General features: G+C 40.3%; 5 protein-coding genes across 5 annotated transcripts; 4 read left to right on the top strand and 1 right to left on the bottom strand.

The window, feature by feature from the left end:
• The first annotated feature begins 16,639 nt into the window (after positions 1-16,639).
• On the top strand, positions 16,640-21,839 carry fgf3 (fibroblast growth factor 3). Its single transcript, XM_043243592.1, has 3 exons — positions 16,640-18,525; positions 19,701-19,804; positions 20,140-21,839. Exons 1-3 carry the CDS (start codon positions 18,249-18,251, stop codon positions 20,527-20,529), a joined length of 771 nt encoding a protein of 256 aa, XP_043099527.1. The 5' UTR covers positions 16,640-18,248; the 3' UTR covers positions 20,530-21,839.
• Positions 21,840-27,435: 5,596 nt separating this feature from the next.
• Positions 27,436-32,370, top strand: fgf4 (fibroblast growth factor 4). Its single transcript, XM_043243632.1, has 3 exons — positions 27,436-28,069; positions 29,166-29,269; positions 29,898-32,370. The coding sequence occupies exons 1-3, from the start codon at positions 27,775-27,777 to the stop codon at positions 30,072-30,074; spliced, it is 576 nt and encodes a 191-aa protein (XP_043099567.1). The 5' UTR covers positions 27,436-27,774; the 3' UTR covers positions 30,075-32,370.
• Positions 32,371-41,025: 8,655 nt separating this feature from the next.
• On the top strand, positions 41,026-44,935 carry fgf19 (fibroblast growth factor 19). Its single transcript, XM_043245796.1, has 3 exons — positions 41,026-41,456; positions 42,135-42,238; positions 43,178-44,935. Exons 1-3 carry the CDS (start codon positions 41,255-41,257, stop codon positions 43,502-43,504), a joined length of 633 nt encoding a protein of 210 aa, XP_043101731.1. The 5' UTR covers positions 41,026-41,254; the 3' UTR covers positions 43,505-44,935.
• An 11-nt stretch (positions 44,936-44,946) lies between these two features.
• Positions 44,947-47,286, top strand: lto1 (LTO1 maturation factor of ABCE1). The gene is made up of 5 exons (XM_043245797.1): positions 44,947-45,137; positions 45,241-45,346; positions 46,259-46,329; positions 46,413-46,530; positions 46,623-47,286. The coding sequence occupies exons 1-5, from the start codon at positions 45,079-45,081 to the stop codon at positions 46,692-46,694; spliced, it is 426 nt and encodes a 141-aa protein (XP_043101732.1). The 5' UTR covers positions 44,947-45,078; the 3' UTR covers positions 46,695-47,286.
• A 4,322-nt stretch (positions 47,287-51,608) lies between these two features.
• ccnd1 (cyclin D1) lies at positions 51,609-59,183 on the bottom strand. Its single transcript, XM_043244836.1, has 5 exons — positions 58,709-59,183; positions 57,133-57,348; positions 56,606-56,765; positions 55,111-55,259; positions 51,609-55,017 (listed from the first exon to the last, which is right to left on the bottom strand). Exons 1-5 carry the CDS (start codon positions 58,904-58,906, stop codon positions 54,862-54,864), a joined length of 879 nt encoding a protein of 292 aa, XP_043100771.1. The 5' UTR covers positions 58,907-59,183; the 3' UTR covers positions 51,609-54,861.
• Between the last annotated feature and the right edge of the window lie 12,556 nt (positions 59,184-71,739).

Raw genomic sequence — 71,739 nt, forward strand, 5'->3', positions numbered from 1 at the left:
ATATTTTGTCTCAAGGTCAAAAGTGTGAATTTGTTTTGCAGTGGTCAGACAGAGAGTCATTTGGGAACATTAATGCTCCTGAGAAGAACCATCATGCAAGTTCACCCCAGATTTGAAATAAAAAAAGATGTTTATCTTGATCTAAATTTGATCAGTGTGAGTTCAGCTTTTCATAGATCACTGACATTCAACGAAAAAGTCTGTCATCATCTAGCCACATGATATTTTACCCATGTATCAACATGTAAAAGCTGCTCTTTTACCTGTAATGAAAATGCATGGTAATAACTGGCTGTTCAGTAATTGCATAGTTTATTAAAAACGCTCAGTGTCTAAAATCAGGATTTGAGCCCTAATCCCATTTAATGTTAATCTGAAAAGTTTACCCTGTCTTCCACATGTATAGAGAACTGCTAAGTAGTTAAAAGTGTTTCTTTTTTCCTTGGTCATGTCTTATCTTACCTAGCACTCCAAAAAAGGTGCATGACGCTATTGGCCCTGAGGCAGCTAATGTCTGTGTCACCACTTCAACTAAGAAGAATGAAAATAACGGCACAGAAGCAAAGAAACAGTATGCAGACAGTAAACAGCATACCCTAACCACACTGATGGGATTCTGAGAGTGGGTGGGATGGAGGGTACCAGACAGGAATGTACTGCTGCTGGGGCCTTAGAGAAATGTGGGCCGTTGTGTTGTCGACTGTCTCTGGAATCGAACAGTGGAAACGATGCTATCTCCACCCACCACCTCACTTGGAGTCCCAGCAGGGGGATGGGAGTGGGATGTGATTTAATTGTCTGAGAAACAGCTATCCCTTGTAGGCTGGTCAAATCCAGTCTGGAGATGTGGGTTGATTTCTTTTGCATTACAGAGTGGCCTGACGCGATAAAAGACGCATCAAGGACAAGCCCTGTCTGCAAGGCAGGGCAGCCCCACCTCATCAAAGTTCACAAAGCTAAGCCAGCCCTAGATGTAGGGCAATAGAAAGTATAAAGCAACCAAAATACAGGTAACATCCTCATTCTCCTCTTAAAAAGGAGTACACAGATCCAGATACAGGTCCAGATCTTTTTGCCAATGACTCACGAGATTCCCATTGAGACTGTGACGTCTGCATTCATTTACATGTCTGAGCTATTCAAGTCTTCTACACACCTTTTATTCTCAGTGGGTGCCCTTTGGAGTAATAGCTTGTTTAAGCTGCAGTAAAACAACCAAATTAAAATAAGGACACAAGAATATTGGAGGCAAAGTAAAGAGTCACCCAAATGAATGCCCACAGTCTCTTTGACACATTGGATATACATGCAGTCTCATTCTTTTAGCTGCTTCTACGTGTCTTGTAGTTGCGCCTTGTGCAAACCATCTGTGGAATCCATGGCATCATGAAGGCAAACACTGAATAGTATCTCTGTTTTGGAAAGGGTTGTTGTGAACTGTGGTTTCCTTGTAAAAGCACCCATTTGGCATAAATAGAATTGGTAAATGTTTCTATTGAGTGTGGTCGGGAGAAGTTTTTTGTGCTGAACTGTTTGAGCAAGAAAGCTCAAAGCGGGCTTGATGATAGAGCTACTGAACAAAGTCTGGCTCCTAAATACCTATGAGTAGTCTACTGAACCGAAGCTAGGTGGCACAGTACATTTGTGGATATAACCGTTAGTTTACTGGGAACACAAGATTTTTCAGCACAGTTCAGGAAAGAAAATATACAATATCTAAACTTGCTGCAAAAATGATGCTGAGCGCCTTTTCAATAAGCTGGCATCATGTATTATATATTTTGCACTTCATATAAAGTAACTATTTAGAAACCAAAACTATGCAACTGACGTGGTTTTGGTTTCCATTTGCAACTGCTTTTCTGTAACCAATATAACTGTGCAAAAGCTATGTACAGCTGATGTTTAGGCACATAAATCTGTCAGTAGCTCTCACGACAGCTTGTTTGCATAGTATTAGAAGCACTGGTAGAACTGGTATTATCACAACAGAGGCATGCATGTTGTCGCTCCAGAGAACGTTTTGTGGCATCTGAACAGCGTAAAGCCCTCCTCTAAGATGTACTTCTGGCTAAAGCATTTATAAAATCCGCCTGCAGTCTTTAAAACATGACAGACTCTCTTCCATCTCCAAATCTTCCTCTAGAGGGCCAAGCTGGTCTTCATTAGGGTTTTCTACAATAGACTCTTACAATAGAGGATAAAGAGCTCCTATAGGCAATATCTTTATAGCCATGTCTGCCCATCTCCCATGGTGCTACATGGGCCCCACCTGAGTCAAAAAACTCAGGGAGATCAATGTCTTTAACACTCCTGGTCTCAGTGCTTAATATTAAGTGCTTCATCCCAGCCGTGTGGCAGTCCTGAACCACCTCTTATGTTCAACCATACTTCTAAATAGTAACACCTGCTGAAAGCCACAAAGCTGCAGCCCAGGGACAACACACAAACAAAAGGGACAAAATGAAGGAGAGGCCGTCTCCTGGAGATGAAAGACAACAGCAAGGAGGGCCTTTCTTCTTTTGATGAAAACAAGAATCATACGATGGAGACTAAAGAGCCTGCCATGTCATGGCTTCGTTCAAAAGCCACACCTGCTGTTTGCAGTGGCTGTCTCTCCACTCCCGCCGCACAGAGACGAAACAACGCTGCCGGAAAAAAGTTCAGAACTTCAAACAGTCGGCTGGTTTCTGCTCATGCCGCCACACCCGGCTTAAAAAAACACTGTTTTTGATGCCTATATGTAGTGCTGTTACAAGTAAAGACAGGCTATCACTAAACCCCAAAGCCTTATTTAACCTGAAGATGACATTGCTGATGAAATAAAATTTATTGTTGTTTATTAAATTCATTCAGTGCAGCTGAATAATGTAAAACCGTCCTTTGTAATATGCTTATGTGATAAAATGATAAATTTCTTATCATTTTTTGCATGTTTCTATTTAGATTACAGGTGCATGTTAAATATTAGTTCTCGTTAAATATTAATTTACACAGACTGCAAAAATACGATTACTGGATTTATTAAGACAACTGGATTATTTAAAAAAAAAAAAATACCCCAATAAACCCATATAGAATAAATGGGGATGTGAATTCATATTAAAATTTTTAAATAAAGGTTTTTTTATTCCTGGGAAAACAATACATTTTTAAGAACATCCCGGTGATTATATATGTTCATGTTAATGACAGAAGTATCATAAAAATTTATTTACACTGCATTTAATGTCCCGTTAAAACAGGGCACCTTTGTTTGAGGAAAGGACTAAAGTTTAAGCCTTGAATCACACAGTCTAGAAATTAGGGTATATATTTAGTTACATCTGTAATTAATTTCAGCAATTACATTTATAATTACAAGGTTGATCTATCTACACCTTAAACTACCCTTAAACCCACCCATACCACCAAACCTGTCCCTAACCTTACCTGTATCCCACCTCAATAACAGCAAACATGTTTTTCAATACAATATAAACACAATAAGTACACTTTACAAATTTTTTGTAGAGTACATAGTAGTTAAAGCAACCTAATATGAAGTGTGACTGAATTATTTAAGAATATGGCCAATCATTTGGTGCTAAGTGAATAAAAAATTAGACGTGCGTGTGTAAAAAGTGTGCGTATAGGCTTTAATTTCAGTATTTTTCTGGGGGGGGGATACACTAAAACCGACTGACAGTGCATGCTTTGCGTTCCTTGCTTTTAGTCATTTATCATGCTATGAGCTGCAGCATGTAAATGGGATTACAATAGAGGTAACCATGTGGGCACGGGGTTAAGGGCCAGCTACCCGCCATACCATACCGAGAGGTATATTTAGCCTCCCATGTCCTTGCTCCCTCTGCTATGTCCCTTCACTGGCTGCAGCTAACAAAGGGACCTATTCACTTTGATACACAGACACACACAGATCTGTCCAATGAAAGCCACAAAGCCACAGCAGCCTCACAAAAAATGTTTTGATGGAGACATTCTTAGATGTCGATGTTAAAAATCAAAGATATAAGTCATAGCCTTGCACTTGCTGGTGCATTATGATGTATTCAGAGCTGTAGACATAAGGAACGCGTGCTCCGGCCGTGTTCTGACCACATCAAGCACAGTTCATTTCAACAGTCAACAGACGCACAATGGAGGCAGACATCATCAAACAACAAGAGGCTGATTAACCGCTAAAGAATCAAACGCAGAGGCACAGGTGAGACACTTTACATAACAATCAAAAAACTTGAGCCACATGTCAAAACGGGGAAAAAGGTTAAAGCATCTTCCAGGAACGATATTGAAAAGTTTTTCTGGTTAAAAAAAATTTCCAGGATGAATTTTGAGAAGAAAAGGCGGGGGAGATATTTCAACTTCTTCCTAGATTGGAAGTGGGTCAAATACTAACAAAAATTAGGGCCGGCGGCAGATCAGATACTAGCGATTATAGGACAAAATCTCGCGGCTCACACAAAGTTCATAAGTCTCCCAGGAATGCGATACTATGGAAACCACTCAGCTCCTTTGTCACTAAATGACGTGAGACCAGATGTACAACACATTTCGGCATGTCACCACTACAAAGGACTGTTAGACAACACACCTTCAAATGCTGATGTGTTAGACCCGTTGAGTTATTTGGACCCTGTGAGCTCCAGTGTGTAATATTATGACGGTCACAGGCTAGCACACAGTAATTAGCCAAAGCAGATGAAACTGGGATCTCCTTGTGGTTACTGGAGGAGTTCTGCTTGCCTTTGGGGAGGGAAATTCATTTAGCTGAAGACTCACTTTGAAACTGAATTCAGTCTGGGATTGCAACTAGCCAACGGGCACTTAGCAGCTATTTAAACCCCTTACTGGTTGCTAAACTCACCCATTTTCCTCAGCTGGTCAACCAGCTGCAACCGATTTGGGCACCATGGGAGCTGTTCCTTCCTGAACACCCAAGAAAGGTTTACATTTCGGTTATGAGTTTTAAAATTCTCACTTCTCCCATTCGGTTGGCGTGCTTTGATTCTTTCTCTGTCTCATTCTGTTCTCTCCTGCATAGCTTTCAGTTTTTGTTCTGTTTCAACCATGTCAGCCATTGATGTCCCACCCAAACTTTTTTTTCTCTTTCCCCTTTTGATTCCTTTTTCATCCAGCACTACCTGCATGGAGCTGTGTAAAGAGAAGGGACAGAGGGAGGGGACACAGCGCTGACACATAAAACCCGCATTTCTCAGTTTTCAAATGTCTCATTGAGGCTCTCACAGGCTTTGATATTTTAAGTAGGTATCACAACAAAGGGGCAACAAATGGCTGGAAAGGTAATGCAGAATATTAAGGCAGCTAATGGCCCTGGCCCTCTGGAGCAGAGCTGGCCCAAAAGGAAAGCCCTGTCCCACGAGTCCTATTCGGTTTCTGAGGGGCGGACCCACCTGCCTGGCTGCTCCCTGCTACTGCCCTCTGCATGACAATCATTTGGACATTCTGGTCCGTTTACCATAGTACCACGAGGCAACAAACTGCACCAATACAGACTGTGCAGTACTTTTAGGTTATCGAGCCTTGACACACTCGCTCCAGTTATGACCTTTCATTTGAAACGTCCCTCAGGTCTGCAGTATTATAATTGATGAAACAGGTTTGATTTAATTCAGGTTATCAAATTACATTCTCTACTAAGAATAGATGACTTTATTATCTTTATTATCAGGAGATACAACCTGATCACACAAATGTGCGAAGCAAACAAACTCGACTTACAACCGAGGATAATCAAACAGCAGTAGTAGTATATTTTTTGTTAGTTCACCCCAAAATACAAATTCTGTCTTCAATTACTCACCCTTCCAAAAACTGTCTTCGTAACACAAATTAAGAGATTTTTGAGTTTACTTATGTGTTCCTCCATTTTAGAAAGTATCACAATATATACACACACTTTACTCGAACCGCAAACAATGCTTATTACGTTCATGGACGTGCTTTTAAACCTCCATGTCTCTCCTTCGGCATAAGCCTAGAGAATGTTTGTCCATTTTATTGTCTGCCATGCCAAAGTTTAATATCTAAGGTTAAGAGTTTATTCAAATTGTTATGTATGAGAGATAGTAATTATGATAAACATGACTAGTTACACAAGTATGACCCTTGTTTTACCTTGTCGTTGAAATGTCATGACGTAACTTAAGAAACTTTGACGATAACATACATAACATAAAAATTTATATAATTATATTATGTAGTTCATGAAAAAATGAAAATTTTGTCATCATGTTGTTTCAAACCCATAAGACTTTGTTATAACCTAAAAGGTTTCTGTCAGCATGATCTTTAAAGGAGCTATATGGAGTGATTTCTTGATTTCCTTTTCTTTAGTGTGTTTTGTAGCTGTTTGTGCATGTACGCCTATAAGATGTGCAGAATTTCCCACAAAAGTATTTATTGTATCTAAAAGAGAAGTCTGATCCAGACTGAGCTAAAACGCCTAATTAAAACACGTCCCCACATGTCTACATCACGTTGTGGAAATATTTGCGTAATGTCGCTCAAATGTTCACGCAAAGAAAGAAGGCGTGGTTTCTGTAATGCAGCAGTGATGCAGCCATGTCGGGGAGAAGCTGTGTGTTTCTATACGAAAGCAAAACCACTTTATTTGGCCTTCTGAAAGTACTTACAACTTTACAGCACACCCTAGGAGGCCAAGTCTGACTTTGCTATGACAATCTTCCAATTCTGAATTAGCAACTGTAAGTATGTTTTGTTATTGTTTTTGCTATGGGTTGTTAAAATGCAGTGTTTTGCACAGTGTAACGCATTGTGTGCACAGTCACATTGGAATCAGCTTTCTTAATTGCAGCTTGCGGACTACAAATACATATGAGCATCATTAGTGTGTCTGTCAGGCTTGAGCTCATGGCAAAACAAAATCACATTATTAAATTATAAGTCTTTATATTTACTTTGAAAGCAAAAGCTCACAAGTATGGTAAGGGGCATTACATTTCTGACTTGTGCTTTTGGTGTTCGGCCAATCACAATGCACTGGGTCAGCTGGCCAATCAGAGGAGACTGTGCTTGTCGGAAGGAGGGGCCTTCTAGAAAATGACGCATTTGAGAGAGGCGGGGCATAGAGGAACTACAACAATGTACAGTATTTGAACATTAAAGCATGTAAGTATATTCTGTTACACCAAATAATGATCTTTAAAATAGCATCATATGATCCCTTTAAGAAGATGCTGGTTGATTGAGGTAGTCTTGCTAGGTGAGCTAGATACGAAGCCAGGTAGGAATACTGACACAAGCAGCTCAAAAATATGCTGGATCCGGCTATGCTTCGCTGTTTTAGCAAGGTTAGCATTTTGTTTCTACTTCAAATGTAGCACATGTGCCACGTCTGGTTTTGCAGCTCCTACAGATCTCACTGTAACCTCATTATGATAGTTACTAGCTAAATGCCACCAGTTCCCAGAGACACTAATCAACACAAGACAAACATGGATGATGGCTCCTGCCGGCATGTACCCCTTCATGGAGGTGTAGTCGCTGCTCCAAGCTCAGTTTGATATGGGAATAGAGTCTTCAAACAGGATGTCCTGGACTTTATTGGGGCATGCTAAGCATTACAGCATCACACTTCCTCACTGGGAGTTTGAAAAAGGGATTAGTAGCATATGGCTCATTGAACAAGAGCTCTGCTTTTCATTAGCTAACCCCACCACCCAGCATCATCCAACCCAGCAACTCAACTCATTTCTGTCTGTGAGAAAAAAAAAAGCATTCCACATATGTGTGTGTGTGCGTGTGTGAGAGGGTCTGTTTTGGTGAGGTGGGGGTCGAGTCATAGGAGGGAAATCTGGTTTTAGTTTATATTTTCATTCTTTTTCCAAAAGCAAATGTGTGATTTTGACGCCCAGAAGGTCCCATTGTTGATGTATGGAAATATTAAATACAATAAAATGGCATCAGGTTTTTCTTTGGGCCACTTTACACACTAATACCATTGTGACGCAAAATGTCTTGTGGAAAACAGTGTTTTTCTCTCACAGAGCATGTGAAACCGTTTCAAGAAATACGGCCCTGAAGACTCTTTTGATGTCCACGATTGAGGAAAACTGACACTGTTTGTATAAAGGACACACTCAAAGATGTACTCAAAAGAATATAGAAAAGCACACATTTGCGTAGGGCTAGCGGGATAAGCTACAAGGCTAACAAGTTGTTGTGGTTGTGGCAAAGAAAGAAAAATAGAGCATTGTGTTGAAAGTAAGAGGCAGTCTCATACTATACAAAGGCTGCGTCCCAGACTCTATTTTTGGGGTGAACCAACAACACTTAACCCTTCACCTTTGCTGATGTCGACAACGGTTCCCTGCCTCCTCTCAGTCTTGGTGTCACGCAAAGCGGAAAAGAGCAATAAGTAACGCCTCCTCCAACATGTCCGGCTCTACGTCTCTCTCTCTCCCGTGTCAACCTCTGCCATGACTGCACTGTCACATTTAATTACTCAAACATCCAGACACCACTCCACGAGCCATATGGGGGAATTACCCACTGCTTGGTGACAAATAATTAATAAGATCTGGTGTTGGAAAACATTAGCATTCCTGTGGCTAACACCGCACAGAGTTCAATACCATTTCCAAAGCCATCGTAAAAGCTGATCCTTCAACCTTCATGCGAGAAATGCCTAGAATTTGATTCTAATTAAACCTACACTGCAGAGTATTTAGCTTCAATTATAAAAGAAGCTAAAACAGCTAGCTTTTGCGGTCTAATTCAAAATGGCTGGATTGTAAGTTAGCACACACAAACGCATACTCTAGGGTTACCACCCAGCATGTCAAAGGTATCAGAGGGTTTGAAGCCCCCCCTCCTTGCCTCGAAACCAGAGAGCAAGGCCACTGGCCTCTAGCTTTACAGTCTACAGCTCCATAACACCTGTTCTTAGTCCAACTGACAAACAATTGTGTCATTATTCACTGCCCAAAAAGACAGCTTGACTGCATCCCCGGCACAGCCAGCTCCCATGCCCTCAGAACCATTTAGGCCACAGCGAGGTGACACCGGCTGAGTTTACCAGCTCTGTTTATTTATTTTGTCATCAATAAAGTGTCTAGTTTAGCAAAGATTTGTAGAATATTAAATGTACTCAGAATCAGGTACTCATATCAAACTACATTTACAGTGAACTTGGAACACAGCATGTAATAACCTGTGGCAATTGCTAAAGGTTTGCACATTTAGATAAATATTTGCATTCACATTTGGCCAATGTATCATTATGCAGGGCATTCAGAAGTCAGACGGATATATCAGTGTCCTCAACCCTTACTGTTTCATTTAGGATTACTAGTACTGTGCACGTTTATATGTATCATTTATTTCTTTATTTTAAACAGCAAAGTATTTCAGGAAACACTTTTTCTCAAATAGATTACTAACAATGCCCTGGAGCAACCAGGGGTTAAGTGCTGTGTCCAAGGGCATAATGGTGATTGGGCAGGAGGGGTAAGAGGTACGGCATAGGTTGTCCCTTCCTGAGTTCATGGCCTCCTACCTGAATGTTACAAGAATTGTTTCTTCATTATTAGGCCGCCATCACATTTTAAAGTAACTTATTTTTAGGCAATTAAACAGAGGATACTATTTTGCCAATAAATTAGCGAGTTATTGCTGCAGCATTAGCCATTATTATAGGCTTGACAAGTGGCTATGTCTCCTACAAGAGTTCTAGGTCAAGTCTTTGTTAAAAAGTGAATTCAATGTTAATCCTAATCCCCCTCTTCAAAGCCAGCATTCAGGCCTGTACGGAGACAAAACCTCTGCTCTGCTGTTGCCCCTCACTATGTGTCTGCATAGAGTGCATTTAGCATTGCAACCAGTGATTAATGGTTCACATGGTCTAGTGGCTTTTATATAAAATGCACAAATGTATGCAGAATATTTATGAAAAAGTCACTTTCTTATACTGTACTTTAAGATTTGGGCTTTTAATAGCTGATGCAGCGATTTAAAATCTGTAAAGTCCAACTGAGACACCAAACAGAGCATAAAGTGAAACAACTCTGCACTCTTTAAAATAAAGGTTGTTTAGTGGTTCCTTGAAGAACATCCATGGAAACGTTCCGTTGTACAAAAGTGTAAATGATGCGAAACGTACCCATTTTTTTTTAAAAGACCTGCTCTTTGGGGAACCCAAAATGGTTCAATATGAAAACCCACTTTTGTAACCTTTATTTTCAAGAGCATGTAGAGCAATTTGTGTATGATTTCAAATGTGTATTAATTTAGTTCAGTGGTCCTCAACTTGCTAAGCTTTAGAACCCAGATTTTACATTAGATACCAAAACTTTAACCATATTGCAATTTCTTGTATACTGGTTTACAAGGATGAGGGCCTATCGGACAATGCTAATGCTAAAGAATGAGTGACACGAAAGAAACAGCATATGATCCAACTAGGACCAGCTTAAACCAGCTGCCATGCTTCAAAACATGCCTAACCAGCTAGTTTTTTCAACAGGGTATTGGGCCTATTCATGTGGCTTCTCTGACTATACACGATCATGCATTTGCATTTTGCATTTGTTTTCCACAATTTCATTATAACCCTATGAAAAGACCATGTAGCACATTTTTGAGTCACAATCAACCTGTTCCACTGGTTTAGCAGTCATTACCATATGATTTGACAATGTTCACCACAGTCTATTCAGGAAATATGTTTAGACCTTATGGATCAAAGCCTGCTACAACTGTTTACCGGTGTCAGACGCTGGAGTTTGAAAGCTGTGACCGGAAGAGGCCAAGAAACGGGCCAGTGCAAGGTCACAAGTCATTGCTCCATTGCCCTCAGACCTGCCAGACTCTTGCAGTCAATATACCTAATGGCACCAGAAAACAAGGGAGCCTTTACCTAACAGCTCACTGTTGAGTTGAAATATACAACATTCTACAGCGATTCAGAATTAATCGCAAATTGCAAAGAATTGCAAAGAGATGTATACATTGAGAAGGGGCGGGGAGAGAGTTTACACCCCCCACATCTGCTGAACGTAAAGCAGTATATCCAGTTTCATGGTCATTACTGAGAGCCACATTCAGCCCGGTTTGCACTGCAGTGTTTCATGATGCCACAATGGATGGAAGAAGAGTGAACAGTCTCATTCCCTGTTGAGGTTTAGAGGTTGTGTAAAACTGTGATTTGTCACTCATGTGTGGACAGATCCTGGAAACAGATGTGCAAAATTCAACCACCAGTCAATCATTCTTACCACCTCAATCCCCAACAAACACATTCATCTGTATTTGACCCTTGACAACATGCTACAGTGGCCCAGATTCACTCTGCCCTCTGTTTGAACCAAAGGGCTTCGCCTTTAACACCACTGCACACCGTTTATAGCAGAGGTATATAGCATTCGGCTTTACATTGTTCAAGCACCTTTCTGTGACAGTTCAGGATACAATAGCATCAGGTTACAGAAACAAATATTATTCAATTATATATTTATCTTTTCGGTTAATTAAAATGACATTTATAATAAATACAGCTCTTCAATGATTATCATTATTATTTATGCATATGTATATGATTGTTATAAATAAAAAACAACATGCATGGAAAAACAGGGGTAAGGAAAACAGTAAATTATTTTACGACTCTGCTAATGTCAGTAACCAAAATGTCATGTGGTGTGACTTCTCAAAAACTGCTTGTAATAAATACTTTTTACTGTACCTTAAATAACTTTTAAATTAATGATTCATGTGTGCTCATTCATATTCAAGGTCTGAAGAAAGTGTGGTTTTACTTTGTAAACCACATTACATTATTTAGTCACGCTGATTTTTTTTTCTTAAAACGTTTTTTGAAAGTAATGTTTGTATGTATTTGGCAACACATTACATTTGTTTTTTTAATATATCATGGACACTGTTATGTTATTGGCCCATTACTGTATTACATAGCACATACCTATGTTCAAGGAGAATATTTTATTTATAAAGCAGTCTGTTAGACCACATTACAATCTGTTTCGGGTGATCCAGTTACAAGTGGTCAGCCGAGACAGATTGTCATTTACACCTGGTATTAACAAGCATCTTAAATGCATCTCCTGTGACCACTTGTGATCAGACTTCATTGAGGGGAGGCTCTCTGATTCCATAACAACATCTTACCATGTCAGTGTGTCGCTGAACGTTAATGTCAGGCATGCCGAAAATGCTCTGTGATGTGTTGTGCATGTTAAGCCACAACTAACAAGGAGCATAAACATGACGGAGCCTTGCTGTCTTTTAGACCATTGAAAGACATCAGCAAACAATACCGTGGTGTTAAGTGCTTTCAAAACAGGATTCTGTCAGCACTCCAATTTCGCATGGGGACATGCTCGTGCATTCTGATTAGGCTGGAAAACCACAAGAAATTAGATTAAGTACGGAGAAATCCGTTTAACCATGCTTAGTGGCTGTTACTCCCTAGAAGATCTAATGGGACTGGCAACCATTATGAAAACATGGGTTGATCCCGGGGTGACAGGCATGTGGTGGCTGCACGTGGCCCTCTTTGGGTCACCGCGGGCTCCGTCATCGCCCTTGTGAGACTGCTCACTCACGTTAGCGCATTCAGAGTCGCAAGTCTAGGGATTGGAGCACATATCTATTTCTATCTATCAGCGTATTTGACAGCTTTATAATCCATCTGAATGCATTTGTAGTTAAATACAAACAAATCCTGAAGATGTGCTGGGATAAGTGATGAAGCAAATAAAAATGAAAGGTAACACTTTATTTTAAGGTGTGCACTTACTATTACAATTAAAAAAATGCATAATTGCATGCAAGTAACCCTAAACCAAATCTGGTAACACTGTTTTACAGTACTGTTTCTTATATACATACTATGAACTTATTATAGTAATTACAATAACTAGGTAATAACTAGGTACTAACCCTACACCAAAACCTAGCCCTACCCCATGTAGTTACCTGTATGTAAACTGCAAGTACATGTAAGTACACATACTTAAAAAAAGTGACACTTCCATTTTTTTCTATGGAAAACAAATCATATTTTGTTGGGGGGCAAACAAAACTGAGGTCCAATATACTTTCATTAGCTATGTTTACGTGCCCCCATTAGTAATAAGATTGATGGCTCTTCATGTAAACAGCTCCGATTTGATAATAAGGCATCTGTTTACATATATTTTTTTACACCTTACAAACCAAATAAGTGGAGGAGACTTAATATTTACTGAATATTTGCAAAAAAGGTATGTATGTTAAGTATGCCATCAAGTCCAAAAATGTATCGGCTTCCTCTAGCTCTGCTCTGAATGCTCAATTCTGAAGTTTGGTTCCGACATAAAGATAAACTAAAAATATAACAATATATAAACAATTTTAGAGTTCATGTAAACATGAACTTTTAAGAATCTTAAATCAAACCGGATTCATTCAGACCGACAAAAATCAGCGCATGTAAACATACCTATTGTACGAAGAAAAAAAAAAAACCCACACACATGACTTTCCAAACTATCTTCTTTTGTGTTCCACAGAATAAAGAAAGTCATACAGGTTTGGAACAGGTTTGAGTAAATGCTGACCCGAATTTTCATGTTTTGGTCGAACTTTCCCTTTAACATATATATTGTGATAAGAGTTGTGTGTGTGCGCGCGCGCAAGTATATTTAAGGAGGTATAGAGAAGAACAAAAGGTGTGTGAAAGTAAAAGCTCACAGAGGGTCCATATAAATGTTGCCATGAAGTTTTGAAAAGGAGAAATGGGAACAATGCAGTTTGCAGCAAACACTCCTCTGCCATCCATCTTTTACACAATCAACATGGCCCTTTCACATGCACTGGCCCCTGCTGGGGACCCCATCCCCTCTGTCAATGGCCTTATATTTAAGGGAAATTAGGTGACATTGAGTTTCAAATGAGTCATCGACAGCTGCTTCGTCACTGTCGGTCTAAGCAGTGTGCTGTTCAGCGGTGGCGTGACATTGTTTTCCTGCTCCACTGGAGAGCGGGACAGAAAGAGCAGGAAGGGACCGTACTGTACCGGAGAGCATATCTCAGCAACGATAGGTTTTGCCGCGTATAAAGACGAAATCCCTTCACGCGCGCTGGTCGAAACGCTCATTTGTGGCGAATGTAAAACGTGTTGATTGTTTTCATCGCTCAGCGCGCGCTCCCCCTTGCACCCTGAGCACTCAGTGTGACAACCATTGATGCCTTATACAGTTACCGGCCACCACAATCATTTTACTGTTGGAAGGTGCAGAGAAATCCACTGTCCTCCCAAAAGGTATTTGAGACCTGCAGCTAAGAATCAAAGGGCTGCGGAGGCATAAGGAAGACCTATCTTGTTTCAAGACGAAGTGTGGGAGAGGAATAGAGAGAGAGAGAGTGTGAGAGAGAGAATTTAAAACGGAGGGAGGGCGGAGAGAGAAGTGCTGCTGGCAAATCACTTTCAACCGTCATCGAGATTTATGAAAAGTGTGTGTCATGAGCTAGATGATCTGTCTCTCGGGAACTGGAATCAGTATTAAGGGTGTTGCATTAAAATCAGTTCAAAGCAAATAAAAGTGTCCTTTGGCATGTTCGACCCTGATGGATAAATCGGGCGTGCCTTGACCGCAGAAATCAATCCAACACTTCTGACATCTCGCAGGCTGTGAAATGGAAAAGCTGTAATGAGGCGGTACGGCCAGCATTTATAAAATCGTCCCGTAAATCTCCCCTTCTAATGTTCTGCTGAAAAGCCGATGGCCGAGGACGCGGGGTTCTGTTAAAGGCTCTCTGGCAAAAAAAAGAATAAGACAAATCAGCGAGCAGAAACGGTTAACACGCTCACGAAAACGCTTTGTATTAATAGGGTATTTAAAGGGGTTAACTTTTTTTTTTTTTTCCCTAAACCAACTTGAGGTAATGAGGTATGAGAATAAAGTGGTTGCCAATTTGTTTGCAGTGCGTTGGGACTGTACGGGAGTTCTTTCTGAGCCCCTGACAAGCAGGTGAGATCAAAGTAAACCCGGACAAAAGGGGCTCAACAGTGATTTGTCAGGGGACGAGAAGCATTCCCGTCTGGCTATAGCCAGGCCCTCAGATCACTGGCGCAAAAAAAAAAATAAAGCATGCCATGAGAAAAAGTACAGCAGAAAAGGTTCAGAGGTCAGCTTGATTTGGTCGGGATTGTGGTACCTCCTTTTCTGCAAAGGAGCCGGGGAAAAAAAAAGACTAGTGACTGTTAAGCTTTGCTAAATGTGGTGGGAGGGAATCTTGCACGCTCCTAAAAATCCATCAGTTGTTCGCTGATTCTGTGCGGTGACAAAAAAAAAATCTGCATATTAAACGATAAGAGACAGTTCCTGATGTTATGTGTTCCAGTACATCGTTTTAAGAAAAGTAGAGGTTTCATTCACTCTTAAAATCTTTAGTCACATGTGGTAACTTTTCAAACTTCATTCAACTAAAATGATCACAGAATCAACAGGATTACATATAACAACAAAATGTATATAAAAACTGTAATGTGGCATTGCTAATATGACTAGTTGCATTCTATATACTGCTAAACTCTATTGAATAAAGAAATATTAAAACATGAATTCAATGTTAGTAAATGACAAGAGCAAATACTAGCTCGACCGTTTGTGTGCTTTGCTCATTTAAACGTTTAAACATCTGACTTTCATAACTGACACTGGTCAGTGTATTGCATATTGTATACTGAAGATAAAACAAGTTGTATATCGTAACATAAAAATGTGAAGCGGAAAGCGTGTATAACCAGAAGGTGTATATCTTATTATATAAAAATACAGGAGATTGGAGTCTAATGTACTTCATTTAGCCGTGAGTTGTGTCATTGTGTGCTGTATTATCAACTTTTATGTAATATCCCCATGCCTGTATGCTACAGAGTCACGAAAGAAATGTAATAAATTAATGTGGAGTTCTAAGACTGCCTGCTGCTCTTCCAGGGTGGGCTGAAAAACTAATAGAAAACACAGACATTTTAAATGTTATGCATGTATTCACTATGAATATATATATATATATATATATATATATATATATATATATATATATATATATATATATATATATATATATACACCCCTGTTTCTTCAATCATTTTGCATTTTACATGATAAACTTGCGTACATATATTACGCGTTATTAAACATTAAACTGAACAAAAGCAACAGCTTATTCTGGTGGCATAGTGCTGTCGTTCAGCATCTCGTTATTAACACGCAAAATCCAATAAACCACGATGATAGCTCCTTTCCAAATTGCTACCGCGACATGCAATTTTCCATCAGCCCCCAATTTCCCTTTGTTTAATTTAAGGAGCAAAGGGTCGCGAAGAAGTTAAAGTGATAAATGAGGGCGTGATAAAGAAAACGACTTTAACGTGGTGCGATTTAACCGTTCGGCTTCAAAATAATCGGCAACATCCTGAGTGAACTCCCCCTCCTCTCTCTCTCTCTCTCTCTCTCTCGCGCGCGCGCGCGCACTCGCTCGCGCTCATACTGATTATTACTGCTGGGCTTTGTGGGCGGCTGTGGGCCGTAATTAAAATACTTCCAGAAAGAAACAGCCGACCACATCAGAAATGCAACCCTCTGTCAGGATCAAACCACATCAAGAGCGTCTCGCTCGGAGATGGTCACCAGAGCGGCTCGCGATGGGCTCTTACACTCTCCGTCTAGTCTGACACACACCGGGTCCGCAGCGGCTGATAAGTTATTAGGAGAGGCTACCTGTATTAAAAAAACAGTGTGACAAAAAGTCAGGCACGCCGAGGGGGAGAAGATGAATGAAGGGTGCCTTCCCACGAGGTTTTCTATAGCATGCGCTGGTGTTACGCCAAAGGGCAGGGAGATTTGTAGATGATGGTGCTAATTACGAGAATGGTAACCATAATGCGACCAAGATGGAAGCAATTTAGGCAGAAGCCATTTGCGTGTTACTCTTCCACCCACTAGCAGCACACACCGGGAGCTCGGGTGTTTTTGGGGGCTTTGGGTCGCGCTTGCAGTCTGGTTCCCGAGAGAAGACGCGCGTTTTGGCACGGCCTGCTAGATTAAAACAAAAAGAAACGCTCGCGAAATTTGTTTGCGCGTGAATGGGACACGTAGAGCTTTTTTTTCCCTCCAAAAACAAGATTTTTCGTTCTTCTCAAAGCGCTGGGAAATGTAGCTTCTTGTTACGGAAGGCGAATGGAAAAACGGGTCTCGGTCGGTTCATTCCGAGCATCGTCAAAACCCGTGCTTCATAATCCATAAACTACATGGAATCGATTACTGAAGCTACTTAGGAACGATAACTGTCTGCTGAAGGCATTGTAACATCGCTTTCACATTTAAAGGAATAAAATCGCCGTGCACCCAATAAGCAAACAGACCGCGTAAAAAACTTTATTTTTTTAATAAATGCATGTCTCGTGTACTTTTCCTATTGCAGGTGACTTTTACCGCAGTTTTTTTTTCTAGCCGATCGCCCAGACTATTTTGTCTTGTCAGTCACTGTTTCGTATTATGAGTCAGAAACATTCCATAGCTACATAAATGTGGATCACTGAAAGCCACGTGCGTACGTCTGTGAATGTTAACATCACTGTCGGAAAGTGCCAACAGGCATGAAAAGAGAATCAATAGCGGCTCTCCCAGGCCAGTGTTCATGCTTAAATATAATTTTCGTATCTTTGAAAAAGAAGCAAACTCTCTGCCCTTGGATGTCTCTCTCTCTTTGTGATGCGGTTTTCCGCTGTAAGCCACCGTGTGTAGTGCTGTGTAATTTTATCCACGCTGCAACCTCTTGGTTCACACAAGACTGATACCTTGCCTCCCCTTTTCCTTTGTATCAATTGGTCGGGGTTCGGGCTATTGTTGCAGGAGGGCTCTTTTATTTCTGTGCACACTGTCGATCGGCGAAATCTCACGATAGGCTCCCTGCGAAACCGACTGGCTGTTTTCTCCTCCTCGGTCAGATACAGTCTGCTTGGAGAGCGGAGCGGAACCCACGAGCAGCACCGACGAGGCGAACCCCACGCTGTCGCCACCGAGCCGGCTCTAACAGATGAGCGCGACGTTTTAAACGGGGGGACCGAAGGATACGGCACGTTTCGATTTTAACGTTCGGCTGACCGGATCGCTGACAAATGATACTTCTTTGATGGGACCCCGTGTGCCAGCTCTTTCCATTCCTGCGAGATTTTGCCGACATCCCGCCATGCCACAATGGTTATAATTCTGCTCTTGTTGTTACTGAGCTCCTTGGATCCGAGTTTACAGGAATCTCCGGCTCCGAGGCTGAGCAGGAGCCCAAGGGCGCCTTGTGCCAGGGGCCAGGCGTGTGACCCAAGGCAGCGGCGAGATGCTGGCGGACGCGGCGGGGTTTACGAGCACCTCGGAGGAGCGCCGAGACGCAGGAAACTTTACTGCGCCACAAAATATCATTTGCAAATTCACCCGAACGGGAAAATAGACGGATCTCTTGACGAAAACAATCCTTTCAGTGAGTAAAACCTTCTCGTTTTTTTTATATTCGTGAATTTCCGTGCCGTATGGGACTTGCGTAATTGTGCGAACCCTACGTTGGAAAACATCTCGCGCTGACAGTACTCGGGAGGCGCCTTGCGCATTAAATAATTAACATCGAACTATTGACATCGAACCCTGTCGGGGTTATGTTAAATCGACGAATATGAAACGTTTAAACGGGCGTTCGTGCCACGGTGAAGTGAAGACTAAGGTAACGATGATAGCGCAACAGCACAGCTTGTAACTAAAAGCTAAAAATGAGGTCTTAAATAATAAACGCGACGTGTTAGAAAACGCCGAATTGCGCTACTTTGCAACAAGCGTGCATTTCAAATTAGCCTGCTTTTATCGCACGAGCTGTACAAAACATACGCGTAAAAAAACGCGTCGCCTGCGTCAACTTAAATCGCGCTTCTTTAAAATCGCAGCGTTCGTTTATCTGTCTTAGTTTTCCAATTAGTCAAATCCGAGTGCCCATGGACAATTACCATATGAAAACGGGACTCAACAGACAGTTTAACATAATGACTTAGACAACGGATGTGTTTATCCAACGTAAAAGGATGATTATTCGAAACAGAAGAACGAGGAGAGCCATTAATCAGTGCAAAAAAAGGGATGAATAAACATCCTCTTTAAGAGGCGTTTGGTGTCTGTATATCTAACCTGACAGCGTATGCTGTGCAGACTGTGACTTAATCAACGAAAAACGTAATGTAAAAATAAAATAACATTTAAAACGGCATGTGCCACTGCATTTACAATTAATCATGCTGAGCGACACAAATTCTTTTGCCGTATTATTTAATATTACACGTGGGTGAGATTGTAAGTTTAAAGCATGTGGTCTAGTTAAGATAAAGACATACATCAATGGTTTTTATTTATTTAATTTATATATATATATATATATATATATATATATATATATATATATATATATATATATATATATATATATATCACAACAGTTACGTCTATAATGATTGATTAATTAATAATACAATGCTTTCAAACGTTAGCTGAATCATGACAGGTTTGTGAAAACTTACGAACGACCTCGACTGACCTTGTATCGAATCCCACGCGTTTTTACGTTATCTGTAAAGGTTTCTAGCACGCGTACTAACTGCCCCGCTCTTTTTCTAGGCATACTCGAGATCACAGCCGTGGATGTCGGCGTCGTGGCGATAAAAGGCCTGTTTTCGGGAAGATACCTGGCCATGAACGAGAAAGGACGCCTGTACGCTTCGGTGAGTGTTATGTCACGTCGGAAAATCAAGTAGCTGAAATTCGCTAGCTGTGGGATCAGATGACAAGGAGGGCTATTTGAGGCTATCGCCACATGGTGGTGTTTTTCATGCGGAACGAGCATGCCCACATGCTGCTAGATTACTGAGAGTTTGATTAGAGTTTTGTTTCCCTCACCGGGGACCTTGTCGCTGACATTTCTGGAGATAACCATACTTTTGCTGGGCGACCGTGGGTGTTTGAGATGCTGGGGATTCAACTAAATGCAAACCAATTCTCGTCGGAGAGACGCATCTGGCAGTCTGGTGAAGTAACTCGTCTTTTTGAACCCTTTCAGGAAGTCTTCAACCGCGAGTGTGAGTTTCTGGAGCGCATTCACGAGCTGGGCTACAACACCTATGCATCGCGGCACCACGCTACAACTCAGCCTCCGCCGACGGGGTCCGGGGCAGGGGGCCGCAAGCGGCGTGCCAGTTCTAAGAGGCAGTGGTACGTGTCCATCAACGGGAAGGGCCGGCCCAGGAGGGGCTTTAAGACGCGGAGCACGGACAAAGCTTCCCTCTTCCTGCCCCGCGTTCTGGGCAACAAGGACCATGAGATGGTGCGCAAGCTCAGAGAGAGCCAGCGGCACCAGGCCGGCTCTCACAGAGCCCCCGTGGGTCGGGCGGAACGCAGGAGAAGGCGACACAGGGGCTCCAAGGGCCACAGCAGAAGGGCTGACATTTAACACTCTCTTGACACAGACGGAGAGGAGATCCGAAGCCAACGAGAGTCCGGCAGACCGGAGGAGTCGCACGGAGCAATTTTCTCAAGAAAGGACGAAAAACAAAAACCTTTTGGGGAATTACGTTGGCAAGAAGGGCCGAGATCGAAGAGGAACATCCTTTCGCTTAGTTTTTGCATCCGAAACACAAAGACAGTCCAGATAGGTTCACGTGACCAAATTTAACACTACTGAAAAGTTGTCTTTTGCGTTGTTTTTTTCATGTTCACACTTTTTGAAGTCTTTTCTGCTAACCCGGGTGAAAAAGTGCACTTCCATAACATACATAAAGTGCTCTAATTTTGTACTTAATGCACTAAAAATGATTCTTTAAAAGCCTTTAAGTGACTGTGCTATTTTGCGACACCATGACTACGTGCTCTAAAATGCTATTAAAAATGCATTTAATTAACACTTGCAGTAAACTTAAACCGATCTTTGTATTAAAGAGGCCCTAGAGAGTGGTACCTAAATACATATTTAGCATTTTAGTTCATATGTATAGTGTCTCACAGTTGAGCGCACTTAGATGTTCTTAAGATGACCTTAAGAAGAAGTACTAAAGAATCATTTTTAGTTCATTAAGTGCAAGATTAGTATGCTAAAATAGAGCACTTTAAGCATGGAAGTGTCATTTTTTTTTCACCTGCGAGTAACGTGTAATTATTGTACATAGCTGTACAGTCATTTACTTTTTTATGCGAGCAAGATAACATAGAGTAAATGTTTGTAATCACAAATTAGGATGTTGTACAAGTGCTTGACAATGCCAATAATGTGTTATGTATTGGACTATGGCTTTTATAGGTGGTGTACAGACAAGCACTTTTTCCTTATTGAAGTATAAAGTAGAAAACAAAGATCCATACACATAAAAACAGATGCTTTTTAACTTACGTGTGATAGGCTACTGTTCTTTAAAACCGCAATCAGGAGTACTTTGTATATTACTAATGTAATACATATTTATTTTGTTTATATGTTTTTTAAGTTATTGATGACATAGTTTCTACACTTCCAAATATCAAAGATTTTCTTCAGAAGAGATTAATAGCTGCATTATTAGAACAACACTGTCATCTTCGAACAATTGAACGGTCCCGCGTGAAAAGACTCCTATTCCTATTTTTTCATACAAATTTGAGTCTAAATATATGTAATGGCATCGGCTCTGAAGCATAGTTTTAATAAATGTCATATGTATTGAACACTGTAAGCTGAGTAATGCATTAAAACGGCATTGTTTGACACTGAAAGCTAAACATCTGGAGGAATGTCACCAATAAATTATATGAAAATATATATCTTTTTTTTTTTCTTTTATTGCTAAGCACGCACGTTACAGTGGATGAAAGACCACGATCGACGATCTTTTGCTTCGTTCCCACCTGACACGCATTGTCTGTTTTCAGAATAGCCTACATAATAGATATTACGTGGAGCTTAATTAAAACTTTGACAGCTGAATTGATGGCAACGTCTGCAGATATATTCACCGCAGCCGTGATAGCGATCGCGTAGGTTTTGAAGTCCGGCAAAAAAAAAGGGACTCCCTCTTGGGACCATCCCCCCTTTCTGCTCAACTGCCTCAAGTGACATCGTCTAGAAGAATAGAAAATAATCACTAAAAAAAAAAAAAAAAAAAAATCGATGGAAGAAAAGCAAAACGCAACCACTTGGTAAAATAGGCTACACTAATTAATCGCGTTATTTTAAAAACGGCATTTGCCGCGGCGACCTGTGTTCCGCGCGACGAGCGGCTGCCCGCCAGAACGGAGAGATCCGTGCTTTTGAAATCTATAGGAGAAAAAAAAAGAAAAAAAAAGACGTGTTATTCTATACTTCGCGGCTTCGAGAGCTTCCTGGCGGTCACAAAGGCGTATCTCTGGGGGAACCTGGGAAGCCGTGTCGCCTGAGACGTTCTTCTTCCTTTTTCTAAACGACGAGAGCCTGTGATCTGAGAAACAAGGCAATCCCCGATGAAAAAAATACGTCTTAGAAAGTGTAGCGCGTTGTATAGTTTGTTATGAATGCCGAACTCTAATATTACTTAACAGGAATGCCGGGCTCGCCGTATAAATGGAACCGTTTGAATGAAGCTTTGTCTTGTCCTCGTGATAGCTTATTTTTCACGAACCCATTCATATGTACATAAATACGTCGGAGGCGAGATCAAAGCTTTCCGAGACGTCAAATATTGTATTCCGTAATCACCGTATTAATCAGAAACCGAGGATTGCTTTCTTCCCTCTGGCGAGAGGACAAAAAAAATAAATAAATAACGATGGCACCAGCTTTGCTATTCCTGTCACAAATAAGCGGGTTGCTCTCAAAATGATGGGTAACATGATCCAGATGTGCGATTTATAAAATTAAAAGCATGCATTTCGATCCGAAAACAGTTGTGTGAAGTTCGATATCACTAAAAGGTCCGAAAACAAAGCTTTGATTAACGAACTTTTTACTGCGTTTTAAAAAAAAGAAAGAAGCACTATTGCAGTTTCTGTTTGCGCGTCACCGAGGCTACTAGAGCTCATGAAAGTGTGGATGAATATTCGTTTAATAAAAACGCAAAATGTGTATATGTTACGAGATGGGCATGATTAGGGTTGTTTTGGGTAGAAGCGTATCATATGTACGCGAAAACCGCTTATTATATGCGCCGCAACAAATCTCGTATCATACGCGCGCCAAACGCGCGCGTGCCACGCATACGTTTTTGTAAATCAATTCGTTTTTATTTGGCGCGCTGTATTGATCACCGTTCACAGCCAAGCCAGGAAATACAGAAAAATAAATATCACACGACAATCGTTTGCCTATCTAAATATAAAAGAACAATTTGACCGGAATTACAAAAATCGCTGAATCGGTTTGCATAGTTTTGGACGGTCTGGTCGCAGCTCTAACTACCTATTCAGGCACACGACGCCCCTATTAGTTCAGTGGCATATAACAAGTAAACAGAGACCCAGGGGTTAAGGTTCAGCGTCCCGATAGAGCGACTTCTGATGACCTGCCTTCAACAATGACGCGTCTGCCGCCATGGCGAGGGCATAGAAGCGCTCATTAACCCTGCTGCCAAAAAAAAAAAAAAAAAAAAAAAACACAAGGCCAGAAGATCAGGCTGCCGGGTCATGTCGAGATTGTGCCTCACGTGTAATTTGCAACGAGAACAGAAAGTGTACAAGAACACATAAATAAGTGTTATTTCCAAAAATGACTAGCGTTTTCCAATCTATTGATAGTTAAATTACCCGACTAGTGCTTTCTTAGAAATTACTCGAGGCCGTGCACCAGTGAAAACGGCTCCAATTAAAATCAGTAAGATTCAGTCTCATTCTTCTCCAGGCCCGAGGGCCTCAAAGGGCTGCTCCTCGTGCCCATCTAATTGGTATCGTCAGGAATTCCTCAAGTATTGACCCAGCGGAGCCTGAGAGGTCTTTGTTCGCACAGACAGGCCTCCTACCGGCCATCGCTGCGGACCTTGCAGAGTTGCTGACCTCTGCACTAACATCACACCGTATTCCTTCCAGCTTGACTGTTTTTCAGCGATGCGTTTATCGAGCCTAAGAGTGCCAAGCCGTAGGGTGTTCTTATGAAATATTACTAGAAATGCAGTTATGATGAGACAACGAATGCTCCTAACAAGCACCTGCTTTAAAGGCAGTGAAAATGAACTCCACTAGCGCACGGCGAACTTTTCTGTCTTTATTCAGTAAAGCTATTCGTAAACTTTACTGTAGCCTATGGGCCTAATTGTCCGGGTAAAATAAATCCTATTTGAATTAGTCACACTAACACAATGCCAGGAAGGTCAGTGCACTCCCACATCTCAGCAGGCTTGTCTTCACTGAATTTCCAAAAGTGTCCTACAGAGGGAAGCACTGACTTTTTCCCAGTTTGTGTGAAATCACAACGCGTTACGAAAGGTTTGCTAGCGAAACAAGTGTCGAGTTTGAAGGGAGGGTCGTCACTTACGCGTTTCATAGGCCTATCAGTATTTTTTTTTAGGTGTGCTGCAATTAAAGATCGGTGAAAGGTATTACCTTGACGAGAGGTATAGGCCCTCTAAACACCTGCTCAGTAAATCCAGCACGCTATAATAGTATCAAAGCATCACTACGAAAGCTCGCAACTCACAGAAACGTGCATGATTTATCAAATCCTAGAGCACTGCAACTAATTCATCGAAAAACAGCACGACCTGTCATTACATATTCACGCCGCAATTATTCAACAAAAACATCTAAAAAGGATACATTTGTTTCAACCCAAAACATTTTAAAGAGTTTGCATTAACAAAATCGTCTCATTTTTACACGCGTTTGAGAGGCGGATCTGAGGCGGTTGAGCGCGACTGCAGCACCATGGAGAGCGGCTGAGCGTCCCGTTATTATTAAATTCACTTCATTCCGCTGCACGCATCCAGAAAGCTAACGCGGCTTTGGGAGACCGGACTAGTTGAAATGTGTAGCATGTGTTTGTTGCTATTTCTATACAAACAGCAAACGCTCGGTTCAAAAGGTAACAATGAGTTCATTGAGCGTCCGTTAAGGCGTTCATCACCGGTCAGCGGCAGACAAAATTATGAAAGCATGGTTTGTGAGTCTATATGTACCCTCTGGTAAAGAGTTTTTGTCATGATAATTCAGCAGCGGCTATAAAGCATCACACGCCTTTTCGATTCGGGTATCCAAACGGGTCAAAAACGAGCCTGTTTGATCAGCGTCTAAAACCAGCCACACATGCTTAGATCAAATGAAGCGCTTGTGTGCAGAAGGACCCCCATCAGCGAGCAGCATTTAGTGAACCGGGTGGGATCGCCTGGATACAGGTTAAGCAATTTGGGTAACGGGCAGTGTGTCTAGAAGGTATTCAACTCTCCTTTTTGAAGTTAAGAGACGAGAGCGCTCCGTCTGGAGGAAACGTCGTCATGCGAAACAGAGGCGGGGTATAAAGAGTTATGGTGACGGAACTTTTTGTTTGTGTGCCATTATACAGACAAATCAGATATCGGCCCATATGCTTTTAAATGAACAAGACCACGTTGCTTAATTAATGAAGCTTTGATTGCTCAAAAATAAATTTGGGTGGGTAATTTTTTTCTTTCATTAGTTTGTTCCTATATTATTAATTGCTGGCAGAAATGACATGCATCCAAGTACATAGTACAAGTGCAAAATAGAAAAGAAATATAATTAAATTAATTAAAGATAAATAGATGAAATGTAATATGTAAAAGTTAAAATTTAAGTAAAATTATATATATATATATATATATATATATATATATATATATATATATATATATATATATATATATATATATATATATATATATATATATACTAAAATGCGCGCCTAAAGCTAAATCACAAAATGATTTTAGAGTTACACTTCGAACCAAGTAAACTTATTTTTGATCATTTTATCATGTAACGCGAACACTTTTGTATCTGAGCGGGCGCATACCAACTGTCCTCGAAGAGGAACTTGTTTGCAAACAACAAAAGATAAAAGAGTCATTCTCCTATAAACGGATGTGTAATTAAACCCTCTGCGTAATTTGCTCCGATATAGTAAAAACACCCTCAAGCGTTCGTTCGGCCTGAGCAGCCGGTGCGTTAAAGAGGTGTTCGCTCTGGGCGGAATTATTTTCACGTACTGTCCTCACGAAAGCCTCTATCAATAGCAACGCAAATTACAATCTTTTGAGGTTTCGAGTAGGTGTCTAACTTTTTTATGTTGATAAGCGTTTCGACCCTCCCCCACGGTCTTTCCGTTTTACGTCGCGTCCTCTGCACTAGCAGCAGGGAGCGCGCATCACCCGGGGCCGCGGAGAGAGCTTGACTCACAGTGTGATGTTTCCAGCGGTTTACACGTTCTCCCCCACAACGCTCTGACGCACAACATTTACAACCAGACGCTCGTAAGAGGTCATCTGCGGAATTGTCAGGCTGAATTATCCAGCGCTGTCAAAGGGAAGCGCAAAAGCTCCTTCGAGAAATTATGTTTGCCCAACAACGTATTTTTTTTTTTTTTTTTTTTTTTTTTGCGCGTGTCATAAGCATGTATGTCATTAACGCGTACCATTTCCTTATTTCCTTAGAGTGTTGGAACAGGACCGCTTTTTCTCGAATTTGCGTTTGCAACTCGTTTCATATTCGACTTTTGTTTTGTTTTTTTTTCCTGTTATTGTTCAGCTACAGGACGGTCTCCTGCCTGACACTGTCGTCTGTTAACGTTGTGATTTCCGATACATCCTCCGGAACATAAATTATTTTATTTCTGTCCGATTATAAAGGAAGTCTACACAAAGACTACATATACGCTAAACTCAATTCCACGTATGTTATACGAAATATTTTTTTTAAAAATAGCATACTTTTCAGTAACGACAAAAAGCAGTGGTACTTTCCACCTGCAGCCGAACAGACCTTTGCGAGAAGAAATATAGTTGTTGAACGCTTGTAACCATAGCGACAGGCAATCGTCGCAAGAGACGTTCTGCAAAATAAATGAATAAATAAATAAATAATACGCTACCATCGTTTGTCACTTCATAACACACTCTTATAATACTGAAGGTAGTTAAGAAAAAAATATATAGGCGCGACAAAGCAATAATGCGCGAGATGACCAATAACAGCTTGCCAAGTCACTCGGACTCAGATTTGAAACTGATGCAGACATTGTTCCTATAGACAACGGCAAAGTTAACGAATGCCGTTTTATTGTAAGAGATCGGTTATGACGTTCGCCTCTCTCACTCGCACGCGCGCACACACGCGCGCTGTAGTCTCACTGCCCACGGCATGGACGCGCGCACATTATAAGGAATCAGTGCGCTCGGAGTGGCGCAGAAGGCTGCTCCGTCATGCACTAGGTAGCGTGTGATGTAATTTCGCTGCAGATATAAATATCGTCGGCAAGGAGAAAAGTAGCATGGCTGAGCGGGGCTAGAACTGACCGTCAACATTTTTTCCAACTTTCTGCGTGAAAAACGAAACGGCTCGAACGGCAGTCTGAAGCGTGGCGCCTCGAGAGGAAACCCACTGAGCGCGACTTCATGCCGCTCACCAGGGTTGGCCGTAGCTCTGTCCGTGAGTAAGCCGTTCCGTGCGTCTTTTTGGCTGCCGACACAAATACAGAGAAAGGCTGTGGCGTCTTCGACTCTTTCAGACGGCTCACTTACCGCTCAGAAGGATGAGTGTCCATTCTGCCCTGTTACCAATACTGGTCTTAGGACTCATGACAAGTTCGGCACGCTGCGCTCCGCTGCCCGGTGGGCAGAACGGACCCGTGGAGCGGCGCTGGGAGACCCTCTATTCGCGCTCTCTAGCCAGAATCCCGGGGGAAAAAAGAGATATCAGCCGGGACAGTGATTATCTCACGGGCATTAAAAGACTGCGACGTCTCTACTGCAACGTCGGCATCGGGTTTCATCTCCAAGTATTACCGGACGGTAGAATTACCGGCGTGCACAACGAAAACCGTTACAGTAAGTTTCATCAGTTGTTTGTAATTTACGCATGCGGTTGGGTTCGACGCTGTCGCTTAAATAAAACCGAGTTAAGAAAAAGAATTAGGAATTAAGACAAGTTATGTGAACATGAATAAAGCAATACTATTGAGTACAAATAGGTGCAATAAAACTAAATTACGCGAATTCGAGATTATGCCACGTTTGGTAACATCAACAAAGCCTGTTGTAGCGCTTCCATTTCCCGAATCGAGTCAGGTGCGGTAGTGCGCCGGCATCTGGAAGCCTGCGTTACGCACGCAACAGGTCTCTGTAACCAGAGAGGGACAGGAATCGGGCCAAAATCCCGAGCCTAAAGTTAGGAGCGAGATAAACTCATCCTTTACCGTAGATTAACCCTTCACTCTTTCTCACAGGTTCTTCGGTGATTCTTAGGTTTACACCTTCTTATCACGGATAACCATTTTGGCTGTATGGGTTACACCAGCGCAGACGGTTTTCTAAAGATTAGATGGACATTTTGGACCGCAAAGTGTCTCGTTTTGACACGAGACTGAAACAAAACATTTCCGTTGCTTTAAGAATTCAGACCTCAAGTCAATTCAGAGTAAACGAAATGCACAAAATGCGTTCTAAACGTGTGTATTGACGCACCTCGTGTTTCTAAAAACAAACTCCAGAAGTATCGGTTATGCTTGTCGAACATCACAGACTGAACAAACACTGTTTTATCGTTACGCGAGAAGCATTATTAATACGTTTTCCTTAGACCCTTCCAAAGCGGTCAAGGGTCTGATGATAAAAATGACTTTTTTCTTATGCGTGTCAATCAAAGCTCAAACACGGGTGATAATTTCTTCGGGGAAATACGTTGTTTAAAATAAAGCAGACATCGTTTAAAGGTGCGTTTTAGTAGTTTCACGCAGAAAGAATAGATGCCGATTTGGGAAATCTGAAGAGGCGGAAAGAGTCGTTTCCTTCGAAAAGGATGCTCCGGCAACTTAAACGTAAACACGTTCAATTTTTAGAAAGGCAGTCGCGTTTGGGAGTTGCCAGACAGGGCTAAAGATACGAGCCAAACAAGGTCGTTTATTTTCTTTGTTGTGTGTTTAAGGTCTTCTTGAGATATCTCCGGTAGAAAGGGGAGTTGTGACACTGTTCGGCGTCCGGAGCGGGCTATTCGTGGCCATGAACAGCAAAGGAAAGCTTTTCGGATCTGTGAGTATGAAATGATTTACAACGGGTTTCCGCCCGTGAATGTTCTTATCGGAGCTCGATGACATATCACCCTGTACTTGAGATGCATCCCCTCACCGCCGACCTCCCCCTCCCCGTCCCACAGTCTCCGACAGCGTTACATTGTTGAACTCGGTTGTGGCGTGCTTCCAGTGACTAGCGGTGTTTTCATTGTGGGACGGACAAACCCAGGAACGGTAGCGCAGTAGATCATTCGGACTACGCATTCCATTCTTAGCATTGCCAGCCAACACATGTACCTACTGTCCTTCCCAGTCAGAGTAAAGATGAACTGGCCGAAGAGGACCACCCAAACATCACGCTGCTTACCCTCTCCGGTTTCTTCACGCACAGACCGACCAAGACCCCCAAAACACCTACACGTTTCTGTGACCCAGAATTCGCGTAATTTGATGACGGATGTCGTTTTAAACCAGCCGGGCCAAGCCACGGATCTATTAACTAATCTAGTCCCTCGAAAAACAATCACACACGCAGTCACTTTGCCAGTTTTTTCTGTTTGACGCATAAAATACCTCGCTGTAAAAAAACGTCGAGGCGTTATTTAATCAGTATATGTGATGATTGAATGATTTTTTTTTTATTGCAGATGCAGTTCACAGATGAATGCAAGTTCAGAGAAAAGCTCCTTGCTAATAATTACAACGCGTACGAATCGCTGGCGCATCCCGGGATGTACATCGGACTTAGCAAGACCGGCAAAACAAAAAAAGGAAATCGAGTATCGACATCCATGACGGTGACGCATTTCTTGCCTAGAATTTGAGCTCATTTGGCGGGGCGGAGGAACGACGATGCACTTTCTACAGAAGTTACATGTGAGGTTAAGTGTATCGTGTCATGTATGTAAATATTAGACTATTTATATCTGTTGATTTTATATTCATCGCAACGTCCTCTTTCCGAGGTGGAAGACAACAATTAATTTATTTGTTATTTGTTAATTTATCCTCATTGCTGCTACCACGTGTTCATATACAAGTGAAATTCCTACAATGTACTTTTTTTGTTTTTTTTTTTTTTGCACTGTTTGTGTTGTTCTAAAGCAACGGTTTTGGAGAGGTAGCCGGTGCGGACGCCATGTTTGTTTTCTCGCGAGTGAAAACAAGGTTTCCGGTTTTCAGAGCAAATGGCGCGCGCAGTCACCGGGAAGGTTTCGGAAAGACTCGTTTCAATTTAGCGTCACCGTCGCTGAGAATAACGCTGTCCGCCTCAGCCCGGCGTTTTCAATCACGCAAAATTAAATATGGCGTCTGCGCGGACTAAGGTCCATTTGTCCTTCGTTGGAAAGAATATGTAAGTCTTAGGTCAGGCCTCCTATCGTTAAGGTGTATCAACCCCCATAGTATTAGCACTGGAGCAATTGTCCAATGTCTGAGCTCCTTTGTGCGGAGCTCGGATCCAACTGAAGCAGTATCGGCTTACTCTAGCTTACTGAAGTTCTACCCCTTCAAATCTGTTTTTAGCTCTGCCGGGGGGTTGAACTTTGAACTTATCCGCAGTCAATCTTTGTCACATCTCTAAGGCTCTGGATAGAGAGAGGTAGCTTCTTCAACATACAGACACGAATTAAAAAAAAATCGAAGGAATCGCCATGCAGATACCGTACCCCCGAGCCCCTTTAAAGAGACACGCCGCACAAGGCCAAGCTCAAGCCTTTGCCGGGCGCCCGGCGGGAAATCGGTCACGTTAAAGATCAGTATTTTTCTACGGCGGTAACGCAGAAAACAAAGACACGACAGTGTCGCGTGCAAGTGAACGAAGAGTTAAAGCAAAAACAACTTCCACAGTGAGTTACGAGGAGGCGTGTTGCCCGCTTTTTCTGTCGTTTTCTACCTCATGCAGTTTCCAGCTGACAGTTTCCTACTTTGAAAATCAGCTGACGTAGAATGTTTAGTTCTAAGTTGCTCTTCTGAGGCTTCTCTGTGAAGTTCTGGCGGCCATCGCGTCCTAGTTGCGCCTTGTCACGTTTGAGCTATCTTTACCCTGTGATTTACTTTTAGAAAGGATAATCATGTTGGAAATATTTGCAGACAGCTGTTAGACTATACTATATGCTCAACCAGTAACCCTATATTTTTCTTTATATATTTTGTAAATGCAATATGGTGCAAAACCGAGAAGCTGCTTTTAACGCGGTATGTGATGTTAGCAAAATAAACGTTAAGATATGATGCATTCATGCAGGGATAAACAAGCTTTCCGTATACTGAAACTTTAAAAACACATATTCGAGAGATTATCTTTAAAAAGCATTCCTTGTTTTCATCGAAATGGCCTGCAAGTACACTTCATTGAAAGAAACTATAAACGCACCCTGAACTGATAAACGGATGGGCTTCGAGACGCTTTGAAGAAAGCGTCAAGGGACAATTTTGAAGACGGCCGTGACCTCAAAATTGACCCGTGTACACATTCGCGTGGTTTTATTTAGCGTAAGCCGTGGTATTTCAGTTTGTAACATTTTCAACATTTTCCGTTTGTACCTTGCCTGGATGTGCACGTCAATTAGTTTGACCTGATGACTCTGAGCTACCTGAGCTAATGCTGGAGGAGGGAGGGTTGTCCACGTTTCTCTTTTACGCAGCTGCGCCAAACCTCTTTCCAAATGGACATGATTTGCATCGGTGTGGATGTTGTTTACAATAGACCGAATGGCCACTGAAGGCAAATCGTCCCTCTGACCCTCATTACGATGTAGAAGGCATCGGTCTTGATTTGTTTAAAAAAAAAAAAAAGAAGCAATATCAACAGGCATGACCTAGTAGCCCGAGATTAGTGAAAACAGTCTTTCAATGCGACGTTTTTCGTTTTTAAATGTGTTTATGAACAGGGATGTATGTGGTGTATTAAAATAAACCATTTTTTGTTCGCATCCACGGCAGAGCTCTGGTGAACGGACTAGACGTCTGAGTCCTGTAGTAGTGCGCTCTGAATCCTGTTTTACCAAATATCGTCTGTAGTTTTATACAGGTCTTGTTAAATATCGTGATGTATGTGCTGTGCACATGATGATACCCTAACTTAAATGGAAGTTAATAAATACGTAAATCATACCGGTCTGAGTGTTTTTATTTCTCCGCACCAGGTTCGATGAAACTGACAGCTGCGATGGCGCAAAACACGCAAAACTAGAATATCTCCCAACATGACTGCAGAAAGGGGCCTTTCCCTGGCGAAGCTAAAAATACGCTCGCAGACTTGTGTCACTAGACTATGCGGGCCCGCCTGGAGCGCTGTGCCTGATATTTCTACAAGGACGGCGCTGCCAAGGCACTCCGCTGCTGTTATTTAACTCGCCGAGGCCCAGTTTACAGATTGGGTGGTTTCGCCATCCGCAAAAGCCAAGCGGTCACTCCTGGGAGTGGAAACGCTCTCTTTCAACTACTGTGAACGCTTCCGAAGGTTCAGAGGAGGACTCCACCGCCGCCCTTCCAGGCATGGGGTTCGGTGAAAGGGGACCCCGTTTAAAGTGGCGTGGGCCCTTCCTTTTTCTGCGTGCTGACTAATGAGCAGATATGTCAGACTGGTCGTTGTAAGGCCGCGATTGGCTTTTAGTCTAGATCAACCGCCAATGCTATTGTCTTTCTTTAGTGCAATCCACAAACCGACATTTTATGCAAAGAGAGTTATGCATTTCCATGTTGTGGGGCAAGTAAGTGTAGGATAACAAAAGGAGACATGAACGACAAAGGACAATCCGCATCCACCCAAACATCCATTTAGATTTCTTTTACCTCGTAACAATAAAATTTGGTCTACCACTGGTTTATTTATTTATTTGTTCGTTTTTCTTCGTTTTATTTTGAACAGTTAAAAAGATACCTATGTTCACATTCAACAGGTGAGGATGACAAAAAAAAAGTACACGATAAAACTAAAACGAAATAAAAATTCTAAATTCAAGTTGAAATTCGGGTGGGTTTCTTATAGTAAAAACTAAAAATAAATGTTTATATTTAATAACGTTAAAAATGTCATGTGGTGTAACCACCAAGTAAAAAACAGTAGCATATCTTTCCTTATGCCTTGGATGAACGTACATATTCGTTTTTATTATAATTTAACAAAAAAACAAAAACTATTTTTAGAAATATAGCAAATTATTATTATTTTTTAAATATCCTACGTTTTTGAGAAGTGGAACCACATGACATTTTATACAAGTTTTATGTGGATTAACTGAGACTTGTCATAAAAAGTGGACAAAAACCTTATTTAATGAAATAATAAAAATTATATATATATATATATATATATATATATATATATATATATATATATATATATATATAATTTCATTAAATGTGTATATTTTAGTGCTGCTGTCAAACAGAATAAAATATAAATAGTATATTCATTATGTATATATAAATTGTGTAAATTATTTATGTATATATTATGTATATTTTTTCAAAGTATTTACATGTCCACATTTATTTTCATATAATTTATATTATAAATAAATATATTAAATATATAAACATAACCTATTTTTCTGAAATACATGCATGTTTGAGTATTTACATATACATAATAAATATACACAGCACACATAAATGTATTACGTAAACAACATTTTTTATTTTGGGTGTCATTAATCACGATTAATCCGTTGACAGCATATAGAATTATGAATTATAGAATTAAGAAACGTTCTTTTTTATTTATTGACTTTTTTATTATTAATCATTTAGTGAGAAATTAAAAGCTTGAGGTATATTTGGGTCATCGTTCGTATCAATTGCACGTGTAATGTACTTTTGAGTAAATTTGACGTCATGCCATCGATCCTTACTTTACAATACACACTCTGCACCAAGTACATTCAAATAAACCTATCACTTTAAAGCAGGACAGGCGAAGTGAGACAGGTGTGGTCACTTAATACACATGTATTCCTGGCCATGAGCTGGGGCTAAATGGAGCCCTATCATTGCCCAGAAGAATGACAACTTTTTGCTCCAATAAACTTAGTCTGCCATGTACGAGGGTTGTAAAGGCCCTCCTAAAAATAGTTTCTCTTCACCGCCTATCTGCGTCAGTTTCATTGTCTGTCAACCAAATATACATCCATCCACCTCTCAAGTGCTTCTTCTCCATTAAGTTGTTTGACCCAAAACTGTCTTTATATCATAACAGGCCTTTCAAGTTCTCAAGAGCACAAAGACTTCACAAGACGGGGCCAATGGCCTGACAGCTCACAACAATGTGTTCGCTAACAGAAAGTATATTGAGAGTAATTCGCTTGCTGATGCTCTGGCAGCCAGGTGGTGGCTTTAAGCTGAAGGGAGGAGAAGGAAGCAGAGGAGGAAGGTGGAACGAGACACTTTGGCTGCTTGGGCATTGTCTGTGGTCATGAGTGTGGCCCGTCCTTCTGTAAGAACAGAGAGGCTGTGACACATGTAGAGCTCTTCAAGGGCAAGTCAAAACCACTTACGTTACAAATAACATTACATGACCTCAGGCGATGCATGTCTAACAATACGGTCAATCACACTCCCGTTCGAAAGTTTTAGGTTTGGTAAGATGGTTTTAGAGGTTTGTGTGTTAGCTTAAGGTTATATAATTAGTAAAACGTAATGCTGTGAAATATTGTTACAATTTTTCTATTTTAATAATGTTATTTTCGCCAGCCATTACCTGACATGATCGTTCAGAAATCATGATTTGTAACTTTAGATAATTGTAATGCATCTTTGGTAGATATATTAGAGACAGACAGACAGAGAGAGAGAGATATATTCGTAGATAGATAGATAGATAGATAGATGGATGGATGGATGGATGGATGGATGGATAGATGGATGGATGGATGGATAGATAGATAGATAGATAGACAGACAAACAGACAGACAGACAGACAGACAGATAGATAGATAGATAGATAGATAGATAGATAGATAGATAGACAGACAGATAGATAGATGAAATACATGTTTACTTTTCCCTAACACTTTGCATTTATTTATTTATTTCATTTACTTATACTTTCATTTTATAACATCATATGTGTCTTTACTGTCACTTTGATCATTTAAATGCATGCTTGCAGAATAAAAGAATAAGGTCCTTTCTTTTGAATGGTATGGACAAACAGACGGACAGATGGAAATTCAGATAATCAACAGTAAATATATGGCAAATTGTCCTTATTTTTCCCACATCAACACATTTCCACAAAGTTTAAATGAAAAGCACTCATAGAAATCTTTTGTTATATGCGACCCGCACAGCAACAGCAACAAAAATCCAAAAAATCCGGAATCTGAGGGTGCAAAAAAAAAAACAATAAAAACCCAAACAAACTAAACCCAAAAAGTAAATATTGAGAAAAAAAAAGTTGTCCACATGAATTTGTTATCAATGCATACTGATAAGAAACAAAATTTACTTTAAATATCAAAAATAAATTTTTGGTGGGAATTTACAAAATATTTTCATGGAACAAGATCTTTACTTAACATTCTAATGATTTTTTGGCATAAAAAAATCGACCATTTTAACCCATATAATGTATTGTTATTGCTACAAATATACCCATACTACTTTGTTAAGATTGGCTTTAAACCACTTTTACTCTCACTTTTAAACATTTTAATGCGCCCTTGCTAAATTAAAATATTCAGAAAACCATCTTACTGGCCTCAAACTTGGACGAATGATGAAAAATATACACTTATTGCACTACATGATACAGCGCATAGAAGATGGCTGCAGCGAAACAAACAGCTTGGAGGATGGGGCCGGGAGAAGCAAATAAGTGATGAAGCAAATCAGATGAATTCAAATTTCCACACCTGGCCGGAGCCGCAAGCAACCACATGAATGCATCTGCTCCAACCTCCACTGACTGTGACCGAATCCGTAGACTCCACAATCACTGTTATACCAACACACACACGCGCGCACACGCACACACACCTGTATCAAACGTACCTCAACAGACGCTTTTCAAAAGAGAACCCACGGGGACGCAGCGCTTAATGCGAGATAAAACGGATATCTTTCCACTGACGATTTATAATTACAAACATAAATACCGCGTAATCGTTATCGGCGCATTTTTCTGCCCATGTAAATATCAGCGTTCGCGGTTTGTTTTTGCATGTTGCTGCAGAGGGAGAGTACAGGCGCTCGGGCGCCTGAGGCAGTCTGCCTGAGAGTTGTATTTAGATAGGGTGTTTGTGCCTTGTGCCCTCTTTGTAGGGCCAGCTGTAAGTTGTCTGTTTGGGATACTCCAGATGTTTGCCCATAAAGACAAGGCACTTCAAACAGCTGCGAACAACATCCTAACCCCCTTGCACTTCCACCATGTTTAGAGGTGTATGCTGGGGCTTTAGCAGAGGGGAAATGACTCCGACTCTTACCCTGTAATCATGGGGCCGGCTGGCCGGCATGTCGAGGGGGGAGGAGGGGACCTGCCAGTCACTTTCTATTCCACATCTTCCAGCACTGAGGGGAAGCCCTCAAACGCCACGAAACCTCCAGATTCTCACCTTTCCCAAGGGAACTTGAACTTGAATCAGGTCCGGGAATATACAGGCTTTATATGAATGCTGGGTCGTCAACTAAGCAGTGCTTTAGGCGTGGGACATCTTTATTTGATCACGCTTTATATTAGGTGGCCTTGACTACTATGTACTTAGATAAAAATAAGTGAAATGTGCTTATTGTGTTTATACTGTATTGAAAAACGTGTTTGCTGCTTTCGAGGTGGGATACGGGTATGGGTTAAGGTGCAAGGTACGAGGCAACAAAGTCTAATTATAATGTAATTACAGACATTAATTGTAATGTAACTACACGTAGGTATAAAACATGTACACAATAAGTGCATTGTACCAAATGATTCATTTAAATGCAAGTACACAGCAGTTAAGGTCACCTCGGGACCCAAGAATTTGGGGGATGTGTTTTGTTAGAGAGCCAAAAAGCTTAAGGTTGCATCTTTTTTGTTCATCACAGCAGCATATCGGCTAAATTTAAAAATTATTTTAAGACAAGCGGTGTCACGATTGATTACAGTTTATTAGAGTTTTTCCACAAAGCACCACTTGAAATGACGGAGAAACCTTTTTTTGCTTCAAAACGGCTCGTAAATTTCCTTTAATTACAACGAAATGGAAAATAATGCGTTGAATTAAAGGGACATTTCACACAGAAAAAAAAGTCTGTCATCATTTGCTCAATCTCATGTTTGCGAAATCTCAATCTGAACCTATACGAAACTTTATTTCTTCCGGAGAGCGCAGAGGAAGTTACTTTGAAGAACATAGCTAACCAAACAGTTTCTGTTCCCCTTCGACTCCCTTAGTGGTTTGAAAATCAGTGAAGACCAGCAGCTGTTTGGCTACATGCATTCTTCGAAACATCGTCATGTGTAACAGAAGAGAGAAACGCATGCATGTTTTAACAGCTTAAGAAAGAGTATGTGACGTTTTTTTTTCATTATTGTGTAAGCTATCCATTTAAACGTGTGCGTGTGTGTTTCAGTGTATGAACCGCTATTTGCAGCTAAGATGAACTACAAAAAAAAAAAAAAAACAGCAACGCTCCCTGATCTTTATAGCTTTAAAGGCCCGGACCTTTGTGCAGAACAAGAGCGGAGGATTTCACATGGCTTTAATTAAAGTAACACCAACAAAGTGGGTCATGTTGGCACAACATGGAAAGAGAGACACCTAGTCAAAACACACTTTGAGGGCTTCAAAGCGAATAGTGACTACCTGCGTGCAGCACCGACGCGCAGATACTTCAGAGGTTTGATCAAGCCCGTGTTTCCCCAACATAAACAGAACCACCTCGACCGGCTCCGTGTCAAGCGTGTAATCTAACTCTGCAATTAATTGCAAAACATCCTCTGGATTATTAAGGAAACTGAGGATAGACGTATAAAAGGCTGCGCGAACCAGTATTGTTGATATGACTTTGCGCGTCTGTTTCATATTGCACTTGAAGCAAAGCTTTGAGGTTTCCACAAGAGGGCAACACACGAGTTAAGTGTGTGCAGATGTAGCTGTCCTCAAAAACTAGAGCTGCTTTTTACTACACTGAAACACATGAAACAAATATGCAGCTAACAGATATCGGTTTGAAATTTCAGATGCTATTTTGTTGAGAATACTGAGATGAAAACTGACCAATCGCGATGATTTTGTGTCGTCCAGACATCTGAAACGATGCACTCAAGGAAAAGAGTCAAACTGTATATTTTGCATATACCATATTAGTTTAACTTGCAGTGGCAACATAGTTTTGCCTTTATGACTCTGAAGCAATACAAAATAATTAATTATTTTTCATGGAAAATTATGATTAAAGTTAAATGCTGATGATCCCAAAATTTTGCCTTTATAACATATTTACACACAATTTTGTGTTAGTGTTATTCGATTTCTTTGAACACATACATGAGAACATTTATTTTCTCAGATATAAGCAAAACATTATTCCACGGAATACGTCAGAAGCTCTAAACAGTGCATAAACTATACTTTTGGGTGGATTATATACAAACTGTAGTCCATTAATGATACCGAATTACTTTTAGATTACTTTTAACCGATCATTTATCGCTTTTAAAGAAGGAAATCTTAAACCATAAAGATATTAAAAACACAAAGAGAAAGAAAAATTAGAGCGTTCTTTGTGTTAAACATTACATTTCATTTAGGTTTATCAAACTGCAAAAAAAAAACAAACAAAAAAACTTTCCAAACAAAAATGCTTTAAAAAATAAAATACAGAAATTAAGGAGTGAATCAGTGAATCAAGAATAATTTATTAGCAGGTTGTGAAAATGAAGTAACCATATAATTTATAAAAAAGTAATCGTGCTTGAAGTGGAGCAATTTAAAGCATAATATACTATAATAAGAAATATATTCTGCATAATCCAGATTACGTTGGTATTTCCGACAAGGTTCACTTGTCATTAGAACTGTTACATTGTAGGTGAGCTTTCACTTTATTAAAGGGGGAATGTGAAACGACGGAGGTCAAACTGTGCAAACCGCTGGCAATATGTATTTTACTCTTATGTGCGTCATAAAGCAGCATTGACCCAAAAGTAAACATCACCTGCGATTATTCTTGTTTACTTAACAGGGGATCTCCCCACGTAGCTCCAAACTCAAAAAGGAGACGCACAAAAATAACATGTCCGCAGAATCTCTTTAAGGGTTGCCATGTTCTGTACAGTACTTGTGTCGTGATTTAACATCCCCTGTGTGCACGTTCACTATAGGATTGATTAGGAGGCAGTGTGGAAGTATTACAAAATACATCCAGGCGAGGACCTTTGATCTACTCGGTCTGCGTTACATAATCAGGTCTACATCATTTTCTTCCACAGCCCAGTGAGCTCAGTTCATGAATGAATGCGGTTATTAGACAGTGCAGACTGACCAGTGATTGACCCGGGACGTCTATTCGAGATTTCCTCTGTAAATCACTATGGTGTTTTTGTTCGGGGTGCAGGCCCGTCAGGTTTTTTTTTTTGGAGCAAACTGAATGACAGCATAGGTCAGCATTCAGACATCACTTCCTCCGCATTTTGACAAAACGAAGCATTCAAAGTGACTTGGCATCATTGAATACTTACAATAAGGAGTACAGAAATGCCACACAAATGATGAGGCAATGATGGAAACTCTGAGGGTAACTCGGTTATGTTACAAACGAACTATTTCTTGTTTCATTTGTTAGGTTTTGCACGGGATAACTGCTTGCTATTATATGGTGCATTATCCATAAATGAGTAAACACTGGTAAATGTTTACGTGTGTCCAGACAAGCCTTAATGAAATCAATGCTGAAGTAGGCTGTACTGATGGGTCTGAATTCATTTTTATTTTTAAGGCCTATATTTTATGTTATTAAGAATGCCTTTTCGTTCAGTACGTGTCGTTTATTTTGACTCTTTATTTGGCCGTATTGGAAAAGTGCGGCGATTACAGAGCGCCATCTAGCGATAACTTTAAGGAAGTGGAACTGCAAGAACCCTGCAATATATACAGAGCTATATTGTCACATATCTGTGAAGACTACATAGGCTAAGTAAGAACGTTGATTAGTTGTTTTTTGTTTTTTTGTTTTTTTAAGCAAGATCAACCTCATGTCTACAATGAAAAGCATATAATCTATAATTTTCACCATTTTCACGAATGGCGATATTTACTCAAAATTACTCTTTAACTTCTGTTAAGAGGCAAACAAAAAAGAGCGAATGTGTAACAGTAGGTTAAGTCTGCTCCAGGGCGTAAAGTTAAACTGATTCACGGGGGTTTTCATTTTTCATTTTCCGCCTTCGACTTAGTCAAAAAAAAACAGGCTACGTTGAAAACGCTGATGCAAATACAAATGTAAAAAAAACACTACAGGCTCAATTCACTAAACGAAATTACTAAGAATACTTATTGCTACAAAAGTAATCCTGCATGCTATATTTTGCAAATATAAAAGTGAGCTTTTCCCCAAAATGTTATTAATATTTGATTCAGTTCAATGTTATTTATTTATTATAAAACGATTCCTTTTAATTATTGATCAAATGCAACTTAGTTATCGAATGCAGCTTTCCTACATGGATTTGGAGGAATGCTGCACGATAATATGAAGGTGCATAACCCCCTTCCCCTTCCACGAACCGTCTCTCGGATAAAACGCAATATGCATGGCGAACGCATTATAATAAAACAATAAGAGGATAAAACCCGATCATTTATTCCATCTTCATCCACCGTTGGATGCCCGGCGGGGGTGTGTTACCCTGTTCTCAGAACTCCCAAAGAGGGGAAACGCTTATCGATTGATCTGATAAGAGGACAATTTAAAGGCCGGTTGCAGAGCTTGCGCCAAAACAGAGCAATGCAAAGGAGACAGAGTGTGCAGGATTAATCTCAGAACGAGACAGCCTATAGCCGCCGCGGATTAAAGTCGATAATGCTCCTCTTACTCTTTGTCACTGTTTGTGGAAGCGGCGTCGGCGTGCAGAGCCTCCCGTTGCCCGACTCTGGCCCGCATTTGGCAAACGACTGGGGAGAAGCAGTCCGGCTCCGACACCTGTACGCAGCCAGACACGGTTTACACCTGCAAGTGCACACAGACGGGGACGTAAGCGGATCGCACACGCAAAGCTCGGACAGTAAGTGACAGTCGCGTCGCGTATAGTTCATCCCCGGCGCTTCAACGTGCGTGGATCAATGAGGATGTCCGGGAACATAACGTGGGAGAATCCTTTAAAACACGAGTCGATTTCTTAGAAGTGCATTTGTGAAATTTCAGGTATCCGCGTCGAACATATAGACTACGCTACAAAAATGTCAAGTGGTGCAACCGTGAAGTAAAACAGCACGTGGTTGCACAACTGAATAGTGTGTTCTTTCTACTTCGTTTTTTTTTTTTTTTTTTGATAAATAGTCGATTATAAAAACTCTCTTTTATCAGATTTCTATCAGATTCTGAGGTTACACCGCCTAGACGTTTGACTTTATAAGCATTTTTAGAAAGCGCGTACATAATTACGTTTTTCTATGAATTGCATTATTATTATTGTTGCTATTATTATTATTTTGACTCACTACCTCACTGGTGGATGCTGTGCACCATTATGGATTATATTATCCCGCAACAAGCACTGCACTTTTTCTGTGCCATACGCTATTTGATGCAAATATCAAAATACCATTGCGACTGGAAGTTAATGAAAGTGCTGAGCATCTTCTGTAATTTATCATCCTATTCATGCCGAACCAGTAATTGTGAGCCATTTCCCGGCCAATAATGTTTAAATATTTTAGAGCTTTTCATTTTGTTTCCTAAGGTTTGGTCGAGATACGACCGGTGGACACGGGCTGTGTTGCCATTAAAGGCGTTGCAAGCTCCCGATTTCTCTGCATGGACAGAATGGGAAAACTGTACGGATCGGTAGGTTTGACTATCTCTATTTGTATTTGCAATCCTACGGAGACGCACATGAAGCATTTACTGAAATATTTGAGGGTTTCGGTGTTCTTTGCAGGTGCATTTAGACTCCTGCACATAAGATAATGCCCACTAAACAGTAGAGTTCAAGTAACCAGTATTGTCTTACTGCAGAGGTCAACTGAGGCCGCACTGAGCTGGACATTTTCCAAAGCTCTCTTCGCGCCGTGACATCCATATCGCCATAATTTAATTCTTAGAGAGTGGAACTTTGGCACCCTGCCGCCAACCATAATACAAACTACACATTCGTCAGAGATAACCTTGTTGAGCTAAGGTCACCTCACAATGTCCTTTATGACTGCGGAAGTGTAGACAAGCCGATTTCGCCACAGACATCTAGCTTTGTTGACATTGTGTTCTGGTCATGGGTTCATTACTCCCATTTGACGTTATAACCAAGAACGTTATTTTAGGACAGGAGAAACAACAGTCATGCACGCAACCCCAAAATGAATAAACGTTTGAGTAAATGTTCTGGAAATCTGATCTTTACTCTTAAACACGAACCTGATCTTCACATCAGCTGCCGAGCCAATTAAAACAACTAATCGCAAATGATTGTTAGTGCAAATGTGACTTTGAGAGTACTTCCTCGATTGACCAGAACACCACGCGAAAAGCGACTCTCACAAAAAATGCCAAAATGAGCTGATTTGAGTGGTGTCACTGCAGCGACCTTTGCCCACGGCGGGGCGTGTTTGCATAGCTAAAACCTCATTGAAAAGAAACAGCAATAACAACCTTGACCTCTCCATGTGGTGAGCAAACAGCTATCAAAAAACCTAAAACACATGCAGGGCAGGGCGGGTCGATGAGACACCCATATTGTGGTTCTTCGCATAAATGTGTGTGTTTTCACGCCGCTGCTTTTGTTTGCAGCACACTTACACTAAGGAGGACTGCTCTTTTTTGGAACGCATCATGCCAGATGGCTACAGCATCTACATCTCCAGCAAACACGGAGCCCTCGTGAATTTGGGCGGAGCAAAAAGCAAGTTGAACAGCAACGACGCGAACGCCGCGTCCCAGTTCCTGCCCATGGTCAACACGCTTTCTCAGGGACCTACCAACCGCCTTTCCGGGGAGCAGCGCTTTTCCGTCGACCCCGAACAGGACCATAAGTTGGGCCTTGAAATAGACAGCGCGGACCCTTTTGGAAAGATCTCCCAAATCGTCATCCAGAGTCCTAGTTTCAACAAAAGATGAGACGCGAACAATCGCTTGTGGATGTTTTGGGGAAACCACCCAGAGGTCAAGAAACAGAAGACTGTATGAAATCAGTCCCGCTATGAACCAAAGCCCAGGGGCAAACTTTTAGAAAAAGAAAAAGCTCAGTGAAAGCGAACTGCACACTGGACACAGTCACCGGACAGATGCTGTGTTAAAGGCCGAAAACTACAACAAAAGCACTCCAAAATGTCGAAGATGTTGTATAGATTGTGGTGCATCACCTGCAGCTTGAATTTATTTATTTTTCCACGTGTCTGTGATGACCCTGCTCAGTAATTATTCTTTAAAACGTTCAGTATTTACCACAGCCTAATCTAGAATGCACTGTAAGAACATTTTGTTTACCTTTTTTTTGTATTTCCTAAATATACAGCTATTCTGAAAGAGGACGTGATGGGCGAATTGCTTTGGAAATTGAATAAATGATACACTAAATGGGATTAAATAGTTTTTTTAGATGCCTGTGGTCAAAATGTACAGCAAGCCGCAACTTGTAAGACGGCTATTCATCTTTCATCAAACAAAAACAGACAAGATATGTTATTATCGATATCGTTGGCTGCATGCTAGATCTGCGCGCTTGAAAAACAGCAGATCACACAGAGTGTCCTTGCATGATACCCTTGAAAAACGTTTGCAATACTGACGAAAAAGTTTTTGTAAAAATGTGGCTCCCTCTACTGGCATAGCATTTAGTTGCATTTTGCGAGATAACGCTGTTACATGTAATATACTCTACGGAGCCTCATTCAAGCTCAAGCAAGGAAAATATGTTTTAGAAATGAATTTTTCTTTAGTACAGTACACATACCTAAAGAAATTATTTTTCTCAAATTAAAATGGAAGACTAAGAGCAACGCCAGTTTACAAATCCCTCATTTTTGCGGTAGATTTAGTTCAGTATACTGGCGTATTATACTGTTACTGTTGTATTCAAATGTTATAATGTAAATATAATATGTGTAAGTTTTGAAGGCTTAATGCTCTAATCATTTCCAAGGTGCTGGTAAATATGTGTCTCGTAATTGGTGCAGTCCACATATTTTAAGTGTTAAGGCACCACCTTACTGCCTCTTTTCTAGAGCCAGCTAGCATGCTAGCATGTCCCAAAAACACTCATTTTTTTTAAAAAAGGTTTTGTTTTCAGACAAGAATAGCTATTATTCGCAATAAATGAGGAGTGAGCAAATTCAAATATTACCTGTTGAATTACGACAACTGAAATAGGCACCTGAATTCGGTCCTAAAGCTAAAGCTAAAACGAAGGTAAATGAAACGTGTAAATGAAACTGCCTTGCAATTCAAGATAAAGTTTTTTTTTTTTTTTAATATAATTTCAGTTTGGTGTACTTGCTTTATTTTAAACGAGCATAAACATGAAAAAGTAGTTTGGTTCACTTTTCTTTCCGGAAGGGGCGCCAGTGGTTCAGGGCGTCATGGAAACATCAGGCCGATTCAACGAAGCCGAAGAAGAGCGATTGCGGAAGTGAGTACCCATCAGTGAAGATCTCGGGATTCAGGATTCAAAACCAAATCGTTTTTGGCGTAAAATGGCTTTCGTGTCCAACAGTGATGATTTATTTGACTCCATCATCATGGCCGACGACAGGTAAAAATGAGCGCGTTGTTTGTGCACATACACGAGTTTTTTCTTCTTCTCTCGATAGTTCGGTGTGTTTAGGTTCGCTGTAAACGCTCCCCTCTCGTTTTAGGTTTCATGATGAAGGGTATCAGGAAGGCTTCGAGGAGGGGATTCGTCAGGGAACCATCGAGGGCAGAAACCACGGGCTGCTACACGGAGCCAAACTCGGTGCAGAGGTGATGGACTGATACTCACTCGATGCCAGATTCAGAGAGTCTGCATTAAAGACCGATAATCTGCCTTTCCATAAGAACGACACTAGCAACAAGTGTCTGAACACAGGTTTCGTGTCTTCTCAGCTGGCTGGAGTTTATAATGATTCTGCTTGGATAATGTGAGGAGAAGCTTTCTGGAAAAGCAGTGTCAGGTTTTTTGCTGTTGTGTTGTTACAATGACTCCTAAATTCTGGGGCCTCACGTCTGAGCACGCAGTTGACATGAATGACCGCATTGTCATCCTGCATAAATCCACTGAAAAGATTATAAGCAGCATTTATTATCATTTCTGCTATTACTATTATATTACAAATTGTATTTATAACTTTGTTTATTGTCGTTTTTAAAATAATTGAGAAACATGAAACGTATAAAGAGCCAGATTGTCATAAGGGACATTTTTATTTTATTATTTATTTTTTTTAAAATTAAGATTTATGCAATGTCTAAAAGCCCGGTTATGCTTTTCATTGACGTGTGGTTTGTTATGATAGAATCGTGTTTGCCTGAGATATAACTGTTTGAAAATCTGGAATCTGTAAAAAAAAAAAAAAAAAAAAAAAGCGAAATATTGAGAAAATTGTCTTTAAATTTGTCCAAATGAAGTTCTCAGCAATGCATATTGCTGATCAAAAATTTTCCTATTCATTGTAGAAAATGTATTATGAAACATTACATCATACTTCAATGATTTTTGGTGTTAAATAATCAATAACTCGCCCGTATAATGTATTGTTGGCTATTGCTTCAAATGTACCCGTCCAACTTAAGACGGTGGTATAAGGGTCACTTTTATACATTACACTTTATAATGAAATATTTAAGCTATTTAAACTATATAAATGCCTGGTCTTCTGCTGCTGTGTTTTTCAGGTTTCTTTTTATCATGGATTTGCCCTTGCATGGAAATGTCTCCTCCAAAACAGTAGCGATGTGAAAGCAAGGTACTTTCTTTAACTTAACGCACAGCAAGCCCCGCCTACTAGTAAGATTATTTGGTAGCACAATTATTTCTCTCTACTCCTAGCAAGAGGCTGAAAGCTATGGAATCTTTGATTAGACTGATCCAGAACTTTCCATATGAGGATCCTCAGTATGAGAAACTTCAAGAGGACATGGAAAGAGTGCGTGCTAAGTTCAGACAGGTAATGTCGTCCAACATGTCTCTTTTTGACTGTTTCCGATTGCTTATTTTACCTTTTAATCATCGTATTACTAACACGTTTCACCTTCACAGGTGTGCTCTTTACTGAACGTTGCAACAGACTTTAAAGAATATGTGAGTGGATCTACGGGAATGTCCTTCTAAGATGACAGGAGCCTTTCAGCAGCCTTCGGCAAACTCCGAGCGCCTTGAGGCCTCCGTGGCGCTCTTCTGCAGACAGACAGTCCCGATGAGGGGGTTTGTGTTGCTCCCGCGCCGTGTAGACACTCTCGGCGAATTCTGGAGCAGCTCTTTAAACCGAATTCTGGAAAACACTGATTGAAAGAGTTTGAGTGGTGTTTGGGAGGGGGGTTTAAAGTGAGATCAACAGGGGCGAAATAGCAATGGTAGCGATATGAGTTAAGACAAGCCAAAGGCACGTATACCGTCTCCAAACGTGTTAAGGAGACCCTTTTAACCCTTCTGTGTGTGGCTTTCCGCAAAGATGACCGTAAACACCATCTTGTGGTGAAACTTGGAGAAAGGCTCTTGCCATTAAGTGGCACCGCCTGCTGGTAAACCGCAGGTATCGCAAGATTGTTATTTGTGAAATCATCAGTATTAAACTAGATACAAGCAGCAGTTTTGAAATAAAGGTTTGTACATATTACAGTTTTTAATTCTTAATATGCTTTATTGGTAACTCCATGTCTACAATAAGAGAAGTTGCAGAATAAAATAAGATGATGTGCAGTTATCTAAATCCTGATTCTTCTTACTACATTTAATTGTTAATGATGATGATATTTGCATGTTGTCCGTCCTTCCATTCATTATGCATCTATCAGATATCGTATTATATAAATTGGAGCCAGAGATAGTGATTTGAGAAAACCCATTTACCCCTAGTTAGTCTTAGCTAACCCGCCCTGGACCCTAAGAATTTCCTCTGCTGGGTTATTTCACGGGTGGTCAGCAGAGTCTCCTGACAGATAGTTTTCCTCCCCTCTCCTGGGCCCAGAATGGGGACAGTTGCTGTGGCCGCAACAATGCTGTAGTGGGGCCCGTGCGAGAGGCCAGGGGGCTGTGCGACGCACTCTGGTTTTGTTTCGCTCCCTTCACACTTGAAGTCCGAGGTACAGATCAGAATTCAGGCACACAGGAGTTGGCAGCATATTAGAGGGTGTTTCTAGAGATGGCAGCTGGTCTACGCTGTGGGCAGCAGCAGGTAAACACTGGGCCTGTTGGCGGCACCTTCTGAGCCCTGACAGATAAAACCCTGCTCTTCCCTGAAGACCTCCAGTCAGCCGCTGCATCGGTCATTTTGTGCCGGTGGAGTCATACAAAGTTTGGTTCAGGCTTTAATTGGAACCCCGTGTTACAGCGATGGGAAAAGAACGTCGTTCGAAAGTAACACATTTTGTTAAAATGAACATCAAAACAAGTTGCATTTGCAAATGATGCTAGAGCTTTGAGTCATTTTTTGCTTTAAAATAACTTCAACACCATTTCTTTTTAAAGGATGTGGTGCATTATGCTGTCAGTTCACAGGTCCACTAACTATAGATATGTCGGTTTATCGTTTTCATATTACGCCGTTGTTCTTTAAAATAAAGATTTCTTGGTTTGATAGCAGCCTATAGATGATTGATTCTAATGCATTTTAATTATGGTTCAAGCTTCAAGATGAAAAAGGCATCCTACATTTATGCATAGTCTGTCTTTTAAAAACTATATAAAATAATGTATTTTGACGTTGGATTAAATCAAAACTAATTTTTTCATTCAAATATTATTTTTTAGAAGAAAGTTCTCTTCAGAACACCATGATTCAATTTCGAACATGTGCATCATCCAAAAATTGTAATTCTGTTATTAATTGCTCATCCTCTGTTATTCCAGACTTTTTATTTCCCTTTTAAATTTGATATTTTTATCTTCAGGAAAAAAGTCAGTCACACGGGTTTATAATAATGACCGAATGCACGTTTTTGGGTTATTTATTCCTTTAACATTTTCGTATTGTCGTCTCATGCAGTTAAAGTCCTCAAGTGGCGGAAGAGTCAGGTGTCTCTTTATTATTAGTTTGATGCATAAATGATACATCATTTTTTTTCAGATATGCTACGTGTGAGGGAGAGAGAACGAGGGGGAGACTAATTCCAAATGCAGAACAGAAGAACATGAACTTGGGGGGTGTAAGACAGAGGGCCGAGTCTGTGAAAGAGAGTTAGAGGAGCAATGTTTCTTTGGTTTCCTTTCACTTGTGGAACAGAGTGGATGGGGCCAGCGAAAGGGAGGGAGGCCGAGAAAATGAAGCAGGACGCTGGAAGGTTTCAGAAAATGTTCAGGAATTTCAGGAGCAGGTGGCGAGTGGTGACATGAAAGGAGGACGTGACAAATGCAACCGACGGGCACTTGAAAAAAAAAAGGCCTCAAGTTGAATGGTGGCATAGTATCTCCCTTTTTTGCCTTGGTGCCTCATACCCCCACTCTTTCCCTCACACACACACACGCACACACACACAAGCTCCAATCTCAGCATTGAGCTGCTTGCTTCCTCGCATGGTTCATGATGTGGATGATAAATGCGCAATTCCTATTCACAGCACAGACAAGAAAGGTTCAGCCACTTCACTCAGATGAAGGGATGGAGGGGGGGGCATGCGGTCATGAGGGAGACCGGTTGAGTTTTGGCTAGCCGTCATATACTGTATATACCTTGATATAACATTTCAGTTGTGATGTAGTGACCTCAGAGGACAACCTGAATCTTCTCGGCCCCCGTTTATGCAAAACAGATCATTGTAGTCTTGGAAGATGAGCGTCTGTGTCTTGAAACTGAATAATGTTTGGTATTTGGTGAAAATAATCGTATTTGTGAAAGTGGTAGTTACTTCCAGAATGAAATTGATCGAAAGTAACTTATCTTTGAAGCTCACGAGGACAAAAGAAGGAAACTCCCATTCACAATACAAGGGGTCATGAACTGAGGAACCAAAATTCCCTTGATCTTGTCGTATGAGAGGTTACGGTGCTATATTCTGGAATGGGCCACTTTGTGACGTAGTCGTGTGGCTAAACACCGCCTCCGCTGAAGATCAGTCCCAGGCCACGTCAGTAAGAAAGCAGTTTTTGTGTTCTGTAGAAGAAATGCATTTAAATTCTGTCATCAAGATGGTCTATATCAATGGTCTATTCCTTTAAGCCTCATTTATATATGATTATCTTATTGATATTTATCGCAAAGAAATACAGCATAACTGGACTCTTCAAACAAATTTGTTAAGTTTCAAATTGATAAACAATATAATACTGTTTCAAATTTTGGCTGCATCTGAAATCGCACACTAACGGTATATGTACTTTGTCTGAATTCACAATATTCATAAAACAGTGGGCAAAACGTTTCCGGATCACCTATTTCCAGTCAGATTTTAAAGTGTGCATTCGACTGATATCATATCATGCCACTGGAGAGGGTTTGTGAATGTAAATTATGTACTTTTTAATGGTCTAATAATTATCTGTACAAAAAAAAAGTACCAATTCGGTGAGTATGCGATTTTAGATACAGCCGTAGTAGTCGCTGAATTTACTCTGTTGGGACCCCTGATAGAATTCACATTAACATAATACTCTTCTTTCTGATATGGTAAAAATGGCATGCGTAAGATTTTCTGAAATCTTCGAAGAATGCGTGAGCATGGCAGTCAGGCGTTTGTAGTAATCCCGAAGACCCAGATTAGTTGGTTGGAAGTGCGTTTAATTAGGGTTATAGGAAAGTTCTTCAGGACCTTGACCCTCCAGGAGCTGTATTCAAAACATCTTCTAAAACCGCCTTTACACCAGTGGGTTATTCTGACAATCTCTAGAATAATTGGTTACCTGATACCGTCTGGTTTATTATTTTGTTACTGAGTAGTGGCATTCATACATTGGTCGTAATTATTTTTTTTTGCCTGCATTGCCAAAACATTTAATACTTTGTAACAGAACTCAATGGAACTTCTTAAACTTTCCGTCTCAGGATAGTTTGAGGGTCATCCCTTGAAGAGTTGTAACACTGACCACTGAAGTCCTCTGACTTATCTCTTATCTATTTTTTAGCGAGATCTACATTACCTATGATACGCGCATTTCTGAGCTAAGTTTTTATATGTCAGATCTTGGAAAGGCAAACCTTCGAAAGGTAGCACTTTAGCCTTTGGAACGGTGTGTATGAGGGGAGCAATGTTGCTCCTTCCTCTGAAACCGCAGACACTGAGATGCCAAAAGCCAAAGACACAGTATTATCTCAAACCTCAGTCGGTAGCGAAGGTGCGTGAAATAGTCCGAGTTCTTTCTTTCTTGCAGTCTCCTGACTGATGCCTGCTGGCCTGTCTGCAGTGTGTTTCAAAAGAGAACATCAAAGACTGTCTGTTGGGGATGCCAGATAATACTCTGACGAAAAAAAAGATGGGTATTACCTGCTTGATACATGAGAGGACGGCATTTATTTACTCAACAGACTGATCCTTTCTCGCCAAGGCGAGGTTCAACATTCGCTTCCTCTGAAAATGTTGTTAATTTCAGGATCTGTTTTAGTTGTACACATCGGACACGTCTTCAGTTTCCTGCTTAATTGATATTTAGTAAATCTTAAAGCTTTTAAGCGAAAACAAGAACTACTTTCAGCTGTTCTCAGAGGCACGTGACACAAAGACGACCTTACTGAGCAATCGCTGATGCATTTCATATTCAATTGATATAAACTGGGAGACTTTAATATTTAGTTAAGTTAGTATAATATTTTTAATTCAGGAAATTAATAGTATAATGATAACCACACGTTTTGACTTAACTGATAAACATTTAAAGTACGTAATTATATTGACACAGCAATTATATTTTGACTCGTATCATATGCACGCCAACAAATATTGTATAAAATGTTGCGCGCGTCGTATATATGCAATACAAAGCATATTTTTAATACCACCAGCTTTCGTTTTTATTTCGCTTTCACGAGACCAGGCCGAAATGACACAATTGTCATTTTGCAAGCACCATAAAAACACAAATCACTCGAGACAAGTGGTTTTTGAAGCTCAAGTTTTATTCTAGTTAACCTCATGTCTAAGATGGGTCAGCAAGATTGTGCATTTCAGACCAGTGACCGCTTTGTGAACAATATAATAAAACAAAAATCAAACCATGACATTGTATTTTCAGGATCGACCCTTTTTGATCCTCGGGAATGAATACCGTGTTGAACTAAAATACACTACAGGTTTGTTTACAACAGAATCGAGACCATAAGGCCAAGCTTTTTACGGTGTGGGGGACAGGAGGATGCAGTCAATCATTTCTCAGTTTCCCCTAAACACATTCAAGAGAAAAGCTCGGGACCTCTGCGGTCTCTTTTCCTCGATTGCATGACAGTCTCTTGTGTGTGTGTGTGTGTGTGTATCAGTATACATGCTAGTTTTCATCATTCAGTTGAATTTTCATTTACACCTTGAGGTAAAAATAGATTCCTGATACTACAGAGGATAATATATCTGTGTCCCCTGGGTCCTGAATCGCCTCTTCCATCGTTCCTAGCTTATCGCCGCATCTCTTTCAGCAAATCATTTCTAGACTCAATGCAAACATATAGCAGCACCATGTCAAAGGCTAAAGGGAGTGAACTAACCAACCAACCAACCAACCAACAAACAACCAACCAAGTAAAGCATCCCTCGAGCACTGAATATATGGATCTTTACAAGGATGCAAATATCAAGGGTTTATGCAAAAAAAAAAAAACAAAAGATGAAGGGAAACACAACTGCTGATTGTAGCTGCGTCGCATTTATTAAGACAACGACTTGATAAGGACGTGCCAGGTCTCTTGCATTCAGAACAAGGCAGGCAGCCACTTACACATGAATATCTGCACTGTGTTAAATTACTACAAGACAAAACTATGGCTTTTGTAAGTACAAATGGCAGTACAATGGTGTCATTTTTCAAATAAAAGCTTCATAAACTCATCATGATGGGCTAGAAGAGGCTTAAGTGGGTTTATAGTCTCCTTTAATGAAACAAGCTAAAAAAAACTCAAAAGAGTTTATGGCACCAATTCCATTCAATGTGCTTTCTACTCGCTCGCATCAGGACCCAGTAGGATGATGATTAACATGTTCATTTGCATTTTACAACAGGACTAACAGGCACGGTATAAACCGAAAAAAAAAAAATAAAATAAAATAAAATAACATAACATAAAAATAGCACTAAAGAAAAATCCCAGACTAAATCAATGCTAAATCACGACTGTAGTTTGAGGTATTGTGGGTATAACAGGAACATTTGACTATTTTTTTGTCTGCTTTTTTGTTGTTTTTTGTTTTTTTGTCTTTTTTTTTTTCGTTTGTTTGTTTCTTTGTTTTGGGAATAGCATAGCGTAGAAATCACATTAACAAAAATTGATCACAAAAAAAAAAAAAAAAAAAAACTACCAAAAGAACCAAAGTTGTCAATAATATCATAATTTTCTATGAGAAAATTAAAACCTATTACATGGCATTGTATTGACATTTCATATAAACAAAACCAAAAATAGCAGCAAAACAAGACAAGAGAAAGAAGCATTTCTTTTTCTTTTTTGTTGTTTTCCATTTGAAAGTTTCATACTTGCTGGAAATCCCTCCATAGCAGCTAAATATGAGGAGTGTCTTCTCCCAGGTTCTCCTCTTAAGTTATTCCTCACGGTACAAACGTCTCAGTTCTGCTTTAACTCTTTGATGTCCAGCCATCACCCTTTTTTGCCTCCCTCTACCATCTCTAACATCTCTCCTCATCATCTTCCTCCCCATTTCCAGAGATCCACAAGACAAACTGACATCTCTGGGTTTGTGCAAAATCTACTTGAAGCCACAACTTTTGTTTTAACAATAACTAGACCAGAGTACATCAACTCGGAAAAAAAATACTTTAACTATGGTGTCACGAGTTAGCAACTAGCGGGTCATTATACATACTTCAAACATAGGTACACTTGGGCATTCGTGCATACTGGCCTTAAAAGAGGGGAACTGAAAAAATAAATAGTTCTTATTCTTTGATTTAACATCGTAGTGTTTCTAGCGCTCTACGTGCGTTCTGTTGGATCGCACCTCAAGCGGCCGCCAGCGTTCAATCCGCTCTGGTAGGAGGATTGTGTAGCTGCGGGCTCCAACGAGCAAATATCTTCTCAATGTCCCCCTCTTCTTCTTTCTCTAACAGACCACTAACACCATAGATAAAGAGACCTGCTCCGTCCTCCATTCCATGCTTTCCCCCCATTGTTTTAACAACTGTGGATTTCTTTCTTTTTCTTTTTTTTCTAAAAGTCAGCCTTAAACGACGGACTGAAAGTGCTTTTTTTCCTTTTTAAAATGGAATGGTTTTAGATAATACATGAATCTAAACGAAAAAAAAAAAAAAAAAAAGAAGCAGACTGTGGACTGCACTGCAAGCTTAGCCGGGGGAAGCAGGTACAACATAAGCTTATTGTGTCATGGCAGTGATGACGATATACATTATTAATGGCAGTGAAGGCAACGAATCGAAGAAATGTTTCCGTCTGGCCTCAAGTTAGAACCTCAGCCCCTGGCAATCCACAGCCTTCTAGATCATAACAAAAATACATGCATAAAAATATACTAAGGTTACATAAACCATTTTGGAAGAGAAGAGAATCTTGTTAGGGAATCTGTCTAGGAATTATAATAAAGTGACTAAAGGCATAGCAAGCGGGGATTATATTTACACGGCTAGGCTGCAGAAAAAGCAGGGAGCACTCGTAGCAAGTGTAACAAGGTACTATCTATGAGAGAAAGAAATCGAAGACACAAATAACGTCTCTTCTCTTTCAAAAATAGTTTCTGACACACTTGAAATAAAAATACCCAGCGTCGCCGTTTCAGCGTCGAGTCGGGGCGAGTCACAACTACTGTTGTCATTTATACAATTTTAAAATCCTAGATAGCCTATATCATTTTTCGCTTGTTTTATTTTTGACTTAGGACGTAGAGGGGGGGGTAGGAGGGCCGAAGGACAGAATTGAGCTTTCCTTTCACTCCCTGTCCTCCACTGGTGATCCCGGCCAGCGATAGCCCAATCGTCAAAACCACAGGGGATGCCGCTCAGCAATCAACAGTTTGGGTGCGCTGAGGGGCAAGTTGTCGAGGTATTGGTCGGATGGTGGGGTGCAGGTGTGAGCCTGTTTTCCGTTTGTCCCATGAAGCCTTTGGCCAAAGCCCATACCCAACAGAAACAAAGACGAAGAGATTCATCATCGCACACAAGATGAATAGCGATCCGTTCAGATATTAATGTCTCTGACGTCTGTGGGAGTGCAAGAGAGGTCCACGTCCTCCTCCACTCTTTTGGTCTCTGTGGAGATGTTGTGCTGCTGAGCTTGTCTGAGACTAGATTCCAGGAGGGACTCGATTTGCTCCTGACACGATCGCAGACAGTCCTTCGGAGAGAAGCAGGGAGATTAGCGACAACGGCAACGACATGTTGGGCCTCCCGTGTGGCGTTATACATATACGGAAGGTGGAACACTTACAGGGTCGCTTCTGATGACTTGCGAGAGGAAATTGGTGAGGTTCTGGGACGAGAGGCAACTGTCGCTGCTTTTGAGGTACAGCCCCTGCACTGCTGCTGCGACGCTGCCGGCCGCGATCATGGATGGAGGGTTTGCGATGAAGTTCACATCTGAAAAAAAAAAAACCAAACATACCCTGGTTGGAACTCTGGAAATTCTCAAAAAGAATAAAAGGAATAAAATGGATAAGAAGCTAGGGTTGGGATTGAGTGCATAATGAAGCATAGCATGACTAAACTATAATGAGAGCAGGGTGGGTAGGGGACAGTCCGTGACATTTGGGGCCCGACACCATTCTGCGGCAGGGCTCAAAGCCTTTGGGGGGAGGCAGAGGACTTTGCTGTAGGTCCTGGGCAAGCTGCCCCCTACTGCAGCCTTCTCATCCCCAAAACATCCCATAAATCATGTCTCTATGCGCATGTTAATGCTAAAAGTGCATAGAAATCCTAGTTTTTTTTTTTAAAGATATTACCATCTCCTACTTAAGAAAACACAACTCGGTCAAAACGGCTCTGGGTGCGTTCATAACCCAAACGGCCCCTCGCGAACAATAAGAGGAGCTTATAAATCAATGCCGCCTCTTTCCCTTAAACTCTCACTTTGCACTTCGCCCACACATGGCGAACAGAGAAATACAACTGCCTTTCTTATAGGAAGTCATCTAGCATTGCTAGCTCAGAGACGAGAGGGCAATTGTCAAGACAAATTGAGCATAAAGGCACGGGAGCCTTCACCCCAGCCCATTCATTTCATTCAGCAGCGCCCACCCCTTCCCAGTATCCATCCAACCACACTCTCCCTGGCTGAGATCCCAGGCTACTTCCCAAAGAAATGCAGGTCATAAACATAAAAGGGGAGCGAGCTGCGGTGATACCCACCATGTAAATGGAGGGACAAAAAGAGTGGGGAATATACCGGAGCAGTTCCTTCCTGAAACATTACTGGCTTCTAGCAGGTGATAAACTGATTGATGTGTATGGGCAAAGAATTCGGTGGCCTAGCATCTGAGCCCATGCTCTCAATCAAAGAGACCTGGACATCAAGACACGGGAAAAATATCGGGTTACAAAGCCCTTTTTGCAAGAAAAATGTCCAAAAAACGGCTTCCTCTTTCTGGTTCACACGCGCTGCTTGCATAGCGGTGGTGTCGTGAAACAGGCAGGGCTTCTCTAGAGCCGTGGTGCAGTTACAGCAATCACCACAAAAGGAAACAGACTTCCTCTCTCTTGCAGAGGCTCACAATGGTTTACAATAACTGCGTGTGAGGAATTAGGACAAGCGAGATGGCTCTTTCCATTGCAGCAAAGCAGTCCGCCTGATAGCAAAGCACTGGGTGAGGTGAGGGGAGGGCCTTCGATGCATGTTCGTAACTCTGCGCTCAGTGCTTACGGCAATACCAAGGCAGATTCTCTTAAAACCAAACAAAGTGAAACCGAACACAAGGAGTTAAACGTACCTGTTGCACACAGGGCCACAAACGTCTGGGCGTGCTTGCGTAGTATCAGCTTGGAGCTCTGATGTATAGGCAGCTTGGCGAGGAAATGTTCAATGAAGTCATGTGGCGTCACCGAGGCCAGATCCCACTTCAGTTTATTTAGCGCCAGCAGTTCCATTTGCTGCGAGGGGAGATATAAAAAGGCCCGAGTTTACATAAAGGCACATTTTCCACATGCGATTTTACACTCTTCGACCGCTAGATGGAGATGTCGATTAATTGCACGCTCGAGCAGGGCCTACGTTCAATTAGCGGACACATGAAAAAGTAAAGAAGTTTGCAACACGCGCGTTTCTATTTACGTCCAAAGGGGTGACTTTACATTTGCAGACCAGTCCAGTTACCTGGTTGAGATTTGTAGTCCAAGACATTCGCGTGCGCACATCTTTAAGCGAAGTTGCGTTACTTGTCTGACTTTAATTGGCGTTAGTTACGTAACGTGAGAAAACAGTAAGAAGCTGCATAATTGTGAAGTGTTGAATAATTACCAATAATTCGCCGGGGCGGACGGAGTTGTCCGTGTATATGCACAGCTTCTCCGCTGTTAGTGGCACGGTCTCTTTCATCTTAGAGGCTAAAAACATACAAGTTGCCCCTAACAGCTGCAATCTGGTCTTTTTGGTGGGCTCGACAGATAAAAACCTGTCCAGGTAGTTCATAGCCAGCGGAAAAACCTCCTCTTCGCATTTCTGTTCTTCGCAGACCTTTAAAGAAAAGAGAGTGCATGTATTAAATCAAAGACCTCGAACGGTTTGCTCGCTAAATACGCGGTGGGAATCGAAAAAGCTACCGTATTGGTGAACGCGAATTAAATAAACGAAGTGAAATAATTCGTTCGCTATGCTTTCATCTTATGGAGTTACCCCACGTGTTTAGCATCTGCTGAGTCGTGCGTTTGCACTAGAAAGGGTTAAGTTAGAAAAGAGACTTTTGCGAAAGCTGAAAAGAGCACTTGATCAGTTAGCCGATACGAGTATAAAGTATTGGACAAAGTATAAATATTGCAATTTGCTGATGATGCTAGCGGTCGTTGCTTTCCGAGGCAAAAAGGTGGCGTCCAAGCTAGGTTCAGGAAACAATTTTCTAGTTCGTCATCTTTTCAAAAAATATTTAAAAATATACGAAAATTGTTTCGCTCGACTTAAAACACACGTAAATGTCGGGTAACGTATGCTTTATTGGATAAAAGCTAAATCTTTCGAATTCAGTGACAAAAACGATGCGAAACGAATTGAATTCTAAAGCCCCAACATACAAAGAGAAGCATGCGACATTTGCAAGAAGCGGGTGTTTCAAAAATTAATATAAATTATTCCATTGCATTAAATCTAACGTTAAACATCTGTAAATCCGAATCATTCGATGGGAGATATAATCCGACCGTTTATACTGCGATATTGGATTTGGAAATTTTTAAAATATTATATTTTCAGACCGCCGTGCAGGAGGTGTAAGGCAAACTGAAACAAAACTTTTAAGATAGAAATATTACGTTTTCTTGCAAAAATGAGGTTTGAATTATACCTGTGATTTAAAGGACAACTACTAAGCGCCTTTACGCAAGTGATGTCAATAATTTTTCTATTTTAGAATTTAGAGATATAAAAAAAACTTAAGCAAACGACAACAAAGATGGCGTATAATAGGCTACTGGCACGAGTGAGAATGCATACGTGTACATTGGTATAAAATTGAAATAAAATCCAAAATAATTTATATTTTCTTTAGATTAATAAGAAACGAAACGTATGAATGAAGAAAAATAATCGATTTAAATAAAAATGCGATAGCGGAAACCACGGAAAACGTCCCAGGTCTAGGATTGCTATTACTTTCGCAATAAAACATTATTTTTACGCAAAAATATCACCAATAATAATCGGGCAGCATATTTCCGTGTGGTAGCTCTGGGATGGATAACAATGCTGAAGAACTCAAGTTACGTTTAAACGTATTTTACATTTATTAAACAGTTCTCGGGGTCCAAAGAGCACGAGCAGAATCATCATGAGGCAAACTTGTGCAGCTAATACAAAAAAAAGACAACTATTATCCAAAACAAACCTCGAGCATCCATGTGGCGACGATTTTCCTCATTTTAGGCACAATTTCTTTCTGAACGCACTTGAAATAATTTGGTGATGGAAGGTAGTTTTCCTCTGCTTTGAGCATTGTCTGTAAAACTCGATCATTCAACAGGTTGCTGTCTTGGTAAGCTCTTCTAATGGTATCCACTTCACAGCAAAACAACTGGTGTTCCATGTCTTCGGCGGTGCCCGAGGTTTAGCGGTGACAAAAAGTAAGAAAACTGGATCTCGCGTCGGACTCTGGTCCCGTGGATGCTTTGCTGCCTCTGCTGAACCCTCTAAAACTCTCGCTGCAGCTCCGCTTGACAAAACTCCCCTATGACGTGACTGTTGTTAAGGGAAGATCAAAGCAGCAGCGAGCCTGTGAGAGCGCGAGAGGCTGTCTGCTCAGGGCGGAGGATCAATCTTAAAGAACTATCTTCTCTCGAGCTTGAGCTCCTTCCTTTAGCAGTATGGAAATAGGAGGTCCTATGCCGGGTGACGAGTGACCAAGGAGAATCGGTGGGGTGGGGGTGCAAGGGGCAGGCTGTTAGTGTTGTGGGTATCGGGGGTGGAAAGACGGGGTAAAAGGGTCTGAAGATGTGTATTGGTGAAGTAGTATTGGTAGGGGGCGGTATAATAGCCCAAATCAAGGTACCCTGCGCTGTCGCCTTGAGAAACCCGGTGCGCTCAGGAGCTTTATTCACGTCAGATTCAAAGTCTGCGTTAACAACCGGTTTCTGCTGAGAGACTAAGCGCTTTTTGAAGTCGCGTATTTACGCGCAAACTCTAATGTGGATTCCGCGGGTCATACACGAGACCAATGCGTGACCTGGCGTGGAAACGAATAAGCAAAGTCTTTTGGGTTACCCTTAAAAGAAGGAAGCACAATTTATCCTAAACCAATGAACGAGAACGCCTGTTGCCAGGCAGAACTGCGGCACCGTAGCTTTCATCTGAAAACTCCTCGCGCAGATGCGCGGCGCGCTAAATATTTAGTAAAACTTCACGAAATCTCACGAGGGGTAGTCCGCTTGTCATCCCAACTTAATAACGAATGCTAACTTTATTAAACGTTTATGTCAGGAGGTTGTTACCTGTTTAATAAAATGCTTTAAAAATGGCGAATAGTGAATAAACAGTGTTCTTTTTTTTTTTTTTTTTTTTTTTTTTTTTTTTTTTAAATAGGTCTGGCTTGCCTTTGGAGTTTGGACAGGCCATCTGCACATAGCGTTAACAACACAAATTGCTTGATAGAGTTTGATCAAATAGGGGCGCTCTCACTTTAAAGACCTCACTGCTGTGGCTTCAGGATGAATTGAAGCTTTACAAATTCCACACATTCCACTTTCAGTACCGTAAAACGAGTAATTCGGTTGTCCCAGAAACTTTGGAGTCAAGAGGGGAGCTAGCAAAATGAAAGGAAAAAGTTCTTTATATTACACCGTTTTATTTTTAATTTAATTGTTTTGTATATAACAGCGACATCGGCGACAAACCTAATTATATAAATATTATTTTTAATTGTTTGCAAGTAAACATTAGCTCACTTGCTCTTTGAGATCTAATGCTACATAAGTCCTTAATTAATACTAGCCTATGTGTCTTGTATAATTAAGACACCTATTTTAGGCGTCCAAGTTTAGAACATGCATCCGAGTGGAAAAACTATGTACACCGTATGTGTATACGTTTCCTATTAAAACATTGGGAACACTGTGAAGTATGAAAAAAGTGAATACTCTACTAGAAAAAAAAAGTGGACGAATTTGTTACCCACGTCTATAATAATAACAACAGCATACATAATAAAGATGATAATAATCTAAAGAACATTCATTTTCTAAAAACGCCTTCTTTGGCACTTTTTTCACCCTGACAAGACTTCTGAGGTCGACCTATCAATATCAGAAGCTGTTGCGGGAAAGTTTCGAACTTAACCTATTGTAAATACACAGTAAATAATTACTGATAGCTTTCTCGGGCTACAGAAGTGTTGCTAACAATGAATGACCGACCATGTGAGTTTTCGCCTGTGCTTCTATCACCAGAAATACGGCAGAAAGAGTAGGAAGTTGTAGCGCTGCGGTCCAATCGGAAGTCGCTCTCTTCTGTCTGCAGACAGCGCATGTTGCCTGCATTTCAAGTTCGACTGCGCTGTAGATAAAAACTAGATAACAAAATATTAGCGCGTATCTGAATCGATAAGATGTTTCTTGTGGATTGCTCGTGCAGTTTTTAAGTTGTTGCAAGTGACTAAAATATCGCAAGGAATCCGAAAGCATTAAGCACGTTTTCTGTCACCTCACAGAAAACAACTTCGGAGGAAATTAAATTAATCTGATTATCGAATAGGCCTATAGATAGTGAGCTTCTAATTTAGCAATTTAGCTGAGGACCCTTTAACCAGCTAAGAATGCTGTAGTGGCTAACTTGCTTACCAATGAAAGCAAGCTCTACTGCACTTTTAATTGTGTATAATGACTAATAACCTAATAACTATTTTGCTATTATCAGTTGCGTTGAATCATAATAAATGAAAAAGTAAATTCATTCGCGATTTAGAATGGAAATACTTTTTTTTCCCCTTTTTAAATTATGTTAAATATAGTTAGACTCGCATGCATACACAGATGACGTTTTTGTGGCACAGTTATAATCTGCACGCATTTATAAGGATTTCCTCAGCAAACAATTGGATTTAAAAGCGTAACAAAAGAGCTGAGCTTTTTTTTTTCCATTGGGTAACGTTCAGGTGGAGTCTTAAGCACATTAGGGAGGTTTAAGGTGAATGTGGATGCCTGCGATGAATGTGGGGATGAGGACACAATAAATAACTCTCTCTGGCTAGCTGGAGGTAAATGGCTCGGTCTTGGTGAGCACTGAGATTAAGAAACAAAAGTAGCAGGACAAAAGCCTATCCTTTTTCAAAGATTCACGCAGGGTGTCGGTCTAATTGCCAATGAGTGCCCATCTCCTCCCCCAACTCAAGATCATTTATACCTTTATACCTGTGCAGTTATACCTCCCTTTTGCCATCCACTGCATTGTCTCTATAATGTCAGTGACACATGTTCTGTACCCTGCACGTATGAAATTTGTTTGCCCTTAATTTATTATTTTATTTTATTATTTTAGTACAATCTCATTCCTGACATTTTTTCCCCCTAATAATCTGTCTCAGAGGTATCTGAGAAGTAGTTTGTGCATCACCATACTGTAACAGCATTGACAATTTGTTAATAGTCACTTTAAGGGTTTTGATTGAACCTTTAAAGTATCCCATTATTCTCTATTTATTTATAATAAAGCCTGGTTCATTTAGATGTTACCATATAAAGCACATGCAAAACTGACATTCGTGTTTTATATTTAACACTTACATACTTTCTGCTTTAGCATTTATATGGTGATTTAGAAGTGACATGAATCCCTGAAAGGCAAAATGGCTTTATTCGTTGTATTAGAGCAGTCTGCAGTAAATTAGCAATAAATCATTGTGGTAGTACAGCTTTCGTAATGCTCAGATGCTAGCACAGGTCTAACGGCTATCCTAATGAGCAGATTGCTGGTCATCAATCACTTGAGCTAATCCCACCACCTATCACTTTTACCTGCAGGCTCTCTCCTGTAGCCTTCGTCTTTCTTACTGAATATTACCACTCATTAAGCCCTGGCTGTTTGTCATGAGCCCTCAGGTGTACAAGTACTGATCTTGTCCATCCTGTAGCACACAATAGACTGGTAATCTCTAGCTCTTGGGATGGGATGTTTGGTTGTACACAATTCAATCCAGGTGCTTTCATTGGCCATGTCTATAGGTACCAAATAATCAGTTTAATATTGAGTTGATTATTATAATCTGTTTGACACCTCAGTCAGATCGAAAAGCCTTCATGTAAAATACTCAATCAATACAATCCCCAATAAATATTGATCAGACTGAAACGCCAATCATATAATCACACCTAGTGCAATCTTAAGCATTTGTTTGTGGCACAACAGCTTGGAATGTAATTATTGAGAATTTACAATGTCGTAAAGTAGAGATGAACAGGACTTCATGATGAAAGGCCTGATGAAAGTCGTGATTATCTCAGCCTTGATAAAATCTTTATAATGGAAAAAACAACTACACCGGTGTGGTACAGCACCATATAACAGAGATCCAAGTTGAATGAGCAGCCTAACTGCATTTTTACAGGTACATTCTCAGACAGCAATGCATTGCAAAAAACTTACAGAGATACAAGCAAAAGAGTATTTTTAAGGCCAAACATTGTGTCCTTTCACAGCTGATTTCTGATTCAGGAAAAAGGAAGGATGAAGTGTTCCCTTTTTTTCTGCAAGATAAGCATAATGATATAATCCGAAGATTCCCTGTTTAGTTCTGCTATCATTTCCGTAATGCTCATCTGCACATTTTTGAGCAGAACTAACAGCGTTCAAAAAACGCAAAGTGGAGTCCTGCAGCCTTTCTGCCCCCAAAACCTCTTTGTTGACGGCATCCATTCCAATCTCAAAGCCAGTGCGCTCTCGCCCAGTGGATACCTTTTATACCACTAATGGTGATGAAGATGAATGTGGTGCCAAATGGAAGCAAATGGATTTCCCAAGAACCATGCAGGAGGTAGAGCAGCCCATCAACCTCAAAGGAGAAAGGAAACCCCTTTCACACTGGCAGTTTTCATCAATAATTGCACTGCACAAAATTTTGATTTTCAGGGATCAAATATGATATCGAATAAATGGATTTTAGCAGATGATTTGGTAGCGTTAACTCTCCAAATGTCTTAAAACATGTCTGTGTTCAGTAGTTCTGGTCATCTTAACAAAGACAGTCTGTTAAGATGATAAGGAGGTCCATGGACCCTTCGTCCTTGGAGATATGGCAGTGCACATACATAGAGGAAGCATTATCCCATGGCCATTATTTGACACCAAAAGTATCTGTTAGTTCAAGGGGCAAGTCTTGTGCTACATACAGTAACACTGCATTACATTGGCTACATCCTCTCATCTAGTGAGGAATGCATGCTAGCACATATGCATAATCGCATGACTTAAGTCAGTAATTTGCCGGGTGGGTGTTGACAGGGGCACACGGGGTCACCTTGCACTGCAGAGTTCTTCGGTGAACAGATCACAGACAATGCACCATCTTCTAGTGCAAATGCTTGCCTATGAGATTAGGATTTGAGAACCTCTTCAAAGAATTCCTGATTTGTAAAGCTGTACTTTGCTTTAGCCCATTTATCTTACAATTCTATATTTAAGAATGCTAATAACCGTGTATTTGCTGGCCACATAGGCACATACACACGTCTAATCTCACTTACAAACATGGTTGAAATAGTTATGATAGGTTTAGTAGATATAAAACGTGCGTGTGACTTTTTATTTTTGTGGTCAAAAACAATGACTTGGAATAATTTCACTTGAGAATTGGATAATTCAAATAATTTAAAATATGACTTTTCGGTGTTGGGTTTTGTACAGGCTTGCAAGCATATATATTATCGCATGTCACCAAAGTCTGATCTCTGATCTAACCTCCTTCGTTGAATTGGGGGAGGTCACTGTCCCACTAAGTCCATCTTCAGCTTTGAAGTCTTGACTCCTCTTCATATCTTTGATATGTGCTAAAAAAGAACCATAACAGACAAAGTATAGGGGGGTTCTTTCGCACCCTCAAAATCCTCCCCGCCCACTTCCAAGAAAACCCATCAAAAGGAGAGGAAAGATCGAGCAAGAGAAAAAAAAAAGTTCCCCACTCAAAAGGACCCTTTTCTGAGGGCAGGGTGGCACTACAATAGCCCATGAAAAGATGGATAGAGTGATTGTCCTGTTTAGTGATCCGCAAACGGAGAGAAACAGGGTTCCACCGCAAGTGCAGGGGTGGCCTGCGTCAGGCCTTCACACGTATTGAAGCCAAGGGCATTGAGAAGAGGAAAAAACCCTACACGAATAATAAAGGTCCTTGGAAGAGACGGCGCAGCAGCAGAAGGACTGGCCGCTGAGGGCCATGTGGAGACCAAACATAGTAGACAAAACTCAACCACTTCCCTTTTCTCGGAAGATTTAGCACGTGCATTTAATTTCACATCACAGTCGAGTTTTATTTTACGAATTATATAGGGATGTTGAACTTTTTTGTTATACATTTGTTATGTTTGCACACAAAAGCAACTTTACTGTAGCTTAAACAATACAGCATGGCGCTAGAAGGACATGGTTTGATTCTCAAGGAATATATGAACGGATATCTTATAGATAGATATATAGATAAATCGAAAAGAAATGCGTAGTCATAAGGCCCCCCAACCTTTTGTTAGTGGGGTTCAAACTTTAATTAGGAGGTCAGACGGCCCTGAACATGGACGTTGCAATTTCCCCGAACATTACCCCCCAACACATACACGCATGCAAACTAAACACTCATACAGAGGCACACAGACCATATTTACACATGTGCTGAAGGGGATCAATGTTGGCTGATTGATCAGGCAGGCCCATTCTCCCAGTCAGGGTTGCCACCGTTCACTTTCTTCTAGGAATGCTGTTTACGTTGTCACCTCCGAAAGGGCCAGATGGAGAATTAGAACATTCAAAGCCAATTAGAATGGAGGAATGGAATCATCCATCTTGTTTTCCAGTCACTCTGACAATGCCATGGAGGTCTTAAATGGAAATCCCATTTGCATTTGGAGTTTTCAGTGTATTGCAATTTGTTAAATATTGTTGCCATGCTGGGCATGATGGTATATTCTGACATTAATGCTAAACAGACATGATGTGTTGTCAACAGATCTGAATCCCTTAGAGTCAAATAGTCATGTTCCCAATCCATCCGTCAAAAGATTTCAATCTGCCAATCAGAATATGATAATCATGATAATTGCTTTTTTTTTCAGTGGAGAGCGTGAGAGAAATGTGAATTCCTCTTTCTCCATCTCTATATAATACTTTTCTGAAATGTTTAGTTTGGAAACACAAATCTGACAGAATGTGTGCAAATTTTTATACTTGATGCTATACCAAAAAAAACTCAGTCATAAATAGTATGGGTATATTTGTATTAAACAATAGATTGTATGGGTTAAATTTTTTCGACTTTTCTTTTTAATTAAAAAATCATTAGGCTATTAAGAAATTTCCCACTGTAAATACATCGAAACTTACTTTCTGATTAGTAAAATGTATGGTTAGGGACAACTCTTTCAACTTTCAGGCAATTTTCTCAGTATTCTTATTTTTTTTCATATCTTCAGATCAATGGAAAGATTATTTATTCAAATGATTAATGATTAATTTGAATTAATCATATCCAAAATAAAAGGTTTCATTACATAATATATGTGTGTATACTGTGTACATTCATTTATATATATATATATATATATATATATATATATATATATATATATATATATATATATATATATATATATATATATATATATATATGTAAGTACACACACATACAGTATATATTTAAAAATATTTATGTGTTTACATATATATGTAGATAGTTTTTATTAATATAATTTATATATAAATATATTTAAAATATAAACACAGCATATTTTTTTAAATATATACATGCATTTATTATTTACTCATGTATTATTAAACATATTATTTGATAGCACTAATATATATATATATATATATATATATATATATATATATATATATATATATATATATATATATATATATTCTTTTCTTTTTCCAGCCAATACATGTATTTAATTATACATTTATTTATTATAATAATACATTTCATCGAGAATCAATTAAGATGTTAAAGAGATCTCATTTGTGATTTCATTTAATAGCACTTAAGACAAAACTAAATTATTCAGACACCATTTTTTTTACTAGTGGGCGCAGGATGCAAAATAAAGTAAACTGTGACATATTATATAAAAAATGTCATACAGTGAATTACCAGTAACATTTATAAAATATAAAATTTTCAGACACTTTGACCTGATCATGTATTGTGATGATCAGTGTTTTTCTTTATTATCTAATTGTGTGCTTAAATGTAACATTTGGCAGCTATTCAACCTAATGCATTTGTGAGACAGTCTAACAGAAGGGTGGCATTATCAAGATGCATTTGTTCTGACATAATTTAACTTCTTGTCATATTTTATTACCGTTTTGTAAACTACATAAACTAGCGAATATACTATGGAAATGTGAGAAATGTTGAAGGTGGTCGAATAAATTTGGCTTTGACAGTATTTCAACATTAGAAGTTAAGTTGACGAGTGACACCGGTCTGCTTCACACTGCTTTCTCTCTCTCTGTCTCTGTCTCTCTCTCTCTCTCTGACAGCCTCTGGACGCTGGTTCCCTGCTCATTTGCTTCTGAATGCCCTTGTAACCCTCTTTTTTTCCTGTCTTGAGGTAGACATACAAAGAGCACTCGCATTCTGTCACACACACACATCCACACACACAATATGAGCATGCTGGGAGAGGGGGCTGGAGAGCGTTATCACCTGCTCCTTCTCCCAACAGCCATTTGAATGTCCTGCTCAAAGGCTGTCAGTGTGCCCCAGGTGACCTGATAAATCTTCATAGCTCTCTGTCTGCGCCCCCGATATTCAAGTCTCCAGACTGTATTAACATACATCACTCCATTCAGTCTTTGACTTTGGAAGGAAACGAGCATTATTCCATAAACACGCTTCCAAAATGCGTAGTTATCCAACAATGGTCGTAATTTCCAGCAGTACCAACGCAGTTCAAGGATTTAGGGGTTTCCCTTATCCATGTTACAAAGAACATTCACAAACAGCAGCACAAAGTTGTGCGGTTGAAACTACAGCTCTTGTGGTTTGAAGCATAGTTTCTTGTCAGTATGACATGTGGATGAATAGATTATGCACTAGAGCAAAATTAAGCAAGTTAGCATGTTGGATGATCATATTTTTCACAAGGTGCAAGAGCACATTTTGGTTTTATGTTTCAGGACAACTTTGATGAATGTTTTTGATCAGCTTCAAATGTTCACTACCGTATACTGATTTTGTTCTACTTCTTTTACTTTAAAGTGCGCATGTGTGTACTTGTTCTATTACCACAAGGAACTCTGGAGTGACGTAAGGGAACCCACAAACAGCAAATAATGTAAAGCAAAAACTGTGAAGCTGTCCTCATATGCCATGCTTGTAATTTAAAACAGTAACCTGATATTAATTTGATCTTTGATTTATTAGCAGAAGTTATGTCTGCTTTAACATAATTTCTGTGGTTTAAACAACAGGGAAGTTCCTACATTTTCTGGAAACAGCTATGACTAGCTAGTTTCTTTCTCCAACAATGTACTGTACTAGTTAAAGGGTTACTTCACCCAAACATTCTGTCATTAATTACTCACCCTTATGTTGTTCCAAACTTGTAAGACCTTCGTTCATCTTCGGGACACAAATTAAGATATTTTGGATGCATTCTGTGAGCTCTCTGACCCTCCCATAAACAGCAATGTAATTAACACGATCAAGGTCCAGAAACTTATAGCGAGGTAAATCTTTAAAACAATTCATGTGACATCAGGGTTCAACCAGAATTTTATGAAGCTACAAGATTACTTTTTGTGTAAAAAGAAAACTAAAATAACTATTTGAGCTCTTTGAATTCATCAAAATATCTTAATTTGTTTTTACGAAGATGAACAAAGGTCTTATGGGAATGACATGAGGTTGGGTATGACAGAATTAAAATTTTTGGGTGAAATTATCATTAAGGAAACATGACCTGATCGATTATGTAATCTTGTAGATTACAAATTAAATAGTTTTGGACCTCATTGACTTTGATTACATGGCCAAAACAGTTCTTCAAAACATTTTCTTTTGTGCTCCACAGAAGAAAGTAGTTTTAAAGGTCTTGGACAACAAGATACTTAGTATATGACAGAATTTTCTTTTTTGTGTGAACTATCCTTGAACCAAACAACTTTTTAGAAATAATATTAATGATTCTCACGCTGGTTGACGAAGACCCCAGATCTTGAGCACGCCGCCCGCCGTGGTGATGTGAGAGATTATCTTCAGCTGTATTCGGGCTGCTTCAAATGAAATACAGACCTCTTTCAGTAGAATTCATTTAGAGCATGGATTTGACTGTGTTGCTGAGGAAATGCAATACCACCAGCGTGCCTCAGGCATAACGAAAGCAAGAGAGGAAGATGAAGGCAGCGTGTTCAGCGCCAGCTTTTGTTTGACCCTTCATAAAAATGTTGATGCAGTTGTGGCACGTTCCAAGCTACTAATTTGCATAATTTTGCATGAATTTTGCCTTGGCCCGTCTAAAGAAGACAGACAGTTCCTTGATAGCTTTTAATGAACTGTTTGAATAACCTGGAAAAGCACCGAGAATGATAAAGCAGGCCAAAACCTCCAGCACAATCAGCCTTTCAGACTGCACGGTTTTTATTGTGTGCATTGCATACTAGAAATTGTCCAGTTAGGCAAGAAAAAAGCTTCGAGGCAAGATGAAACGGTGCCAGTGTGAATTTAAATGAATAATAGAGCATAGTTAAATGGAATCAGTCGTCTTTGTTTAAAAAAGGAAGTTTGCTAAGTGTGGAGAACATTCACCATGTTTTTTCTTGTTTACTTTGCTATGTGAGTCATATGTCAAGTACAGGTGCTCTTGATAAGAATGAAGAACAGCTAATGTACATTATGACTCACAGACCAGCCTTCTAACTGTAGGGGAAGATCTATGCAGGATGCCCCGATTCGGTGCGACCGTTTTAGATCTACACCTGAGGCCGTGGCTTTAAACTATTGGTTTAATTACCAAGTTTCACAGCTCAGCAGCTTGCTTTATTTACCTTCTGCCTGTTGTTTTAAACACCTGTCTTCCAACGGAAGTCTTTGTTTGCCGTAGACTCCTGAACGTACGAGAGCAAATAACTAATTGTACGCTTTTACTCTGCTCGCAAACTGTAGGCCCAATCTTGAAATTGCATTATGAGGGGTTGGGAATGCAAAATGTGCGTGTTTTTTGCCATCCAACTCTATAATAGTTAGCTGTGGCGGTACAGTGCGAGTTATGTAATGAAAAGGTCTGACAGCTGTAAACTGGGACTCTCTCGCAGGCATTGAGATGTGGGTATTGTTTGTCATGGGAATGTGCATATTTATATTCACTCCAAGCAGGCGTGGGCCTCATCTCCCCCATCTCGGATAATGACACAGTCCCTCACTGTGCTCCTCCTGTGATGTGCCCTTTATGAGCCATAACAGGGCATGAAGGTTTGATCTTTCTCTTTCTTCCTCTGAGGCTCCTTTCTGGATCTTTTTCGGCCGATCAGTTCCCACTCTTGTCTTTTTGGGCATGTTCAAGAATGTCAGAAGCACACCGGACAGGCTCATTATCTTCCCCCTCATTTTGCGATTGTTGCGCAGCCATTGGAGAGCGATCTCGTGGTTCCCTCTGTTCACGGGGACGTAATCGCATTTGAACTCCCGCCTGGGTCAGTGACAAACCGCAGCGCGCACACACACACAAAGCGGAGGAGGGATGCGTGCCGTTAATCAGGTTAGCGTAGTTCGCGCCGCTGCGGCCCGCAGGATGCTGGGACTGCGGCAGATGAGTGCTGCTGCGCCGCGGGGTTTCCATCATCCGCCGCTCCATCCTTTTTTATGCTCCGTAATAATGCCCACAATGTGTTTATTAAGAAGACAACACAGGACGGCCTCATCGCCAGTAATCTCAATTATGGTAATAATCTCAGGATACTGACAAACACTTTTTGTGTTCCCCTCTTGAAAGTAAACGCCTCGACACTAGACGCTAATGGAATTTGTATCAAAGAAACATCCTTCCCTAGAAAATAGGCAACTCCAATGAGATCTCATTAGTATTCGTAGGTATTTGCACTTAAAGTTTAGCACATTGGACATTTGTTGAAACACAATATCAATATGTCTGTCACAACTTAGATGTACAAAGTTTTTTTTGGATTTAAAACACAAAAAAATGTGGTTATACTTTAGAAAATGGAACACTAATTCCGTATTTACTATGACTTGTCATATAAATTCCTAATTTGCTGCTTATTAATAGTTAGTAAAGCAGTTGCTAATTTTAGGTATTGATTAGGGATATAAAATAAGGTCATGTCGAATAATACATGAATATGTACCTAATTGGCACAAAAAAGTCTAATACTGTAGTAATATACATGCTAATAAGCAACTAGTCAAGAGACCCTTAAAAAGTGTCACCAAATTTTTCAATTTTCACAAATGTCTACAAATTAATATTAATATTATTTAATCTAATGTTAGACTACAACAGTAGTGACAGCACACAAATCTGTAATACATTTTCTTATATTTCAAACTTAACTTTCAATGGTCACCAAATTCAGCCATACAAAAAAACCCCTGTAATTTATTAATATCTTTTGGTTTTTACATTAATGAGATCTTTCTCAGACAAAGTTTGACCATCATTAAGAGATAAATAAGAACCCCAATATAGGATTGTATCTAAATATTGGACTTTTGTCAAGAGTTGCATGTCTGTGAAATTGTCAGTCATTACCAATCCTCTAACATGTGGTAAAAATCCTATTATCTTCAAAATCTTTCTTTGAGGACACGATTACATGTTTGGATAGGGGAGTGGGAGTGTGGGAGTGTTAGTTAGGGCTTCTAACTGGTATTAAACCCTTATAAATATTAATTATTCAAGTCTAAAGCCAGAGAATGTGACCTTTGGCTGTGAATCGTTCAAACTTTCTCTAAGGAGCTTTTAAAGCCCACCCCAGTGCAGTGATCTAAAGACGCATTCCAGGGCCGGTTCCTCTCCCATAAACCCTCAGGAACTCTCCATATTCCCCACTTAAATAAAACATCTTTATTTTGAATTTATCAGCTCCAGTGCAAACAGATTCTCCCTCAGAAAGTTGCGTTTCTCTGATCATCTTAACATCTGCCAACTTTTCTTGCTGCATGAGTCTGAGATCACCCGTTTGTAATGCAGAGCGGCTGAT

This window comes from Puntigrus tetrazona, chromosome 7 (assembly GCF_018831695.1).
Source record: "Puntigrus tetrazona isolate hp1 chromosome 7, ASM1883169v1, whole genome shotgun sequence".
Classification (NCBI taxonomy): domain Eukaryota; kingdom Metazoa; phylum Chordata; class Actinopteri; order Cypriniformes; family Cyprinidae; genus Puntigrus; species Puntigrus tetrazona.

Excerpts from the sequence above, each read along its gene's own strand:
- fgf3 (XM_043243592.1), top strand. The coding sequence starts at position 18,249 with ATGGTTATAATTCTGCTCTTGTTGTTACTGAGCTCCTTGGATCCGAGT. Across the intron at positions 18,526-19,700 it reads TGACGAAAACAATCCTTTCA|GCATACTCGAGATCACAGCC; the intron begins GTGAGTAAAACC and ends CTCTTTTTCTAG. Across the intron at positions 19,805-20,139 it reads AAGGACGCCTGTACGCTTCG|GAAGTCTTCAACCGCGAGTG; the intron begins GTGAGTGTTATG and ends GAACCCTTTCAG.
- fgf4 (XM_043243632.1), top strand. The coding sequence starts at position 27,775 with ATGAGTGTCCATTCTGCCCTGTTACCAATACTGGTCTTAGGACTCATG. Across the intron at positions 28,070-29,165 it reads GCACAACGAAAACCGTTACA|GTCTTCTTGAGATATCTCCG; the intron begins GTAAGTTTCATC and ends TGTGTGTTTAAG. Across the intron at positions 29,270-29,897 it reads AAGGAAAGCTTTTCGGATCT|ATGCAGTTCACAGATGAATG; the intron begins GTGAGTATGAAA and ends TTTTTATTGCAG.
- fgf19 (XM_043245796.1), top strand. The coding sequence starts at position 41,255 with ATGCTCCTCTTACTCTTTGTCACTGTTTGTGGAAGCGGCGTCGGCGTG. Across the intron at positions 41,457-42,134 it reads GCACACGCAAAGCTCGGACA|GTTTGGTCGAGATACGACCG; the intron begins GTAAGTGACAGT and ends TTGTTTCCTAAG. Across the intron at positions 42,239-43,177 it reads TGGGAAAACTGTACGGATCG|CACACTTACACTAAGGAGGA; the intron begins GTAGGTTTGACT and ends TTTTGTTTGCAG.
- lto1 (XM_043245797.1), top strand. The coding sequence starts at position 45,079 with ATGGCTTTCGTGTCCAACAGTGATGATTTATTTGACTCCATCATCATG. Across the intron at positions 45,138-45,240 it reads ATCATCATGGCCGACGACAG|GTTTCATGATGAAGGGTATC; the intron begins GTAAAAATGAGC and ends CTCTCGTTTTAG. Across the intron at positions 45,347-46,258 it reads GAGCCAAACTCGGTGCAGAG|GTTTCTTTTTATCATGGATT; the intron begins GTGATGGACTGA and ends TGTGTTTTTCAG.
- ccnd1 (XM_043244836.1), bottom strand. The coding sequence starts at position 58,906 with ATGGAACACCAGTTGTTTTGCTGTGAAGTGGATACCATTAGAAGAGCT. Across the intron at positions 57,349-58,708 it reads TCGCCACATGGATGCTCGAG|GTCTGCGAAGAACAGAAATG; the intron begins GTTTGTTTTGGA and ends TTTTCTTTAAAG. Across the intron at positions 55,018-55,110 it reads AAGTCATCAGAAGCGACCCT|GACTGTCTGCGATCGTGTCA; the intron begins GTAAGTGTTCCA and ends TTCTCTCCGAAG.